This window comes from Euphorbia lathyris, chromosome 2 (genome assembly GCF_963576675.1).
Source record: "Euphorbia lathyris chromosome 2, ddEupLath1.1, whole genome shotgun sequence".
Lineage (NCBI taxonomy): Eukaryota > Viridiplantae > Streptophyta > Magnoliopsida > Malpighiales > Euphorbiaceae > Euphorbia > Euphorbia lathyris.
Window position 1 is genome coordinate 94530102 of NC_088911.1, and position 72089 is coordinate 94602190.

A 72089-nucleotide genomic window follows, 5' to 3' on the forward strand; every position below is an offset into this window, starting at 1 on the left:
CAGCACCGACAGTATTCGAATTTCTACTTCTCCAATTAACATCTCTACCGATCAATCAACCCTACCAGAATCTCAAGTGCAGATTGGAACAACACTTCCAGTCACTGACCATGTCATTCCTTTGACTCCTCCTTCCACCGGTCATACTGATGCATCTGGACAATTGAATGAAGGTTCCTTAAGCTACATGAATGTCACTGAGTCTGGCAAACGTATCATCGACTCAGTACAAACCTTGATCAAAGACCTTCAACAATCGTCTACTCTTGCTGCTGGGTCTTCTAATGTGGAGACTACTCAGCTTTCCCAAGTAACTCAGCTTCTGAACGAAGTTAAGGGATTTAAGGACTTGCTGAGTATCATCATCTCCTATCAAACACAGTAAGCTAAGCAGGATTCCATCGCCAAGCTGGCCGAGATCCAGCTGACAACTGTGCAACACTTAAACGCTCTACAATAGCAAGTACAGAACTTGTCAGCTGTGAACCCTGGATATGCAACTTCTGATGAAGTAAAGATGCTCTTTGCTCAGCTTCACACCGAGCAACTCAAAACCAATGAGCAAATGGTTTCTTACTCTCAGTGCTCAGTGGAGCAAATTGGTGAAGTTGTTCGATTGCTGAATCTGAACAAGTAGGAGATGGACACTGACGCAATGAAACAAAACGAGATGCTGTCTATCACAAGACAAACCTTCAATCACATACGTCACACAAATGTTTAGCGTCAGTACTTTGACACCTACTTACTCAAAACCTTTCATCAAGTCATTGCTGGACTGACTGACGCGCTTATATGGATTGGTAAGTCTGAAGCTTTCATCGTCAGTATGATCAGCGCTGCTGCACTCAATATACCTGATGAAGTCTCAAATCAGGGAGTTGCCATTTTTGATGGTGTCAATGAAAGTGTTGACCGACTTAAAGCGCTGTCCAACGAACTAACCAGGGTTGTCTTAACCGATAGCTTTAGGATTCCTCCTCCCGATGCTGACAAAACGGGGGAGAAAGAACAAGCGAGAACACAAGCAAGAACACAACATGGGTCTAGTCAATCCCAACAAAAGAAAAAGAAATAGATATAGGCTAGCTCAGTATAGACTAAGTATGATGTAATCTATATGCCTTGTCTTTAAGTTTTGTTTGTAAACAATGACTACCGATTTCAATATATCATACCTGCATCTTTCATTCTATTCCTGAGTTATGATATATGTTGCTGTGTACTGAGTCATTATGTATCTTCAATTAAATCAGCTATGTTTAATACTTATAAAATTCATTGATTGAACCAAATGCTGATAACATGTTTGACACTGACCTATATGTTTATAAAACACTGCCTTATAAAACTCATTGAACAACAAATTACTCAGCGCCCTCTGAATGATAAAACCTTCCGCGTAAACACTGAGTAAAATAGAATATGTTCCATGAACTGACCTATATCTGAAAAACTGACCTTAGACTTACTCGATTAAACCTTTAAATATTTAGAGTAAAACTAAGTCAGTAGCTCAACTCTTACGGGGGAGTTTGCTAAGTTATAATAGGTCAACTATCATTGGGGAGCTTAATACTGAGTTCCTCGCTGAATAGTTTTGCCAACATCAAAATGTGGGAGTTTGTTGAAACACCTTTCCACATAATTTTGATTTGACAAAATTGTTTAAGTATAATTAAAAACATATTCTAAACACACTAAGTTTAAATGCTTTGATTTATTCTACTAATGTGTTTGTTCAATGTTGAGTTAAATTGTTTATAAGACACAAGAATTAAAAGGCCCAAGCCCAATACGAAAGTCAAAGCCCAAGTCAAACAACTCAAGACAACTCGGCCCGCGTTTATCAAAACGATGTCGCTGTGTACAAAACGCAACTTAGCAAGAGAAGGATCTAGAAGACCTTCAGGGAACAACTTCGGAACGAAGCTGATGAGTTGATTCGACAAAGCGTACAAGACAGCAGCTGGCTAAGGAAAACTTCCAGACAAAGTATTTCCAGTTCGGGTAAAGTTCAGACGACACAGTATGCTGTCTAGTTGACTTTACCATAAATAGTGAGACACTCTGCCGAGCTGACCAAAAGCTGACCGATGACAGAAGATACACAAATCTGATTGGCCGAGAGCTCTGAGCAAGTCAGGATGACAACGACAGGAAGCCGTTTCCCTCCAATGGTTATTTCGAAATTCGAAATGACCGATGCCTCAAGACGTCTCTATAAATAGTGCCATCAGAAGCTTCATTTCAAAACAGAACTTGATCAAGCCATTACGCTGAACAAATTTCTACGCAAGTTCTGCAAGCAAGAAGAAAAGCAAATCTTACACTACATTTCATATATTTGTGTAAAAGTCTAGAGTGATTATTCAATCATCTAAGGTGTCTTAGCAATCATTGTTTAGGACAAACACTTATCATTTCTAGAGATTAGAAAGGAGAGGCTGAGTACTCGGTTATAGTACTCAGCGAGAGATTAGGATTGAGTAGAGGTATAGAGGAAGGTACTCTTGTTATACTCAGTTGCTAAGATTGTAAAAGGTTTGAGGCTCTACCTTTAAAGAGCTCAGTAGAGGATTTGAAATCTCGGAACGTGAGGCTTAGAAGAAGCCGAACCTGGATAAATCTGCTGAGTAACGTATTTCTTACCTTAAACTCCTTATATATATTGCTTGCTTAAATAACCAAAAACTGACCAAGTAAAGAGGTCAAGCTGAGTTGTGCGCATCGAACATCTGAGCTCAGGAATAGACTTTAAGTGCTATCTCCTGACTCAAGTCAAGAAACTGACCTAGTCACCAGTTGACTAAGCCAGTATCTTAGTGATTACTCAGCGCCGCTGTTAAAACCTTTTCTCTTGAGAAAAGAAGTCTGCCCTAAATCTTTAAAAAGTTTAAATAGTTCCTAACCCCCCCCCCTTGGAACTATACTTGTAAAGTTATAAGGGACCAACATCTTTCTTCCTGAACCAAGCTCCTATTTATAGTAATTTGAGCTTCAACTCATGCACACATGGCAACATCATATTAGTGATGCAGATTATTTCGGACCGTGTTAGTTTTAATCGTAAACTAACAAAGATGTTTCTTCTCAAGCTGAACTTGAAGAAGTGAATCCTGGTTTTACGGCCTAAAATCCGTAGGAAATCAAAGATCCCCCATTGTTGAAGGTTAAGAACCCTAACAAACTTCAATGAAGAAGAGAATAAAATTGATTGATAAAAAGTTGTTTAATTATAAAGAAAGAGATGTATTTATATCATCTCAAAACCCTAAAACAAACCTAAACAATTACACAAAAGGGTAGCTACTTAATTAATAAAAGGGTAAAGATAAAGACTAAATAAGCCCCTAACTAGGGTTACAAACAATGATAAGAGTAGGGGCAACTTAAGAATTTAGAAAGAGTAAATTAAGGAGTAAATTAAGGATTTAAACTAAGGAAATAGAAAGAGGCAATTACAGAGTAAATTAAGGAATGAATTAAGGAAATAGAAAGAGGCAAGGGCAAGGCAGTCAAATGGATAAAGTTTAACTCTATTCTTCCCCCTCTTCTTTGCTTGGCGTTGAAGACTGCTTTAACTATCTCACGCTTCGCGTGCCTTGGAGGATGCTCCACATGAGTGGGCCTCTGAAATTGGTCCCCGTCAGCTGCGTCTTCATCCCCTTCTCGAACCATCCCTCCATGCTCCGCTTGTCTGATAACACGCTCTGCGTGGACTAGATTAGTGGCCTCCTCTACGCGTGGTTCTCTTCCTCCTCTCTTGGCATTAAACTCACGCTCCGCTTGTCTTATAACACACTTCGCGTGGAAGGCGTTAGTGATCACCCTTCCGTGTGGTTTTCTTCCTCCCTCATTGGCTCCGGACTCACACTCCATGGGTTCTATCTCTCGCCCCATGCATGAGCACAAGATTCCCTCATCATACTCCTCTTCTTCAAAAGAGTTGGTCCCCAACTCGGTTATAAAACAAAGATGGTGCTCGGTAGGTGTTATCCACTCCATATATTGTCGCATTATCCTTCTCTTCATAAACTCTCCCCACATCTCAACTTGTGTCTTGACCCCGATGCTCATCCTCCATAATACTCGCTTCCATCTCCGACTGACATCAAACGGAATATCTTAACAAAGTTGGTCAAACCAATCCTCCATAATGTCTTGGAGGCTTCTCCACACTCCCACGACATGTTGAACCGACCAACCTCGAACCCTCTTGATCTCCATATCGCAAACTTGAACAGTCATCACAATCTCCTTCCGCATATAGCCTACCTCAAATGGAATGTCCTGCCGACACATATCAACCCAATAAGGGTTTATCCCATAAGTACTATTCAAATTCCCAACATGATCTTGAGTCGAATATGCCCGACCCACTATTTCACTCACTTCACTATCTCGACGACTCCCCATAATCTTCTCTTGCCCATGGCTTATCTCGGATGAAACGTCCCGACGAAACATGTCAACCCAACTTAGAGCGATCTCTTGAGTGTTGGTCCCGTGTAACTTAATATGATTAGTTCCAGGGGGGGGGTTAGGAACTAATATAACTTTTTCGCTTAATAATGCTGACTTAATTAAATGTTTGATAATTTAACTCAGCTTTAGGTCAGCAAGGCTGAGTGAAGTGTGAGACAGCTTTAATCAGACACTGACTAGAGCTGTTTCAATTGTGAGTTGGGAAATAACACTTTAGGTCAGCTTCCAACTCAGCACTCTGATTACTCAGCGTCGGCTTGTACAAATTATATACTGAGTAATTTAAGCAAGCAACACATACATATATATATATATCAAAAGAAAGGGTTAGAGATTACTCAGCAGTCTTATCCTGGTTCAGCCTCACCGCCTACGTCTAGTCCCCAGTATCCCTCCGGGCTTTTTCAATCCACTACTGAGCTCTTTAAAGGTAGAGCGCAAACCGTTTACAATAGCAACTGAGTATGCAAGAGTACCGTCCTCTATTCGTCTACTCAATCCTATCTGCCACTGAATACTATAACCGAGTATCCAGAATTTCTCTACCACTGAGTACCATAACCGAGTACTCAGCTTCACTTTTCTAACCTTTACAATTGATACAAGCTTGTTCTCACAAAACGAAGAAAACTTTAGATGAATACAATTCACTCTAGACTTTTACACAATGATTGGAATTGGGTGTAAGAATTTGCTTTTTCTATTCAGACAGCTTCTCTTTTGGATTCTTTGACTTAGTGAAGATTTTGCTTGTCTGTTTATCTTGTATGTGTTCGACAATGATCTAAGTGATGAATTTGTCTATTTATACTGAATTCTGAATCTTCAATGATTTAAATCAGACATAACCGTTGAGAGAAAACGGTCTTCTTTCATCATTCATGAGGTCAGCTTCCAGAATCACAGGCCAATCCTGTCTTCTGATTTGCACAGGAGGTAGGCTTGCAAGTTTCGTCTTCTTACGCCAGGTTTCATCTTCTAGCGCCAGGTTTGTCTTCTTGCCAAACGCCAGACAGTCCATGCGTCTCGAAAAGGTCTTTGATCACATTTTCGAGGCTTCTGATTTGTTGCAGAGATCTGTCCGACCTTGTCTTTTAGTAAACGGATCATTGGCGCTGACTTGATCATTACTCAGCTTGACTCAGTGGCGACTTTGAAGATTGCTCAGCTTGACTCTGCATCTTCGCCTTCAAGCTTTTCTGAAGAAGACATTTATTTTGAAATGCTGAGTTGTATTCCACTCAACTTCTGCTGTGTGATCTGCTTATGCTGACTTTGTTCTGTCTTTCTTTTTATGAACACTTAGTTCCTGTTCTAGTCAATTTACTTACTCAACATTGAACAAACATATTAGTACAATTAAATCAAAGCACTTAAATTTAATTGTCTTAATCATGGGATTATCTTAAATAATTTTGTCAAATCAAAATCATGTGGAAAGGTGTTTCAACAAACTCCCCCATTTTGATGTTGGCAAAAGTATTTAATCGAGGAACTCAGTGTTGAGCATCCCTCATGATTGATGACCTTTTATTCTTCTGAGATTACTCCCCCATAAGGGTTGCATCTTTTGACTTAGTTCAACTCTAAACCTTCTAAGATCTAATTGAGTGAATCTAAGACTTAAGTCACTGACTTAGTTCAATTCTAAACCTTCTAAGATTTAATCGAAAAGAGCCTAAGGTCAGCTTCTGAAGAAGGTCAATACTTGGAACATAAGGTCATTACTCAGCTTTGATACTTATCTATTTTTATATATCAGAGATATTAAGTTAAGTTCAGGTATCAGAGTTGGATTCATTTATCAAAATTGGAGTGTACTGAGTATGATTTACTTGTTTAATCTTTATGTTCACAAGTTTTAATTTGTTGTTCAATGAGTGGTCATGTGTTCAATCAGCATATAAACACAGCAAGTAAGCATCACATAAATATAATCAGTTTGGATAAAAGATGCTTATATATTGAATTACTCAGCTCAACAAGAACACGCCATAAAAATATAAGTTACAAGAAAAGACTATAGGCTATTGCTAGTTCTATTTCTTGATGTTGGCTTGAACTTGATTTGACTTGGGTTTGGTTTGGGCTGTCCATTGTTGCTGAGTATGGGTGCTCAGGACAGCAGAAGTTGAGCCAGGAGGCTTCTGCTGAGTTCCGATAGCTGGCTGTTTAGCTTTACCTTTTTCCCCTGGCTTCTGCTGAGTTCCAGCAGCTTGCTTAGCTTGATCTTTCTCCCCCGTTTTGCCAACATAATTCGATTAAAGGGGAGGAGCAAGGAACTGCCCTTGTTGAACAACACGAGTCAATATGGATGAATAGTGTTGCATATAACCCGTACTCTCCCTAAGACCTTTAAACACTTGCACGCCATCAGCCATACTCGAAGCGGGGATCTTGATATTGGCACTGAGCATGCTAAGTAGGTACTCAAGCGACTTTCCAATCCAAGTGATTGAGTCCGTCATTCGCGTATAAGATTAATGGTACATCTTGAGCATTGCAGTATCATACGACTGACGTTGAGCATTGATGTGCCGGACATACGCAAGTGTTGACCTGGTGTAGTGCAAAATATCATTGGTTTTAACCTGGTCAGTATCCATTTCCTCTTTGCTCAAGTTGAGTAGGTGAATGGCTTCACCAATCTATTCAATGGAGCACTGAGAAGAGGAGGAGATAAGTTCACGAGCCCCGATTAGCTCGGCGGACAGCTGGGAGAAATGCTGAGTGACCTCAGTAGCGGTCACAGATGTTGAGTTCACAGCTGATAAGGTATTAAGTTTTCCTTCAATAGAGTTCATGTGATTTACCATCATCAGCTGAAGTTTAGCCAGCTTCATTATAAGTTCTTGCTTGGGCTGCTGAGAGACTAGTGAGGTCATAACACTTATCAGCTCCTTCAAACCTTTTAGTTCAGTCAGAAGTTGAGTGACGGAGGAGAATTGAGTTGGCTTAGCAGGAATTGACCAAACAGTATCGGCTTGAGACTGATGAATGTCTTGAAGTAGAGCGTGAGCTGAGTGGATAATTTTTCTTCCAGACTCAGAAGCATTCAGATAAGTGTAGGAATCATCAGTGTTATGCTTAGGGGCCATGTTGTTGTCAGCACCGGATGGAGGAGGTGTTTGGTGCTGCCCGGAAGAGGAGGTGCCAGCTTGGTCAGCAGCTACACTTTTGTTTAGGCCAGCAGCAGGGGCTGACTGGTTTTCTATCTACTTGATAGGAGTAGGAAGAATTTGATCAGTAGAGTTATTAACCTGCTCAGTGTCAGTCTAAAGTTGAGTAGAGCTTTGAGGTTGAGGCAACTCAGCACTGTCTTTAGCAGGTGGAGTTTCCTTTGCTAACTCCTTATGTTGAGCAGCAGGAACATCGAGCACTTGCTCAGTGGAAGGTTGAGCAGAAGTGTCGGCAGAAATAGGACCCTTAGTGGCTTGTTCCTCAGCTTGAGAAACAGAGGCTTGTTTTTCCTTTACTTGGTTCGGAGTTGGCTCAGTGATGGTGGTGAAGAATTGAAACTGGAGCCCGGTCAAGTCTGTGATTGGGTCCCTCAGAGGTGATTCATCCAGCAGATCTATCACGCTAGGCTTTAGAGCCTTTCTCTTAAACCGCTTGTCTGCATTGCCCTTTGAAGTTTTTATTGGAGGAGAAGGGTCAGTAGTAGTAGAGTCAAGTGACTCAGAGGACAAGTTGAGTCCTAAGTCAGTGTAAAGGTTCTCATCAACCTTGTCCTTCACTGGAGACTTAGCTCCTTGCTTATTAACTTGCTCAGCAGTAGCTGTGTTGCTCGGCTCGGCAGACGCCATTTTATCACCTTGAGCCTGTTCCTCAGTACAGCCCAATTCTTCCTCCTGATCACACAGAGTCTTTTCCAAATCAATTTCTTGACTTCGTACAAAGTGTGATTCCTTTGTAATTACAAAGTCAAGTGGGTTAGCATCAATTGGCTTCAACCTAGAGGTTTTCTTCCTCTTTAGAGGCTGATCTAGTGTTTCCTCACTTTCTTCCTCAGGCTCAACTCTCTTCTTATTTCCCTTAGCTGACTTAGGTTCCTCTTGAGCTGGCTCAGCATGAGCAACTTTCTTCGTACCAACCACTAACCTGATCTTCTTTGGAGCTATGTTAATGTCTTTGGTTTGAGGGGTTGAGGATTGGTCAGCTTTCCTCTTTCGATCTTTTCTGGTTCGCACAACCGGTGCTTTTTCAACCATAACTTTCTTTCCTTTCTTGGTTACCTCAGCATCTGCTTCTTCAACCATATTATCCTCAGTATCATCTTCTTCAATCACAACTCCCTTCCCTTTCTTAGGTTTGATGGGCTGACTGTGGGCCAGTGCGAGTAGGATTCCTGAGGTGATCTCAGTGCCCTCTATGTCAATTTCCTCCTTTAGGCTGACCTCGTGATCCTGAAGGATCTTGGTGATAAGGGAACCCATCCTGAGGATCCCGGTGCTGCATTGGAAATCCCCGATGAGGAAGATGGGCATATTGAGCGGCTTATAGTTTAGCATATGCCAGATGAAGCACTGCTCAAAGTTTGAGGCTGAGGAGGAGGCGTTGACCTTGGGAAACAAGAAATTGGTCAGGATATAGTGGGCTTGCTTTTGATGCTGACCCATACACGTACTGGCGATTTCTCCCTTGTGATTTTTCGGTTTACAGAACTCAGTTTCATACTTCACGTGCGTGTAGTCGTTTGTGCATCGGAGTTCTGATCCTTCTTCCTTCAGTTTTAGCAAAGTAGCAAGATAAGAAGGAATGATGGTGATCTTCTTGTTTTTGACTGTAGTCACCATATAATGACAGTCATCGTTGTCCACTTTGAGGTTAGTGTAGAATTCTTTTACCAATTGGGGATAGGTTGTTCCAGGGAGAGAGAATAGAGTAGTCCATCCGTTCTTTGAGATCCATTCGCAGAAAGGTTTCTCAGCTTCCACAAAGCGCTTAGAGAACCAGCGGCAATGGAATACTTTGAGATTTTTGGCGTTCTTTATGACTTGGGAGAACGTCCTTTCCTTAGGTTTTTCGTTCTTTTTTTCCTTCTTCTTCTTTGATGAAGTTGGTTGGTCAGCTTGAAGGTTTTCGCGAGGTATGCTGACCTTAGGAACAGATTGGTCATGCTGACCATGGGTTTGTTCTTGAGACTCTGTGGAAGTCTCCTGATATTCCTGCTCAGCAGGAGATGGAGGATTTAAATCGGAGCGATTGTCATCGTATTGCTCGCCGGAGTTGTTCTGGGAATCACTAGACATGGTGTTCTTAAGGATTTGAGAAATGCAGAAGATTAGGGATTTCAGAGAGAGAGAGAGAGAGACCGAATGCGATATGTTTCAGGCGTAAAGAGAAGTTAGTGGGAAATCATCCACTATTTATAGTCGGAGCGCGTCGATTTGATAGGTCAGAATGGCGGTTTGGTTTTGAATCATTCAACGTCTTTAAATTCTGACATTAATGACACGTTCGGCGCATGGGTTTCTAATCATTACGCTTACATCATCCTATGTGGCTACTAAAAATACGCGTGCTAGCATTAATTGTGCAAGTGGCTTTACTCAGCATCTAGGAAACTAAACATTTGGAGTTCAGAGTATGTTGTTCCGTATAGAAGGGATGTCTAGCATACTTAGTAACTCAGGACATAATGATCACTTAATATATATATAGCAACTTGGCATATAGTGATTTCATAGCATTCATGTTTACTCAGCTTATGATAGTTACTCAGCATGTAATGATCGCTCGGCATATAGTAATCACTCAATATTCATTCAGCTCAGAAATTTATTGAAGAGGATTAGACATACCGATAGTTTGATGAACTGCTCACGAGCCAAAGGCTTTGTGAAGATATCTGCAAGCTGTTCACCTGTTGGAACATAGGTCAGCTTGATCTCACCCTTGAGTACATGGTCTTTGATGAAGTGATGCCTAATGCTGACATGCTTCATCCTACTGTGTTGGATTGGATTTTTGGATAAGTCAATGGCACTTTTGTTGTCGCATTTGACTTCGATTGTTTTTGTTTGAACTCCATAATCCTCCAACTGTTGCTTAATCCATAGGACTTGTGCCACACAGCTTCCAGTAGCAATGTACTCAGCTTCAGTGGTTGACAGGGCAACTGACGACTGCTTCTTGCTGAACCAAGACACTAGACAGCTTCCAAGGAAGTGACATCCTCCTAAAGTACTTTTACGCTCTAGCTTGTCTCGTCCATAGTCAGCGTCAGTGTATCCAATGAGTGTGAAGTCATTTGTGTTTGGATACCATAAACCTGCATTTACTGAGCTCTGCAAATATCTAAAAATTCTTTTCACAGCTATATAGTGAGATTCCCTAGGGTCAGCTTGATATCTAGCGCAGTAACATACTGAGTACTGAATGCCTGGCCTACTTGCAGTTAGATAAAGTAGAGAGCCAATCATACCTCGATATAACTTGCTGTCTACTGACTTACCTTTCTCATCAGCAAAAGCACAGTGTCAGTACCTATTGGGGTAGATATTGGTTTACAACATTCCATATCGAACTTCTTCAATATCTTCTTAGCATACTTTGTCTGGCTAATGAAGATGCCATTCTTGCCTTGTTTGATTTGAAGTCCAAGGAAGAAGTTGAGTTCTCCCATCATTGACATCTCAAACTCAGTTTGCATCTGTTTGCTAAATTCCTTGCACATAGTTTCATTAGTAGCACCAAAGATAATATCATCTACGTATATTTGTGCCAGCAGGGTATCTTTACCCTTTTTCTTAATGAATAAGGTTGTGTCAGCCTTTCCTCTGACATAGTTCCTGGTCAGCCTTTCGTACCAAGCACGTGGTGCTTGCTTTAGGCCGTACAGAGCCTTTTTGAGTTTATAAACATGGTTTGGGAATTTTGGATCCACAAAACCTGGAGGCTGACTAACATAAACCTCTTCATTTATAACTCCATTAAGAAATGCACTCTTAACATCCATTTGGAACAGTTTAAAGTTCATAAAGCTAGCATATGCACATAATATTCTTATTGCCTCTAATCTAGCTACAGGTGCAAAGGTCTCACCATAGTCAATACCTTCCTGCTAACTGTAACCTTGAGCTACAAGTCTGGCTTTGTTCCTGACTACGTTTCCCTGTTCATCTAGCTTGTTCCGGAATACCCATTTTGTTCCAATGGTCTTTTGATTCTTCGGTTTAGGCACTAGATCCCATACTTCGTTTCTGTTGAATTGATCAAGTTCCTCTTGTATAGCATTGATCCAGAATTCATCGTGCTCAGTTTCCGAGAAGTTTTTCGGTTCATGAACTTAGATGAACGCAACATTACTGAGATATCTCCTGAGTTGATTTCTGGTCATCAGGGTGTTCTCAGCAGCATCAAGAATGGACTTCTCTGAGTGTCCTCTTGGGATTTTGATCTCTTTTGGCAGTGTTGATTTTTTAGGAGTTGGTGTTTCAACAATCTCTGCAGGATTATATTGGTCAGCAAAGATAATTTCAGGTTCATTTTGACCTTTGGTCAGCCCTTGAGGAGGTGACTCAGTGGCTCCAATTTGGTCAGTGGAAGCTGAGCATGGGTCATCTTTGGTAGGCTGACTTATCTTCCCTGCAGGGTCAGTTTCATCGAACTCAATAGGTACAGACTCTTCTACGACCTGAGTTCGTTTATTAAACACCCTATATGCTTTGCTGTTTGTTGAGTACCCTAAGAAGATAGCTTCATCAGCTTTTGAATCAAATTTAGCAAGGTTGTCTTTAGTATTTAAAATAAAACATTTACAACCAAAGGTACGAAAATATCCAATGTTGGGTTTTCGTCCTTTCCAAAGTTCGTAGGGGGTTTTCTTAAGTATAGGTCTAACTAAAGCCCTATTGAGTATATAGCAACCTGTGTTGACAGCTTCACCCTAGAAATACTTTGGAAGCCTATTCTCACTCAGCATTGTCCTAGCTATTTCAACTAAGGTTCTGTTCTTCCTCTCAACTACCCCATTTTGTTGAGGAGTTCTAGGAGTAGAAAAATTATGGTCAATGTCGCTGACTTCACAGAATTCATCAAACTGTTGGTTTTTGCATTCTCCGCCATTATCACTTCGGATGTGAGCTAATTTTAGGTCGTTGTCATTTTCAAGTTTTCTAATCAATGTTGAGAACATCTCAAAAGCTTCATTCTTGCTACTCAGCAAGATGACCCAAGTATACCGAGAGAAATCATCTACAATGACCAAGGAAAATCTCTTACCACCCAAGCTCAGCGGCTGGACTGATCCGAAAAGATCCAAGTGTAGTAACTCTAATGGACGCTTGGTTGAGACTTTATTTTTACTGTGAAAAGACTTTTTGGTTTGTTTACCTTGCTAACAAGCATTGCACAATTGATCCTTCTCAAATCTAAGTTTGGGTAATCCCCTAACTAGTTGCTTTCTTGCTAGTTTGGCTAGGAGGTCCATGCTTACCCTCGAGTTTTCGACACTCAGTGGCATCAAATACAACATTTCTACCGCTATCACACAGTTGAGCTACGCCCAATAGGTTATATTTAAGACCCCTGACTAGGGAGACTGACTCAATAGTAGGAGTTCCTTCAATAGTACCTGATCCCACTATCTTACCCTTCTTGTTGTCTCAAAAACTTACATTTCCACCTCGTTTATGCACAAGTGTGATGAACTGAGTTTCATCACCAGTCATATGCCTCGATCATGTGCTGTCAATGTACCATAGCTTTGACTTCTCTGCGCACCTCAGGCTCACCTGCAATTAAACTAGTTATCTTTAGGTACCCAATTCTTTTTGGGTCCTTGTTTGTTAGAGCTAACAGGTGATGCATCATATTTAAGTTTGTGACGGCATACATTAATGGTGTGGCCATCTTTCCCACAATAGTCACAATAAACCACCCTTTGAGGGTGTTTCCATTTTTGGTTAGCGCGATGGTGCTGAGCATACCAACACACACTTACAGTGTGTCTTCTCTTTCCACAACAGTCACACTGACTGTTCTGCTGAGTGTACCGTCTTTGCTGACTAGTACCTGAATACTCAGCATTTGGATAGAACCTTTTCTTAGCCGATGAACTCAGTTGGTTCTGTATTGAAGTGATGTCCTTTCTCAGTTTCTTAGAATCTGATTGGACTTCCGAGACAAACCGATGCATGATTTTTAGATTTTCATCTTGCCTGGTATTGTCCTGGAGCAGATGTCGGAGGTCACTGAGTTTAACCTATTTAATCTCATCACACCGCCTGCTGAGTGCTCTTATTTTCTTGTTACACTTTTTGATCAGTGTATAGAGATCACTCAGGGCATTAATCATTTCATTTCTGAGCAATGATATAGATGTTACCTCATTAGAGTGTTCCTCATTATCAGACTCATCAGAGAGGTCAGCTTGCTCAGATCGGCAGTCGTCAACAACTTCGTCAGCCATAAAACAGATGTTTGCTGACTCAGTGGCATCAGCTTCTGATGAGGTTGACTCATCACTGTCACTCCATGTGGCCACCATTGCCTTTCTATTACCCTTCTTTTCTTTCTTCAGAGTAGGACAGCTTGACTTGATGTGCCCAATTTGATGGCATTCGAAACAAGTAACAGGCTTGGAGCTGTCCTTCTTATGTCTGCTGTCGCTAGACTCAGTTCTGTATTTATCACTTCTTTTGAATGGCCTTTTACTGTTCTTGTCGCTTTTCCTAAACAGCTTCTTCATCTTCCTGGTAAACATGGCCACCTCCTCATCATCTGACGAGTCAGCTTCGGTTGAGTCGGCTTTCATGACAAGAGATTTTTGCTTCTTGTCCTCAGTTTTCTCTTTAGCCTCAAAGTTTTTCATGGAGATCTCATGGGTCAGCAGAGATCCGATGAGCTCATCATATTTGTACGTGGTCAGGCCCTGAGCTTCTTCAACAACTGTCTTCTTAGCTTGCCAGCTCTTGGGGAGACTTCTTAAGATTTTCTTCACCTGCTCTTCTTCTGTGAAGTTTTTGCCGAGTCTCTTAAGTTCATTTATGATGTTGGTGAATCTTGAGTTCATTTCAGAGATGTCTTCATTTTCATTCATCTTGAATAGCTCGTATAGCTGCATGTGTTGATTCACTTTGGACTCTTTGACCTTACTGGTTCCTTCATAGGTAACCTCCAGCTTCTTCCAGATTTCCTGTGCTGACTCACAACCTGAAATTTTGTTGTACTCTGCAGCATCTAACGCACATTGAAGCATATTGATAACCGAAGCATTATTTTGTAATTTCTTAAGGTCATCATCTTACCATTTATCCTCACTTTTGATGGACTTTACACCATCAATAGTTTCATAGGGAACAAACGGGCCTTGGACTATAGCTAGCCATGCACTCATGTTTGTTGACTGGATAAAGTTTTTCATCATGTTCTTCCAGAATGTATAATTTGACCCGAAGAACAGTGGAGGCCGACTAATAGATAATCCCTCGGGAAGTATCTGTGTTGTTTGATTTCCTGGAAGGAAACGAGTGCTGTTCTCAGCCATTACAGGGATCAGCTCAAGATAGTTTTACCTTGAATAGTGAGCTACTGAGCTCTGATACCACTTGTTGGTCCCGTGTAACTTAATATGATTAGTTCCAAGGGGGGGTTAGGAATTAATATACCTTTTTCGCTTAATAATGATGACTTAATTAAATGTTTGATAATTTAACTCAGCTTTAGGTCAGCAAGGCTGAGTGAAGTGTGAGACAGCTTTAATCAGACACTGACTAGAGCTGTTTCAATTGTGAGTTGGGAAATAACACTTTAGGTCAGCTTCCAACTCAACACTCTGATTACTCAGTGTCGGCTTGTACAAATTATATACTGAGTAATTTAAGCAAGCAACACATACATATATATATCAAGAGAAAGGGTTAGGGATTACTCAGCAGTCTTATCTTGGTTCGGCCTCACCACCTACGTCCAGTCCCCAGTATCCCTCCAGGCTTTTTCAATCCACTACTGAGCTCTTTAAAGGTAGAGCACAAACCGTTTACAATAGCAACTGAGTATGCAAGAGTATCGTCCTCTATTCGTCTACTCAATCCTATCTGCCACTGAATACTATAACCGAGTATCCAGAATTTCTCTACCATTGAGTACCATAACCGAGTACTCAGCTTCACTTTTCTAACCTTTACAATTGATACAAGCTTGTTCTCACAAAACGAAGAAAACTTTAGATGAATACAATTCACTCTAGACTTTTACACAATGATTGGAATTGGGTGTAAGAATTTTCTTTTTCTATTCAGACAGCTTCTCTTTTGGATTCTTTGACTTAGTGAAGATTTTGCTTGTCTGTTTATTTTGTATGTGTTCGGCAATGATCCAAGTGATGAACTTGTCTATTTATACTGAATTCTGAAGCCTCAATGATTTGAAATCAGACATACCCGTTGAGAGAAAACAGTCTTCTTTCGTCTTTCATGAGGTCAGCTTCCAGAATCGCAGGCCAATCATGTCTTCTGATTTGCGCAGGAGGCAGGCTTGCAAGTTTCGTCTTCTTGTGCCAGGTTTTGTCTTCTAGCGCTAGGTTTGTCTTCTTGCCAAACGCCAGACGGTCCATGCGTCTCGAAAAGGTATTTGATCACATTTCCGAGTCTTCTGATTTGTTGCAGAGATCTGTCGGACCTTGTCTTTTAGTAAACGGATCATTGGCGCTGACTTGATCATTACTCATCTTGACTCAGCGGCGACTTTGAAGATTGCTCAGCTTGACTCTGCAGCTTCACCTTCAAGCTTTTCTGAAGAAGACATTTCTTTTGAAATGATGAGTTGTATTCCACTCAGCTTCTGCTGTGTGATCTGCTTATGCTGACTTTGTTCTGTCTTTCTTTTTTATGAACACTTAGTTCTTGTTCTAGTCAGTTTACTTACTCAACATTGAACAAACATATTAGTACAATTAAATCAAAGCACTTAAATTTAATTGTCTTAATCATGGGATTATCTTAAATAATTTTGTCAAATCAAAATCATGTGGAAAGGTGTTTCAACATTGAGCACTCTTCAAAACTCCATCATAACCTTGAGTTGAATATTCCCGGACTCCTATATACCTCATGCCATCAAATCGGATGCTAGGCTCCACCTCTAGTCGCTCATAGCCGACTTCAAATGGTATGTCCAGGCGACATATATCAACCCAAATTGGAGAGATCCCTTAGGTACCCCTCATAACCCAAACATGATTTTGAATTGAATATGTCCGAATTTCACTTTCATTCATTTCACTAACCCAACTACCATGCTCAATCTCTACTTGCCCATGGCCGACATCAAACAAAATATCTCGGCAACAATTGTCAACCCACGTCATAGTGCACTCAAGCGCACTTATATTATCCCCTCTCTCGCCTTGGGTTAACAATCTCAGAACCCCAAGACTTGCCCCTTTACTAACTTGGCCAATATTCCACAAGTCTTGACTCCCTTCCATCTTCTCTATATACCCAGGGAAACCGTTCTCATTTAACAAATACTCAATGAAGCTCACATTTTTCACAATAAAATCACCCCTCATGGGCTCATCATAAGAAAGGTTCTCCCTCAGCACACACAACCAAGATTTCAGCATATATACTTCCACAAAGCACAAAAGAATAAGTTCAAATTTTACCAAGTGAGTGACTTGATTCCTTTGCATGTGGCATGTGCTAGGTGTCTCGGTGCTATCAATAGGCATCATAGAGTAACCTTCCTCCTCCTTCTTAGAGCTCAACTCTCCATGTGTAGGACTAGGTGCACTATCTCCCGGATCCAATACTATGCCATGTGATAACTTCCTCAAGGGTGGAAGCCCTTTAGAAAGCCCTCTAGGTGGCTCATTGAAAGGCATGTGTTTGTCATCTTTGGACATCGGCTCAACTTCCTCACTTTCAGCTTTGCTCTTTCCATTCTCAACCTTACTCTCCTCCTTGGATTTGACTTCATTAGGAGAGTGGCTAGCTAACTCATGCATGGAACCCAAGTCGACGCGGTTCAATATCTCACACGTTCCACCAATGCACTCATTCACCTTCAACTCCCAAGTTGGACAATCTTTCAAAATGGTCTTCCTCTTAGAACTAGGTGAACTCTTCAAAGGTGTAAGGATGTATCAGACTCCGCCCTTGTGTATGGTGTAGGTGTTGCTTCTTCCCATATGTGAGGCATCACAATCAAATTGACACGGACTACCTAGTAGCACGTGACAAGCATCCATCTCCACAACAGCACACATAGCTTCATCCTCATAAGCTCCAATGGTAAAAGGAACCTTACACCAATGAGTCACTTGAATTTTCTCCACCTCGTTGACCCAACCAAGGCGGTAAGGCCTAGGATGTGGCTCGGGAACCAACCTAAACTTACTCAAGACGGACCAACTAATGATATTCACTTGGCTTCCTCTGTCAATTATCATCTCACACTTCCTCCCAAGAACTAAACATCGAGTCCTAAATAATCGATGACGTTGGCTATGCTCCTCTTCACTAGACATTAGCACCCTCGTCATTAAATACACGTTGTGCTCATTTCCATCACCACCACCTCTATAAGTGTCTTCGTCTTGGCTCCACTCAACACTTCCCGACTCATCTTCATCTTGGTTCCGTTCAACATCCTCTAATTCATCATCATAAACTCTATCATCCCTATCATAGTCAAACTCATTTGCACTTTGACAAAGTTCACCATCCTCACATATTTCATCTTCGGAAACATGTTCTCTCTCTTCAACCTCATCCTCGAATTTTCCTTCATAATAATCACGTTCCTCATTTCTTTCTAGCTCATTCTCGGATCGGTTCTCCTCTTCATCCATCTCTTCTTCTAACTCATCTTCTTCATGGTAATACACAATATCGCTTCCCTCTTCATCCATAATCCATCTTTTCCCATGACATCTCGTCTCTTTACACTTCTCCCCATAGTTCAAGTCGGCTAAGCTATTCGAATGGTTGCCCGACTTAAACGACATGTTACATCCTATTATAGTTGAACCACCAACATCTCTCCCATCACCATAGCCATCAATCTTTATACATAATGGGATTTCCTCATTCTTCCTCAATAGACTAACAAGCCCAAACCCACTCGCCTCTTCCTCAAGATTAATGCCCTCACCTCCTTCAAGCATACCAATGAAGTTATGCTCAAAGGGAATTTTATCACTCATATAGGGAGCATCCCTTGCAACATGGGTTTCCTCAATATTACCACTCACCAAGTCAACCTTCCCCATGTTTTTACATACAAGCATCCATTCCTTCCCATCTATGAATGAATTTAAATCCTCCTTCCTAATTTTATGATCAACAAATTCACAAGAAGAATCTAAATCCACTTTAACATCACAAACATCCAATTTCTCCCTAACAATGGGACTATCCACAATTTCAACATGAGAAATTGGGAGTTTGGGATTTACCTCTTTAATGTGAAAAAGAGAAAAGATTGGTGAGGGATCTTTAGAAGGAAAAATGGAGGTTTCTTCATCTTTTTTTCGTTGGGCTCGACATTGCCGCCGCCGGCTATTTCGGGTTCCCCTTTGGAGTCTTTCCATCTCCTCTTGCTCCAAGTTCTCTCTTGTCTTTCTCATCGTCTTGGCAAGCTCTAGATCTATCTCTCTTACTTCGGCTTGCCATTCTTCAAGGCTCTTGGAGGTATACTCCATTAATAATTGTGAAAAGCTTGGTTGAACCATTGTCGAAAGAAGTCTCCGTTAGGAAAACGATCGGCTCTGATACCATATGATGCGGATTATTTCGAAACGTGTTAGTTTTAATCGTAAACTAAAAAAGATGTTTCTTCTCAAGCTGAACTTGAAGGAGTGAATCCCGGTTTTACGGTCTAAAATCCATAGGAAATCAAAGATTCCCCATTGTTGAAGGTTAAGAACCCCAACAAGCTTCAATAAAGAAGATAATAAAATTGATTGATAAAAAGCTGTTTAATTACAAAGAAATAGATGTATTTATATCATCTCAAAACCATAAAACAAACCTAAACAATTACACAAAAGGGTAGCTACTTAATTAATAAAAGGGTAAAGATAAAGACTAAATAAGCCCCTAACTAGGGTTACAAACAAGGATAAGAGTAGAGGCAACTTAGGAATTTAGAAAGAGTAAATTAAAGATTTAAACTAAGGAAATAGAAAGAGGCAACTAAGGAGTAAATTAAGAAAATAGAAAGAAGCAATTAAGGAGTAAATTAAGGAATGAATTAAGGAAATAGAAAGAGGCAATGGCAAGGCAGTCAAATGGATAAAGTTTAACCATATTCTTCTCCTTCTTCTTTGCTTGGTGTTGAAGACTGCTTTAACTATCTCACGCTCAGCGTGCCTTGAAGGATGCTCCGCATGAGTGGGCCTCTGAAATTGGTCCCCGTCAGCTGCGTCTTCATCCCCTTCTCGAACCACCCCTCCACGCTCCGCTTGTCTTATAACACGCTCTACATGGACTAGATTAGTGGCCTCCTCTACGCGTGGTTCTCTTCCTCCCCTCTTGGCATTAAACTCACGCTCCGCTTGTCTTATAACACACTCCGCGTGGAAGGCATTAGTGATCACCCCTCCGCGTGGTTTTCTTCCTCCCTCCTTGGCTTCGGACTCACACTCCACGAGTTTTATCTCTCGCCCCACGCACGAGCACAAGATGCCCTCATCAATTAGTCTGGAACCTAAATTCCCTCTTTAAATGAGCTTAGCGTGTTTTTGAGGTTCGAAACCTTATTTCATAAATGGACCCTTTTGGAGACCCAGGATGGGCCGGCCAAAATTTTGTCTTTTACCTCTTAACCTATTCAAAATACTTATTAAAATATACAGAATTTCATATTTATACACATCACCGATATGGTATATTTAATTTCATTAAATTCTCATTTTTAGTAGTTAAACTAGCCGCTTAATCATATAAAATCTTTGATTAAAGGAAGAATTAAGTTGTAAAAATACCTTTAACATTTTAGGTCAAGAGTAATTTTACCCCTAACGTCTAAAATAATACAATTTTACCTGTAACGTTGGAATCCAGGAGCAATTTTACCCATAATGTTGATAAATTTGGTCAATTTAAGAAATAATTTATCAAACTGTCTTCTCGATCATGAATGTTGCCATCTACACTTCACACGTACGTTATTTTATCAGTAACAAATCACAAACATATGTTGGGATGAGATGTAAAAAATAAAAAAAAATATACTGTCTTTATGTACGAATTAGGACAAAAAAAATGAAAAAATTCACCAAATTTATAAATACTAGGGGTAAGGTACCAAAATAGGCCTAAGGTTTTTGGGAAAGTACCAATTTAGGCTCCACGTTCAAAATAGCACCAATATATGCTTAAAGTTTACAACATAGTATCAATTTAGGTTTAACGTTTACAACATAGCATCAATTTGGGAATTACTAACAGAACGTGACACATTATACAAGTCTGTCAACTTAGCGCCACGTCACATAACGTACCAAAATAGGCCTAAGGTTTGTAAAAAGTATCAATTTAGGCCTCACGTATAAAATAGCACCAATATAGGCTTAACGTTTATAAAATAATAGGGATATTTACACAGAAATTCAAATTTCAAAATTTAACTACAGTTTTGATAATAACTTATTTTCATTATATCATGCCTACAAAAATTGACAGTTAACCTTTTAACGGAAATATCCATGCCCTGCCTATTTCACCAATTAACCTTTTAAAAAAATTAAACTGACATTTATAAAATAAAAATGGATACTTTTGATATACATTAAGAATTAAACTAATAAAATTGATAAAATAATAATATTATTTTTATTTATGATTTTCATGTAAATGATCTAAAATAATACGAAGTTAAGATTAACGTTTACAAAATATATCCAATTTAAGCCAAATGTCATAATTAATCATATTATATTTTTTCCCTATTAACTTTACATGTTATCTTTTTTATATTAGTTCTATTTTCTTATTTATTATAATATAATTAATTATTATTGTTTTCCATTAAGACCTTATGTTTTTTTTCATCAATGATTCCATGATTCCTAAATTCAATGGGCTCATATAATATAGGGATAAGGTACCAAAATAAGCCTATGATTTTTGGGGAAGTATCAATTTAGGATCCACGTACAAAATAGCACCAATATATGCTTAACGTTTAAAAAATGGTACCAATTTAGGCATCGATAACGGATTGGACACGTCATTGATATTATTCCGTTAAGTTCTTATTTCTCCCTCCACGTACAATTGACAAAACTTAACACAGTAATATCAATGACGTGTCTCGTTTCGTTATCAAGGCCTAAATTGGTACTATTTTTTAAACGTTAAACCTATATTGGTGCAATTTTCTACGTGAAGTCTAAATTGATACTTCCCCAAAAACCATAGGCCTATTTTGGTACCTTATCCATAAAATATATGCAAAGTAAAAGTAATTGAATATCCACAAAATTTTGAATACTAGTTAAAATGATGTTGATATATGACCATATTGGTACACAAAATATCAATTGTCAACTGACAACTCATCCAAAATGTTACCATACAGCCACACAAAATCCTAGGTACCTAATATCAGTTTCTTAATTTGTACCATGCTAGAAAAATAAAAATATCATTTTGACATAGCTTAAATTGGATATATTTTGTAAACGTTAAACTTAAATTCATATTATTTTGTAAACGTTAAACCTATATTAGTGCTATTTTGTACGTGAGGCCTAAATTGATACTTTCTACAAACTTTAGGCCTATTTTGGTACCTTATGTGACGTGACACTGAGTTGGCAGACCTAACGGATGACGTGTCACGTTCTGTTAGTAATTTCTAAATTGATACTATGTTGTAAACGTTAAGCCTATATTGGTGTTATTTTGAACGTGGAGCCTAAATTGGTACTTCCTCAAAAACCTTAAGCCTATTTTGGTCCCTTATCTCTAAATATTAATATCCAATTCTATTATTAAATTATAAAAAACATGAAATCTTTTTTTAGAACGAATGTTATGCAATTGGTGCAGAATAAGGAACAAAAATATCTGTGTTTTATAATAATGTCTGAAGTTGACCCAACTTATCAACGTTAAGGATAAATTTGCTATTTGCTTCCAATGTTAGGGGTAAAATTGCACCATTTTAGACGTTAGACGTAAAATTGCTCCTAACCCAAAACGTTAAGGATATTTTTACACCTTAATCCTTAAAGGAATATAGCTTAATTGATATACCTCATAAGCCTCGTGAATTCCAACTGATTCTCTTACAAAATATTAAAAAAAAAAAAAAAATTCATATAAAATCTTGTGTAAATAATTTTACAAATATATATGTAAAGAGATATTTCTATACCCTACAAGTCTTATAATTGTAAAATATTTGAATTGGATAACAACTATTAAAGAAGGCATAACTCACTTGATAGTTTTAGAGATAGGAGGTTTGTGAGTCGAACTAATTCTGATAGTAATATGAATCCAATTTGAATGGTTTGCATATGGATCACATTACATTTGTCATGTTATCATTGTGGATGTACGTCATTTAAGTTTTATTATTATTACTCCTCTTAAGTTATAAATGGTCGGGACGAACTGACAGTTTGTCAAACAATAAAAGATTCTAATTGCGACCGAAATGCTTTGATATGGATCTAGTTTGGGGTGATAGTTTTCAATCGTAAATTATCAAAGATATTTTCAATCTAAACTTGAATGAGCCATAAACTCCCAAAATTTATAATCTAAAACTTATAGGAATTGGAAATCCTCATTGTTAAGAGGGATGAACCTTAAAATGACTTTCAAAGAGAGAATTTTGTATTAATTGATAAAAAGTTAGGTTCATTACAAGAAAGAGATGGGGTTAACGGATAAAATGAGATAAGTGTAAGTGGTGGCAGGCTTGTAAAAAAGTTGAGGGTAGAAGTTGTAAATAAATGGTGACAAATTTGTAATTAGGAGAAAGATGGAGAAAGCGAAATGACTAATTTGTAAGGTCTTTTTAAAAAGTCAACACGACGTGTGGACTTCCCACACAACGTGCGAGCTTTATTTTGAAACTAAACAGTAACTTTTTAAAGTCTGCATGGTGTGAGGGCTTTATTCTGAAAATAAAGCTGGTGACTGTTAAAGTCCACACGACATGTATGCTCTGTTTTTCACTTGGACTATCTTCTCTTCTCCTTGTTGTGTCGCCGCTTTTGATCGGCTTCTCCGACAACTCATTTCCACACATTCGGTTGACTAGATGCCCTCATCATACATTCCCTCTTTAAAAAGAATTTGACATCAAGTTACTCGTTGAGTATAGAAAAAACTTGTCAATCTTGAGCGGACTTAAAGCTTTCAAATTATATTCTTTCCCTATTAACTTTACATGTTATCTTTTTTTATATTAGTTCTATTTTCTTATTTATTATAATACAATTAAGGGTTAATTACAAATAACTATCATGTGGTTCGACCGATTTGCAGACCTTTACCTATGGTATTATTTTTGCAAACGCAACTCTCTAGTTTGCAAAATTTTGCATTTGAGTTCACTTTGTCAGAATTTGGTAGATAATGACTTCGAAATGAAAATTTTCAAGAGTTAAATGATATTTTAAGCAACTTTAATTCTTCAACCTTTTAGGTTTGAGGTCATTTAAGTATTGGTTTTTTTTATGAGAGAGAAAGATAATGTTTAGAGAGAGAAAACTCTAAAAATGATCATTTTGAAAAATTAAGAATATGGTTCCATAGTAAATATGATACTAAACAAGTTTAATTCTTGAAAATTTTCATTTTGAGGCCGTTATCGGTCAAATTTGGCAAAGTAATAAAAACATGTAAAATTTTGCAACCACAAGGTTGTGTTTGAAAAAAAAATACCACATGTACCGGTATGCAAATCGGCCAAACCACAGGGTAGTTATTTATAATTACCATACGATTAATTATTATTATTATCCATTAAGACTTTATATTTGTTTTTCATCAATGATTCCATAATTCCTAAATTCCATGGGCTCATGTAATATATACAAACTAAAAGTAATTGAATATCCACAAAATTTCGAATACTAGTTAAAATGATATTGATATATGACCATATTGGCACACAAAATATCAATTGTCAAACTTATCCAAAATGTATCCATAATGTTACCATACAGCCACACAAAATCCAATGTACCTAATATCAGTTCATTAATTTGTACCATGCTAGAAAAATAAAAAAATATTTTTGACATAGCTTAAATTGGATATATTTTGTAAACCTTAAACTTAAATTCATATTATTTTGCAAATTTTAAGCCTATATTGGTGCTATTTTGTACGTGAGGCCTAAATTGACTCTTTCTAAAAACCTTAGGCCAGTTTTGGTACCTTATGTGACGTGGTGCTGAGTTGGCAGACTTAACGGATGACATGTCACGTTCTGTTAGTAATTTCTAAATTGATGCTATGTTGTAAACGTTAAGTCTCAATTGATGTTATGTTGTAAACGTTAAGCCTATATTAGTGCTAGGGGTGCACATGGTCGGTTAACCAATCCATTAAGATTAATTCGGTCGGTTAACCATTTAATCGGTTTTTTAAAAACACTAACCATATACTAGTCCATTAAATTCGGTTAACCACTAATTGGTTAACCAATTATTTCAGTCGGTTAACCTTTTATTTCGATATCTAACCATTAGTACATAAAAATAAAAATAATAAAAGAATTCTAATTTTTATTGTGAGGGAGACGACAGGTCAATGATGAGTTGAAAGAGATTAATTGCGGAGAGGGAGATGTGCGTGCATTATAATCCCTCAGTTTTGATTCCATTAAATTATTTAGTCCCTATATCAAATCTCTGTCTAAAAATGTGTTAAAAAATGGATAAAAAAAGGCAAAATGCCCATAATAAAACTTCTGGCTATAAAGTTTTCGAAAACAAGTAATAAAATTTTATCCTTATTTCTACATCCAAAAACATAAAAGAAAAAAAAGCCGTACAAACTGAAATTAGAGAGACAGTAATGATGCACGGTGCCTAGTAGGTGTATAGAGTGTGGATGGTATGGATAATAATATAAGTGTGATGTTACGTGTGTACTTTGAACTCTACTAGACGCTACTACTTAAGGGCAAGTGTACCCTGTCGTATCAAGTAATAATCCGATTAAGACCGGGTATCGAATCCGTGGGATTTATAACCACATGTATTAAACTACTCGGTTCTATTCATTATCTAAGTGATAAATACTTTAGGTTGGTTTGGGTGACGACTACAAACTACTTCTAAACTGTGGTGAGACAGACTTATATAACTGAAACTCTACAGGTGGTGATAAGTTATAAATATAATAAACAAAGACTCTGAATATATACGATTGATGATTTACTCTTGCAAAGATGACTACGTGTAGACCGACCGACCGACCCGTGAAGTGCTTAGACTACGTGATTCCTCCTAAAGGCGTGTCTAATGCTGGGGATCAGAAACTAGGGTCCGTAAGTTTCGTGGCTTGTCAATTCCTACAGTTTCCAGTGCGTCACTTCCGGTAGGGCAGCACCTATATGGTTCCCTAAAGATAACCCGAAAGGGCGTCGGTAATCGTGTCCCCATACACAATAATCAATTACAAATATCAAAACAAGTAGTACATATCAACACGTACAGAGAAACGGAAATTGTAAATTATATATTATAAATATGGAACGCGTAAATGTGGAATACAACCAAGCCTAGTACATAGGAAGAGTACAAGCTAATTAGCAAGTAGAAAGGAGAGAATCGGCCCTTGGAACTAGCTAACCGGACTCAAGGCCGTCTCTTAGCTCTTGGAGGTGGAACTCTTGAGCTTGGTGGAAGAGGGTGGAACGGAACTTCGACAGAGTGACGGAATAAGTGAACAAGCTCTTAAGGTGGTAGAGTTTGGTTACATAAAATCTGAATGAAGAAATGAGTGCTAATCACTCTTATTTATACACATCAAGTTTAGGGGTAAAATCGTAAATACACAAGTTATAAGTAAGAATTCACATTTGCAATGCAGGTTTCACATGGCACGCCCCGCGTGGAAGGGAGGACGCCTCGTGTGTCTGTCATTTACCCATCCTGTTGAAGCTTTCTCTTACGCGTGGACTGATTTCAGAGGAGTTGACTCAACCACGCTCCGCGTAGATCGGAGTACGCCCCGCGTGGTTGAGCTCCTGGAACTTAATATTGCATGGTTGCTTCTTCATGCTCCGCGTATATTTGGGGACGCTCTGCGTGGGTGAGCTCCTGGGTCATTTGTCACCATTTCACACCTTGCACGCCCCGCGTGCTATGCTCTACGCCCCGCGTGGTAGGTGTTGACTGTGTGGGAATGTGTAGGTTGACTGCCGTGACTTAGTGGGAATTGCTCTACGCCCCGCGTGTAGTATTTCACGCCTCGCGTACCTGCTCGATTATCAATTGTTTATTCTTAACCCGTACCTGCAAAATACGACTTACGAGAACCGAATTAGTTTGATGTTTTATTTTTCTGAAATTAATCAAAAGTAAAGGAAATTCATTAAAAGCATAAGTTTTATTTTATTTTGTTATTTAATTGAAAACACACTTATTTTTATAATTAAACTTAATTATTAGCTCAAAATTAATCCGTAAATCACGCTAAAAGATAGGGACAAAACGTTCCTATCAAGTAACAAATTAGCTGAGAGTTGTTTACATATTTTGATCTCATTTGATGTTAATATTTTATAGAATGAGTAAACCATTAAAAGTGAAAAAATTTAAAGACCTTATAATTAAATAGTGGACTGATTAATGAGTTATGAAAAACTATAGGGACTAAATAATTGTTTATCCATATAAATAAATTTATTTTTATATTTTTTAATATTTAATTGAGATTCGGTCGGTTTCGGTTAACTATGGTGTTTGGAATAAAAAACCTGCAACCGTAAGCATTAACCATTATTTTTAAAATTAAAAACCGTACACTAGTCCATCGGTTTCGGTTAATCTTATTTTCGGTTTGGTTTCGATTTGGTTTTTCGGTTTTTTGGATTTTTGTGTGCAACCCTAATTAGTGCTATTTTGAATGTGGAGCCTAAATTGGTACTTCCCCAAAAACCTTAGGCATATTTTGTTTTCTTATCCCTAAATATTAATATCCAATTCTATTATTAAATTATAAAAAATATGAAATCCTTTTTTTAGAACGAATGTTATGCAATTAGTGCAGAATAAGGAACAAAAATATCTGTGTTTTATAGAAATTGACCGAACTTATCAAAGTTAGGGATAAAATTGCTTTTGGCTTCCAACGTTAGCGGTAAAATTGCACTATTTTAGACGTTAATTGCTCCTGATCCAAAACGTTAGAGGTATTTTTGTACCTTAACCCTTAAAGGAATATAGCTTAATTGATATACCTCTTAAGCCTCGTGAATTCGAACTCATTCTCTTACAAAATATTAAAAAAATCATATAAAATCTTGTGTAAATTATTTTACAAATATATATGTAAAGCATGAATTTCTAAAACCTACAAGTCTTATAATTGTAAAGTATTTGAATTGGATAACAACTGTTAAAGAAGGCGTAATGGTAACTCAGTTGATACACTACCGGGGCGTTTGGTATTCTATTGGGATACAAATAATGATAAAAGTTGGGATAGGGACAAGAATAAATGGTTGGGATAAGGATAAAAATATGATAGTCGGGAATTATTATTCAATGTTTGGTATGTGAGATAGGGATAGGGATAAAATAATACATTTTACTATTTTAACCTTAGTTAAACTACATAACATTAATTTGAAGGATAAGATGGACTTTTTCATCCTATTAAAATCGCAGGAGCTTATCCCACCTCCTTATACTACCACCCCCTCTTGGGTATAGGATTTGAGGGATAAGAGGCTTATCTCTCATCTGTCTCACTCTTCTATCTTCCAAACAAATACGACATAACTGATCTCGTGTTTTTTTTATCCTTATCCCACCTCTTATATCCCTTCTAACAAACACCACGTACTAGTTTTAGAGATGGGAGGTTGTGAATTGAACTAATTCTGATAGTAATACAAATCCAATTTGAATGGTTTGCATATGGATCACATTACATGTTCCAAGTTATCATTATGATGATGATGTTACATGTATGTACTTCATTTAAGTTTTATTATTATTACTCCTTTCAAGTTATAAATGGTCGGGACCAACTCACAGTTTGTCAAAGAACAAAAGATTCTAATTGCGACTGAAATGCTTTGATATGGATCGAGTTTGGGGGTGATAATTTTCAATCGTAAATTATCAAAGATATTCTCAATCTAAATTTGAATGAGTCATAAAATCCCTAAATTTATAAGCTATAACTTGTAGGAATTGGAAATCCTCGTTGTTAAGAGGGATGAACCTTAAAATGACTCTCAAAGAGAGAATTTTGTATTAATTGATAAAAAGTTAGGTTCATTACGAGAAAGAGATGGGGTTAATGGATAAAATGTGATAAGTGTAAGGGGGTGGCAAGCTTATAAATAAGTTGAGGGTAGAAGTTGTACATAAAGGGTGACAAACTTGTAATTAGGAGAAAGATGGAGAAAGCGAAATGGCTGATTTTATAAGGTCTTTTTAAAAAGTCAACACGACGTGTGGACTTCCCACACAACATGCAAGCTTTATTTTGAAACTAAATAGGAACTTTTTAAAGTCCGCATGGTGTGAGGGCTTTATTCTGAAAATAAAGATGGTGACTGTTAAAGTCCACACGACATGTGTGCTTTGTTTTTCACTTGGATTGTGTTCTCTTCTCCTTATTGTGTCGCCGCTTTTGATCGGCTTCTCCGACAACTCATTTCCACACATTCGGTTGACTAAATGCCCTCATCATATATTCCATCTTTAAAAAGAATTTGACATCAAGTTACTCGTGGAGTATAGAAAAAACTTGTCAATCTTGAGCGGACTTAAAGCTTTCCAATTATATTCTTTCCCTATTAACTTTACATGTTATCTTTTTTATATTAATTCTATTTTCTCATTTATTATAATACAATTAAGGGTTAATTACAAATATCTATCATGTGGTTTGGCCGATTTGCAGACCTTTACCTATGGTATTTTTATTTTATTTTTTGCAAACGCCACCCTGTGGTTTGCAAAATTTTGCATTTGAGTTCACTTTGTCAAATTTGGTCGATAATGACTTGGAAATGAAATTTTTCAAGAGTTTAATGATATTTTAAGCAACTTTAATTCTTCAACTTTTTAGGTTTGAGATCATTTAGGTATTAGTTTTTTATGAGAGAGAAAGATAATGTTTAGAGAGAGAAAACTCTAAAAATGATCATTTTGAAAAATTAAGAATATGGTTCCATAGTAAATAAGATACTAAATAAGTTTAATTCTTGAAAATTTTCATTTTGAGATCGTTATCGGTCAAATTTGGCAAAGTAAAAAAAAACATGTACAATTTTGCAACTACAAGGTTGTGTTTGAAAAAAATAATAACACAGGTATCGGTATGCAAATCGGCCAAACCATAGGTTATTTATTTATAATTACCCTATAATTAATTATTATTATTATCCATTAAGACTTTATATTTGTTTTTCATCAATGATTCCATAACTCTTAAATTCAATGGGCTCATGTAATATATACAAACTAAAATTAATTGAATATCCACAAAATTTCGAATACTAGTTAAAATGATATCGATATATGACCATATTGGCACACAAAATATTAATTGTCAAATGACAACTCATCCAAAATGTATCCAAAATGTTATCATACAGCCACACAGAATCCAATGTACCTAATATCAGTTCCTTAATCTGTACCATGCTAGAAAAATAAAAATATCTTTTTGACATAGCTTAAATTGGATATATTTTGTAAAATTTAAACTTAAATTCATATTATTTTGTAAAAGTTATGCCTATATTGGTGTTATTTTGTACGTGAGGCCTAAATTGATACTTTCTACAAACCTTAGGCCAATTTTGGTATCTTATGTGACGTGACGGTGAGTTGGCAGACTTAACGGATGACGTGTCACGTTCTGTTAGTAATTTCTAAATTGATGCTATGTTGTAAAGGTTAAGCCTAAATTGATGTTATGTTATAAACGTTAAGCCTATATTAGTGTTAGGGGTGCACGTGGTCGGTTAACCAATCCATTAAGATTAATTCGGTCGGTTAACCATTTAATCGGTTTTTTAAAAACACTAACCATACACTAGTCCATTAAATTCGGTTAACCACTAATCGGTTAACCAATTATTTCGGTCGGTTAATCTTTTATTTCGATTTCTAACCATTAGTAAATAAAAATAAAAATAATAAAAGAATTCTAATTTTTATTGTGAGGAAGACGACGGGTCAATAACGAGTTGAAGAGATTAATTGCGGAGAGGGAGATGTGCGTGCATTATAATCCCTCAGTTTTGATTCCGTTAAATTGTTTAGTCCCTATATCAAATCTCCTTCTAAAAATGTGTGAAAGAACGAATAAAAAAAGGCAAAATGCCTCTAATCAAACTTCTGGCTATAAAGTTTTCGAAAACAAGTAATAAAATTTTATCCTTGTTTCTACATCCAAAAACATAAAGAAAAAAAAAGCCGTATAAACTAAAATTAGAGAGATAGTAACAAATTAACTGGGAGTTGTTTACATATTTTGATCTCATTTGATGTTAATATTTTATAGAATGACTAAACTATTAAAAGTGAAAAAATTTAAAGACCTTATAATTAAATAGTGGATTGATTAATGAGTTATGAAAAACTATAGGGACTAAATAATTGTTTACCCATATAAATAAATTTATTTTTATATTTCTGAATATTTAATTGAGATTCGGTCGGTTTTGGTTAACCACGGTTTTTGGAATAAAAAACCCGCTACCGTAACCATTAACCATTATTTTTAAAATTAAAAACCGTACACTAGTTCATTGGTTTCGGTTAACCTTATTTTCGGTTTGATTTCGGTTTAGTTTTTCGGTTTTCTGGATTTTTGTCTGCACCCCTAATTAGTGTTATTTTGAATGTGGAACCTAAATTGGTACTTCCCCAAAAACTTTAGGCATATTTTGGTACCTTATCCCTAAATATTAATATCTAATTCTATTATTAAATTATAAAAAACATGAAATCCTTTTTTTAGAACGAATGTTATGCAATTTGTGCAGAATAAGGAACAAAAATATCAGTGTTTTATAAGAATGTCTGAAATTGACCCAATTTATCAAAGTTTGAGATAAAATTGCTTTTGGCTTCCAACGTTAGGGGTAAAATTGCACAATTTTAGACGTTAAGAGTAAAATTGTTTCTGACCCAAAACGTTTGAGGTATTTTTACACTTTAACCCTTAAAGGAATATAGCTTAATTGATATACCTCTTAAGCCTCGTGAATTCCAACTCATTCTCTTACAAAATATTAAAAAAAAAAAATCATATAAAATCTTGTGTAAATTATTTTACAAATATATATGTAAAGAGATATTTCTGAAACCTACAAGTCTTATAATTGTAAAGTATTTGAATTGGATAACAACTGTTAAAAGAAGGCGTAACTCAGTTGATATACTACTAGTTTTAGAGGTTGTGAGTCGAACTAATTCTGATAGTAATGCAAATCCAATTTGAATGGTCTGCATATGGATCACATTACATGTTCCAAGTAGGGTTGTCAAAATGGATAAATGGATTGACTCAATTCATTTAATATATGAATTGATACAACTCGTTCATTTAATAAATGAGTTGGATGACCCATTTAATAAATGGGTGGATATGACACAACTCATTTATTAAACAAGTTATATGAATTGACTCATTTAACCCAATTAATTAAATCTAAGCAACTTTTGATTTAAATGCAATGAAAATTAAAAATCAATATATTTAATTCATTTAACCCGAATAACTAAATATAATTAAAATCTAGATAAAAAAAAAAGTAAAAACGGAAACAACATTAAGAAAATGATACGTTAAATGTGAACAAAGATGTAACCAATGACATAAGGGATGGTTCATGTTTTGTATTTTTCGTGTTATTCACGTTTTTTTATTTTTCGTTTTTATCATGTTTTTGTGTTTTTTCGCGTTTTCGAGGTTTCATGTTTTTTTTCGTTTTTCGTTTTTCGTTTTTTCACATTTTTGTGTTTTTCTCACGTTTTTTATTTTTTGTATTTTGTCACTTTTTCTTGTTATTCACTCTTTTCATTTTTTAAAAATTAACCCTTAAATACATTAAGTTTTTAAGTAATTTTCAGCTTTTTATTTTTTTAGTTTTTTTCCATTTTTCTCGATTTTCCGTTTTTTCGTAATTTATTATTTTTTCACAAATTATTAAATGAGTTAATTGAGTCAACCCAATTAACTCATGACCCAACCCATTTATTATATGAGTTAGGTGGGTCGACTCGTTTATGACTCAACACATAAATGGGTCAACCCTAATTCATTTAATTACGAGTTAAACGAGTCGTTAAATGAGTTATGATCCATTTTGACACCTCTAGTTCCAAGTTATTATTGTGGATAATGTTACACGTATGTACGTCATGTAAGTTTTATTATTATTACTCCCCTCAAGTTATAAATGGTCGGGACGAACTGACAGTTTATCAAAGAACAAAAGATTCTAATTGTGACCGAAATGCTTTGATATGGATCGAGTTTGAGGGTGATAATTTTCAATCGAAATTATCAAAGATATTCTCAATCTAAATTTGAATGAGCCATAAAACCCCTAAATTTATAAGCGAAACTTGTAGGAATTGGAAATCCTCATTGTTAAGAGGGATGAACCTTAAAATGACTCTCAAAGAGAGAATTTTGTATTAATTGAGAAAAAGTGAGGTTCATTACAAGAAAGAGATGAGGTTAACTGATAAAATGAGATACGTGTAGGGGTTGTCAAGCTTGTAAATAAGCTAATGGTAGAAGTTGTAAATAAAGGGTGGTAACTTGTAATTAGGAGAAAGATGGAGAAAGCAAACTGACTGATTTGTATGGTCTTTTTAAAAAGTCAACACGACATGTGGACTTCCCACACAGTGTGCAAGCTTTATTTTGAAACTAAATAGTAACTTTTTAAAGTCCCATGTGGGCTTTATTCTGAAAATAAAGCCGGTGACTAGTTAAAGTCCACAGGACATGTGTGCTCTGTTTTTCACTTGGGTTGTTGTAGAAACTGCGTCGGAGGACCAATGAAGAAAACCCGCATTAAACGGGTGAGACGATTGATTCCACCACTACAAGAAAACTATGTATCACCGACGGAAAAATCCGTCGGTGATATGCACAAATCCGTCGGAAATTAGCATCTCCGACGGATTACCAGCGGATCTCAATCCGCTGGCAAAAACCTCGCTGCTCCCGCATACCGACCACGATTTTGATTCCGTCGAGATTTATCGACCCAACCTTGGTCGGAGAATTCCGCTGGTAAATTTCAACACCGACGGATATTTCCGACCACTTTCCGTCGGTGATTAATTCCCAAAATTAAAAAAAAAATTAAATTGATTTTTTTTAAATTAGTCAATATGTTTGGATTGAAGGGAACTCATATATATATATATATATATATATATATATATATATATATATATATATATATATATATAAAGCACATTAATGCTTTTCTACTTGGGTAGTAATTAATTAACCCAACCACATCAAGCACACATGTGATTCAATAAGATCACTAGAAAAATGATGAGCATCAAAGTACTAGAATCATGTTTATGGTTATATTAGCAATTCTATTTTGCATGCATATATAAGAACTTAAATAGGCAAAGAAACCTAAGAATTAAAAAACGAGAACAACATAAGAATTAAAAAACGATTATCACAAAAAAACCTAAGAATTAAAAAATGAGAACATAAGGTTAGAATTTTGCAGAACATCAAAACTGCAATTTAGTTAGAATTCACGAACTTGAGTAATAAATAATGAATAACAAAAGTTGTTTTTTAGATATAAATAGTAAACCTTCCTAAAATTGCAGCATAATCTGCATCAAAAGTGATTTCTTATACGGATCCCCAGAGACCATAATGTTTACCACCCTGAAAATAGATGTTCCCATTAGTACTTAGATCCTCTGATGCCATATGGTTCTTATCCCTATAAGTACCTGTACAGAACACCAAAAAACTGTAGGATATTAGTAGCTTTCAAGAGCTTGTCAATGTAAGTTTTTGCTGAAAGCCTATTTAGATGTATTTAGTTCTACAAAAAGGAAGGAGATGGATAAGAAAAAATCTCCAAAGACCCATTTAGTTTTTACTCTAATTTTATCTACTAGAGAATTTGTTGTTTTATTTTTTTCCCTATAGTTAGCAAGTTACCTTGTAAAAACAAAAAGTGATATTTGCGATTTTCTTGTAGTGCACTAATCCAGAAATTTTTTAAATAAAAAGTCAAATTGATAAAGATGAAAAGAAAAATCGCAAAGAACGATGATTGCGAGTCCCACGAGTAAACTCGATTTCTCCTGAAAAATGTTTTGAAATTCGCCAGGCGCCCGAGGGAGAAAATCTCGCCTAAATAGTCGCTGGCGTGACGCCTCGTGGAGAAAGGCGTCGTCCAGCTGACGTCGGACGCGGAACGCCCAACCAACGCTGGGCGAAACGACGAGCAACAACACTAGGCGAGACGCCTAGCAATTGTTAGGCGTACACCCAACTTGGGATCCGTGCCTATAAAAGGCACGGATCCCAAGGCAGAAAAGGGGGAGACTTTTGAGGAAAAAAGACTTTTTTTAGCAAAAAAAAAATTAAAAAATAGACTTTGGATAAAAAAACTAAAAAACGCACTAAAAATATACCGAAACACGTGGAATCAACCGGACGTCAACCGAATACCAATATCTGAGGACTAGAGTCTCTTAATTTATTTATTTCCTTCTTATTTATTTATTTAATTGTTTATATTTATTTATTTAATTTCCGTTTAATATTCAAATAAATATTCGGTTTTGATTTGAAATAAAAAACCTCGTTTTAGATCCCAATACGAACCGTGACCCGGTTTAAGGGTAGTTCGGGACCAAAACGTTGTAGATCCGTTTTTTGTAAATATTTTAAATTAACGTTTTAAAGTAAAACGTCATTTTAGCGATCTCCATTACAAACCTTGATCTGAATCGGATAGTTTAGGGGTCAAAATGATAGAATGTAGTGGATCTAAGGTTTTTTAATAAATCTGAAAACTATAGGGATTATTTCTGATATTCTTCCATCTCACTAAAAACAGTTTAGCGATGGATTTTCTGTTGCTAAAGCTGCTGAAACTTTAAAAATGTTTTTTTTGCATTTTTTTTCTCACGTTTTTAGTTTTTACCTTTATATAATTATATATAATTTATTTTATTAGATTTATGCTTGTGGTATATAATTATTAGTTATTTAATATGTATCAATTATTTTATATTTATACATTATTTATACTTATTTAGTTTTTTAAAAGCCATATATATGTATATTTTCCACATCTTGACTTTCGTTAATTTATCTTATTTGTAAGATATTTGATTTTAACTTATATATTATTTACTTTGTTAAAAACAAGTAAGCATAGCCTAACCCCCTTAACTTACTTTGTTAAAAACAAAGTAAGCATAGCCTAACCCTATATGTATATATTTACTTTTCTTTAAATAACTTTAATTTGCATATAAGAGAGAAAAATCCTCAACCTACCCCATGTGATTCGAACCCATGACCTCGAAGGTCATAGGTAAGCTCTCAACCAACAAGCTAAAAGCTTCACCACAGATTTTTTTCTAATTTGTGTTAAGGGGGGTTTATATCATTTAAGGGTTAATTACAAAAATGGGTCAAATGGGAAGCCCATTTACATATTTAACCCATTTACTCAACCTACTACATATCTAGACTGATTTTGTGTGACTTTCCCATAATACCCTCAATATTTACGCGCGTCTTGCCCCCTCCCGTCTGACTTCGCAGATTCCATATTATGCGAAGCCTGCGAAGCTAATGTTTGGGTTTATATGCGAAGCCTGCGAATCTAATGTTTGGTTTACTTGATGAATTTACGCGCAATATGCGAAGCCTGCGAAGCTAATGTTTGGTTTACTTGATGAATTTCATTAACATATGCGAAGCCTGCGAAGCTAAAGTTTGGTTTACTTGATGAATTTAGTTCGCATATGCGAAGCCTGGATGTGTTTTAAAGCTAATTCGCGAAGTGGTATATAACAAAAAAAATGGCAAACAACAACGGATTCTAACATTAAAATCATAACATTATCAAAATTTACAACAAGATTGCCACAATAACAACATTAAAATCACAACATCAAAATTTACAACAAGATTGCCACAATAAACTCCTAACAAAGCACATTCACTCCTAAAATGGTTGGTTAGTAGAGATTGTGCCAATAATCTGGTACCAATTTTGAATCGGATGAGTAATCTTGGTGTGTACCGTGAGAGACATCCATCCCAAAAGGTCTAGACTTCCAGACCTTTTGGGATGAGAAATGGAAGTCCAGACCTTTTGGGATGAGAAATGGAAGTCCATACCTTTTGGGATGGATGTGTCCCATAGTGCACACCAAGATTACTCATCCGCTTCAAAATTGGTACCGGATTATTGACACAATCTCTCTTAACCAACCATTTTAGGAGTGAATGTGCCAATCTTGAGGGAAATTTCTCCCTGTACAGGAAGGAAAGTTATCTTCCCTGCATCCGAGGACGCCGCCTTCTAGAAAAGGATGTTATGTAATCAACCACCTTCAGAAAAAAATAATCGTGTTAGGCAGGGAAAAAGACGATTTTGGCTTCGCGAAATGAGGATTAGCGAAGCATGCGAATGTAAATGTGCAGGGAAAGAGGTGATTTTACTTCGCTAATCGATGTTTTCGCGAGGTATGCGAGGTCTGAAACGTGACGATCTACGTCGCATATCGATGCTTTCGCGAAGTCTGCGAGTCAAATCAAGAACTTTTCTACTCACAAACTTCGCGAACTAATCGATTCGCGAAGTAGATCCACACGTTTCAGGCTCTTTCTCTTCACAGATCTTTGCGAAATCATCGATTCACGAAGTAGATCATCACATTTCAGGCTCTTTCTCTTCACAAATCTTCGCAAAATCATCGATTCACGAAGTGTATTCATGAAAAACGCAGAAAAAACAATAGATACTTACATTTTTCGCGCCTTTCACCCTTAAAAGCGACAATAACAATATGATAAACTGGGAAAAAGGAAGGAAATAACGTAGAATGACCATTTCTTTGATGGTAACAAGAAGAAAGAAACCAAGTAACGAACAGGAAGATGAAGAACCATGGCTTCGTTTTCTAGGATTAGGAAGTTGCAGAATCAAGAGATGAAGAGAGGAAAAATAGAAATTCATTGTGATTTGGCGAAATGGTGCAGATTTCGTGCAATTTAAAGGAAGAAAGGAAGATCAAAAGTCTTGAAATCATTAATGGAGGAGCCAACTTTTTGCGTAACCAAGGAGATGGGGGGAGCGACCGTTCGCATTGTGATGGGAAGTGGGAATGTTAGGGGTATTATGGAAAAGTCACACAAAATCAGTCTAGATATGTAGTAGGTTGAGTAAATGGATTAAATATGTAAATGGGCCTCCCATTTGACCTAGTTTTATAATTTTCCCATCATTTAATCATTAACTTGTGTTTCTAGTTGAACATTTTTGAGACATTATATATATCATTATTTTGGGTTTATTGGCTTTTTGGGTTGCTTTTGGGTTAAATTTTGGTGTTTTCACTTATTAATCCTATTTAATATTTTCATCTTACTTATTTTTACTCATTACTATCCTTATTTTACTATGGTTATATACATTTAGATATAGTGGGTTTATGTGACTTTTTGGATTTAGCTTATTAATTGATGTAATGATACTTGGGCTAATTAAGTAGATGGTGGGAATTAAAATTGAGTGAAAATGGGAGGATTAAGTCACAAGTAGAGATTTTTGCAATTTAGTTATTTAAATTAAAAATGCTTTAAAAAAATGTAAATAAAAGGTTTTTAATTCTTTCTTCTACTCCAAATGACTTTCTAAAGTGTAACATTTTGAAACCTTAATCCGTTCCAACGGCGGGCTAAGAGAACATTGTAATTAAAAGCGTTTTCATGAACAAAGCCTTTTTGAATATTCATTAAGTGTAAATAAAAGAGTTTTAAGTCGATTGTCTTTCAAAACGATTTTTTATAAAATAATGGACTTGTATGTCTAACCATGTTTTTTATTAAGGTTTTTTCTTTTAAATCTCACGTTTTCAAACGCTTAAGTCGTTCCAACAGTGACTCGAGTGAAAAGCACATGAATCAATGGGATTTTAAAATGTGCCTAAATCGTTCCAACGACGATTAAGGCACGAACCATGTAAATAAATCTGCTTTTGGGAGAGTTATTGTAAATTATTAATTCTTTTTTCTATCTCCCTCCACCTCCTACATGCTCTAAATCAGGTAAAATGGGTGATTATTTAAACAAATTGGCTTTTGATAATATATGCTCAAAACGGTTTCCAAAACGAGAAAGAAAAGGTTTCAAATGAATTTTAAACTTAAAGAAATATGTGATTAGTCTGTTAGAGCCTAAGGTGTTAAGTAGGAGGCCGGTGGTTTAGAATGTTAGAGATAATGTTCCTATTATCTCTGTAAATAGATTCTTATCTAGTTAGAGTTTCAATTTGTCTATAACCCTAGCTAGGTAGAGTTCTAATACGATTATACTTGTGTATTGTATTCCTATACAAACTACTATTGGCTCACTATAAATACAAGGCCTCTGAGCCATAATCACTAAGGTGATTCAAACCATTTATTGTGTTATTACTTATCTCTCTCTATCTCCATAATCTTCCCATATATCAAACTATTCATTCAACATGGTATCAGTAGTATCAACTTTTGCATCTTCCGAATCCTCTGATCATCCTCAATCACCAACCTATTCTCAATAAAAAACTGTCGTCGCCGCAAACGCTGCTGCGTCCGCCGCCGCCGCCGCCAGTGTGGCTATCGTAACCATCGCACCTGTCGCCGCTACAACATCCGCGGCCGCTCAGAACACGAACGAAGCCTTCGGAGGCTCGTTCGCATCTTCGGGATGGCGGTTCACCTCACCATTCTTCACTGGAGAGTCCGACTTCCTAGCCGCAACCGCCGCCACACCCGCCGCGACAGTTCCACCGCAACAACAGACGGTGGGCGACTACTTCCCTCCAGAAGTTCGCACCGCCCTTCAAGCATACCTGGCGGCCAGCGCCCGTGCGCCCACTACGGTTCCTCCGACGACTGCGGCTCCTGCTTCATCTGCGCAGATCGCACAAATCCCCACCATGGCAGCCGCTACGGACTCGCTGTCTCCGGAGGTGCAAGCTGCGCTCCTGGCATACCAGGCGGCCAGCGCCCGCGCGCCATCTGCACTCCCAGCGACATCAGCGACTCTTGCTCAATCCGCGCAACATATCCCCACCGCGGCAGCAGCTGTGGATCCGGCATGTGTACAACTCGCGCAAGAACCTTCCGCGACATCAGTTCGTGATCAGCGGTTTGCGCAAACCGCAATGCTACCAACACCGACAACGTCTGCCGCTGACGCTGCGGTGCTAGCTGTAATTACGGCATATCAGGCGGCAGTTCCGCCTCCACGGAATCAACAACTTCCGGTTCAGCAGCCATCTATTCAATTGCAACAATCCGCGACACCTCCAACTCTATTTTCTCCGTCAGTTCTTGCTGCCCTAGCAGCGTATCAGGTAGCTGAAGCCAGTAACAAACATCAGGTTATTTCTGAATCTAATACTTCACCGTTTTGTTACAATACACAATTAACCCGTGATCCCTCACCATCTTTCTTCTCAAATTCGTTTCACAATACTGTTGATGCACCGTCTAATAATGTTAGACACAATTTTATTTCCTCCTCCATCCCTCCTACTACAAACAATCCTGTCCATCCAGAACCTGTTTCCACTCATGTTGAACAACCAAGACAACCACCCATAAATATCAACATCAACATCAAATTAACCCCTCACAACTACAAAGCATGGAGAATGTCCATGGAATCTACCCTTCAAACCTATCATCTTCTTTCTCACATTCTTAGTTCAACACCTCCTCCACCTAAATTTATTTCTAGAACAGGTTTTGTGACATCTGCTACGGATTTAATCATAAATCCATCTTTTTCCCAATGGGATGATGTAGAAAATCTGGTTAGGACTTTGCTCCTAAATTCAATCACCGAAGAGGTGTTTCCTGATATTGCTTATCTCAAATACTCACATGACATTTGGCTAGCATTGGAAGAAGCCTACGGGCTCATTACAGGAAGCAAGAAGTTTCAGATGGGAGTCGAACTGCATGAACTTGAGCAAGGGGGGATGTCAGTTACTGCGTATATGCAAAAAGTGAAGTCTATTCTTGATGATCTGGCTGCCTCGGGGAACCCTTACCCTCGGCACTTACTACCATCAGTTCTTTACAAGGGTTTGGGAGAAGAGTATCGCTCCATTGTCCAGAATCTTGTCACTCAGCGCGGTACTAACATCAATTATCAGGAGATTTTGCACAGCCTGAAAACAGTTGAAGGCATGATCCAGTCAACCAGAAAGACTACTCTGCTTCAATCAGACGGAATATTAGCGCACCGGGAGGCTAATGTATCCACCATGGAAACAAATCAATCAAAGAAGTAGAATCCAAAGAAGAGAAAAAGTGGCAAGTGCTACAACTGTGGTGATCCAAGTCACTGGGCTGATAAGTGCAAAAGACCAAAGAACAATTCAAGATCAAACTACAATCCTGGACCACAAGCACACATGGCATGGCAACAACCACCAAATCCATTCATGGGTCCTAATCAGCCGTGGTATCCTGACACAGGAGCAACTAATCACATGACGGCAAATCCGACTCAACTTCATCAAATGCAGCCATATCCAGGATATGATACGGTTCAGTTTGGCAATGGTCAAGGTTTGCAAATTTCTCACTTTGGAAACTCAAATATCAATAATTTGAAAATTAATGATGCCCTACTTGTTCCTAAGCTTACCAAATCTTTACTATCTGTTCAAAAATTTACCCGTCATGTTTCTTTGAATTTTGGCCTAACCATTTTCTTGTGAAGGACCAAACAACTGGGGAAATCCTGTTACGGGGCCCGAGTAAAGATGGGCTTTATGTGCTTACACCCACCCTGAAGGAGGCGTTAGTCGGAGAGAAGGTGTCTTTTGAAAGGTGGCATGCACGGCTTGGACATTGTCAGAATCAGACAGTCAGCACAGTTCTCAAAGGAAACAATCTATACTCTTCAAAATCAGTTAGCAACTGTTCTTTTTGTCCATTAGGCAAACTTGCTAGAAGCCCTTTACCCTCTATTAGTCGCTCTAGCACATTTATGTTTGAGAACTTACATCTGGATGTTTGGGGACCAGCTCCAGTTGTTTCTTGTCTTGGTCACCGTTATTTTTTAATAATCATTGATGAATTCACTAGATTTGGATGGGTTTTCTGTTTAAAGAATAAGAGTGATGTTTTCTCAACCTTTTGTGATTTTTATGCCATGATCTCTAATCAGTATAGTGCAAGGGTTAAGAATATTTACTCAGATCTTGGGGGAGAGTTCCAAAAACTACAACCTTTTTTCAAACGACATGGCATTATACACAAAATTACATGCCCTCACACTCATGCACAGAATGGTATAGCTGAGAGAAAAATTAGACATGTCGTTGACACCTGCCTTACTTTGTTAGCCAATGCATCTTTACCTCTAAAATTCTGGAACTATGCCATGATGCACAACATTAGGCTAATCAACTACTTACCCACCAAAATACTGAACAACAATTCACCCTATTTCTTGTTCTACAAGCAACATCTTGTCTATAAAGCATTACGCATCTTTGGTAGTGGTATCTATCCTCTTCTTCGTCCATACAACTAGCACAAATTTGATTTTCGCTCCAAGCTATGTGTCTACCTTGGTCCATCAGAAAATCATTCTGGGGATATTTGTCTTGAGTATGCCACCGGACGCATATACGTCTGCAAATTTGTGCAGCACAATGAAGAAGTATTTCCTGCATCTGCAGTCACTGCATTATCACCTTTATCTAGCAACTCGGGGGTAAGCACATCGTGTCAACTACCATCTTTACTCGGCCCGTATCCAGGTAATTTCTCCAATCCCAATCCTATATTATCTACTTCTAACTCAGTTCCATGCTCCCAACCCATCACACCTGTTCACTCTGGACCTCATCCTGGTACTCCAATTACTCCCCCTGACTCTGAAGCCACAAACACTGCTCCATTAGCTCCACGTCAATGTTTGTCACCAGTGGTCACTACTGCATCAACACTTGTTCCTCAGAATGATCCTAGCACACCAGTTGATGCTGTGAACATCACCACACCAAAAATACAGAATGCAGTACCTCATGAGGAGAACATCATGCCACAAACAGAGTCTCCTCCTCCTGAAACTGCACCACCTACTCCGATTCCAACTGAAAGGCCCAGACCTCGCAATGCACCGCTGATTGGTCCACGACAACATTATATGCAACTTCGACAGTCGTCTTTTCACTCAAGAGGACGGTTTGAGGGACTTTTAGCTACACATCCAAATGGCACAGTGGATCCCACATGCTTCAGTAAAGCCAACAAACAACCCGAATGGCGTACAACAATGTCTGAAGAGATTCAAGCTCTTCTGGATAATGGCACATGGCAACTTGTACCGAGACCACATGATCAGCATGTCATCACCTCCAGGTGGCTCTTTCGTACAAAGAAGAAGTCTGATGGAACTATTGATCATCACAAAGCCCGTTTGGTAGCACGGGGATTCACTCAAAAAGCTGGGATTGACTACAAAGAAACATTCAGTCCAGTAATCAAAGCTACAACCATTAGGTCTGTCTTTGCCATTGCAGCAGCAAACAACTGGTTCATCAATCAGCTGGATGTCTCTAATGCATTTCTTCATAGAAACTTATCAGACACAATATATATGGAACAACCGCAGGGTTTTCGGGATAGTGACCGACCAGATCATGTCTGTCTTCTCAAAAAGAGTCTTTATGGATTAAAGCAAGCACCACGAGAATGGTTCACACGCCTTCGAACATTCCTCCTCTCCCTTGGGTACAAAATGTCACAGGCTGACAACTCTCTATTCATCAGACGCACCGACACTGAAAAGACTTACATTCTGTGCTATGTTGATGATATACTCATAACAGGTAACCACCCTGCACACATCACCAACACTATTGCAGCCATCGAACATGAGTTTCCCATTCGCAATCTTGGCAAAGCAGAATACTTTCTCGGAATTGAGATCAGATATGAGAAGGATGGCATTCACATGTGTCAGGCCAAGTATGTGGCTGACATCCTAGACAGAGTGAAGATGATTGACTCTAAGCCCACACTAACGCCCATGGCCACCACGCCAACACTTTCAAAGGAGCTAGGCACCAGCTTAACCTCTAGAGATGAATATCGAAGCGTTGTGGGAGCACTTCAATACTTAACATTCACTCGTCCTAACATTGCATTTCCAGTTAACAAATTATGTCAATTTCTGCATTGTCCGACTGATGAGCACTGGAAAGGAGTTAAGAGGGTCTTACGCTATATTCAGTGCACATCAGACTTTGGCATAGTCATATCCATCAAACCAATACAGCCCATCCATTGTTACTCAGACAGTGATTGGGGAGGGTGTCCTGATGATCGACGATCCACGGGTGCCTTATGTGTTTACCTTGGATCCAGCATTGTATCGTGGCAGACCCGCAAGCAACCCACAATAGCCAGATCCTCAACAAAAAGTGAATACAAGGCAGTGGCAAATGTCACAGCAGAACTCCTATGGTTCAAATCTCTTCTCTCGGATCTCGGATTTCCCTTACCCACCCCGGTTCAGCTATGGTGTGACAATGTTGGAGCAATTTATCTCACCTCAAATCCAGTTTTCCATGCCCGTATGAAGCACATTGAGTTAGATTATTATTTTGTTCGTGAACAAGTTCACAGAGGTTTTCTCAGTGTCAGATTTATTCCCACCGATGATCAGGTTGCAGACATACTCACCAAGCCGCTAGCTCCAGCTCGCTTCACGATGCTACGCTCTCGCCTCTTTGTTCGTGCCCGCCATCAGCTTGAGGGGGGTGTTAGAGATAATGTTCCTATTATCTCTGTAAATAGATTCTTATCTAGTTAGAGTTTCAATTTGTCTATAACCCTAGCTAGGTAGAGTTCTAATACGATTATACTTGTGTATTGTATTCCTATACAAACTACTATTGGCTCACTATAAATACAAGGCCTCTGAGCCATAATCACTAAGGTGATTCAAACCATTTATTGTGTTATTACTTATCTCTCTCTATCTCCATAATCTTCCCATATATCAAACTATTCATTCAACATAGAACTCGGCGATGTCGAGGTGCCTAGTAGCCTTTCTCCGGAAAGGAGCTAGCCTTCTCGGCTCGTACCCAATTTCCCGAACCCACACCGGTCTCCCGCAAAGAATCAGTGTTTTGTCTAACCTCCTAAGGAACCCGCAATGACCGAGTCTTGAGCATCTGAACGACGAACATTGAGTCAGATTCCAGCCATAATTTACGCCAATTTTTCTCCCAAGCGAGATCAATAGCAAATATGGTCGCTTTTAGTTCCGTTATGTAAGCAAAAGTGGAAAGAATCGAGAAGGCGAAATTTCTATGAGGGATCCCTCTTTCATTCCGAAAAATACCTCCGGCACCCGCATCCCTAGGCGTTCCGAGGGCTGAACCGTCGATGTTGGCTTTTAACCAGCCGCATGGAGGTGCGATCCATCTGACATGAAATATTTGTTGATTTTGTTAATCCAATTAAGTATATTCTGCATACTATCTCATTTGAGTTATTAATCCAAAATCTATTACCTATGCATTATTAACAAGAAGACTTACCTGCACAACACAAGCATTAATAAAAGCTCAAGATTTATGTCTTCTGTTATTATCATGTACCATCTTCCCTTTGATTGCATTTTTTAACTTCTTTCTGAATAAAATCCTGCATTAATTCCTTATGACCAATATCCTCCAAATATGATCTAGAATCCTCCAAATGTGAGTGTTGATTGTCTCCAGGTACTTTACTCTTGTAACCCTTCTAACTTTTAACAAATTAGAATATCATTTAGTTTAAAACAATCAGCTTTCTGCGCTCCTTTTCTTATAATAGTTACCAAATTTATAATCATTCTTTCCATGGTTAAATTTATCTTCCACCATAAAACTTGTTCTTGTTTTTTTTAAGTAAAGATAGGGTGATGGTTTGGGGAAAGGCCGGACATCCCGACTAGGTCGGCACCCCCAGCCAAACAACTCAAACCCGGACCTGAATATTATTAAAAAGCAAACGAAGAATATACAAAGGAATAAAGAAACATAAAGAGGAGAACAGAGCAAAACTAAATTCTAAACTGCTCAACCGAACTATAATCCTCATAAATGAAAGAATTACAAAACGATGAAGAAGTATTCCACCAAACCAAATTAGGAATAGTCGCTCCGTGCTTCGCTAAGGCATCGGCAACTCGATTCCCTTCCCGATAAATGTGAGAGATGACCACACACATATGTTGAAGATGGAACAAGCAATCAAACCACGCAGCACGCACTTCCCAAGGAACCTTGTGAGATTTAGATTTTAAAATATGAACCACAAAGCTCGAATCATATTCAATCCACAGTGAGTGCCAACCTTTATCCCAAGCAATTTTGATTGCAAAAATGGCAGCCCGAAGCTCGGCAATATAAGCGAGCGAAGTCTGAACAGGAAACGCAAACGAACCTCGCGGGAAACCACGAGTAGTACGAAAAACACCACCAGCCCCAGCAATCACTGGATTGCCAAAAATAGATCCATCCGAATTAACCTTAATCCAACAAGGGGGAGGAGCTCGCCAAATGACGGAAATGATCTTAGGAATGCCCGGACGTCTAGCGTCAAGGGAGAGATGCTTCAGAACCGCATAGTCCTTTAAACAATTAGAAACTGTTCTGCGGGAAAAGACATTTGCTTCCCGAATGAGAGCCCAAAGTCGGCGAAGATAGAAAAAAATGCTAGCAGTCTCGCCTTCAAAAAAAGACAAATTTCTCGTGCGCCAAATTAGCCAAACATTGTTTACAATTGCCGAATTCCATAAAGCTCGAATCTGCATACTGAACTTAGCCTCAATAGCATCCATAATTAACTCTTTGAGAGTGCCATCCAATTTTATCTGAGTCTGAAAAATGGAGGCAATCGAGGTCCACAACGCTTTAGAAAAACGGCAATGAACAAACAGGTGATCCAAATCCTCGTAGGCTAATAAACACAATGAGCAACGAGAAATAATATTCAACCCTTTACGCCTTAAAATGTCATGAGTTGGAACATACCCCCTATAGGCATGCCAAAAAAGCATAGAATTCGAAAGAGGAATAAAAGGCTACCAGATAAAGCTGCACCAGCGAATTGGCTGGTACGAGGCAAGAGATTTAACATATTTCTTGACCGAAAATTCCCCATCAACCGCAACCGTCCAAATGCAAGAATCAATCGAGCCGTTACAAGGACGAACATCAAGGATATTATTCCGAACAACTGAAGGAAGAGGTGGAAGCTCATGCCAGCGATCTTCGTGCAGAAAATCTGCAACCCTATCAGTGAGCGAACGAACCAAACTAGAAGAGAGATTCAGCTGAGCAGCCACCGTCGGTACCAACCAGCGACCAGTCCAAAAACTCAACATCTCCCCATCACCAATGCTCCAAAAGCTGTCATTCAAGAGGGTTATATAAACCTCTTTAATCGAACTCCAAATAGAGGAGAAAATAAGATAGCTTCTCACGGAACCTAAAGCATTCAAAAAACGTTTTTTAAGAAGAGCAATTAAAAAATCATTGGAGGAAACAAAATCCCAAACCAATTTTCCTAACATCACCATATTCATAACGTAGAGATCACATATACCAAGCCCCCCATATTTTAAAGGACGACAACAAAGATCCCATGGAGTAGTAATTAATTTTCTCTTAGAGATACAACCGGTCCAAATGAAATTACGAATGGCTCTTATCATGAATTTAAGAAGACTTGATGGCCACTTATAAACAATAAAGGAGTGAATGAAGGAACTATTGATCACCGAATTAACCAGAGTCACTCGAGCTGCCATAGAGAGACTACGACCCTTCCATTTCGAAAAGGTAGCCAGAATTTTATCAGCAATTGGTTGAAGCAATTGTTTACGTGGAGCGCCAAAGAAAAGAGGAACACCTAAGTACATAAACGGGAGATTTCCAAGTCGGATATGAACAATATCAGAAAGAGTCACAATTCTAGCAGTATTAATAGAAGGACTAAAGTAGGATTCAGATTTATCCCAGCTGATGATTTGCCCAGAGATTTTCCCATAGAGTGTGAAAAAATCCCTGAGAGTTTTCATGTTTTGAACCGTAGCTTTACAAAATAACAAAGTGTCATCAGGATATAGAAAATGAGTAGGAAAGAAGACACCAGAGATGTATTCCGCAGGCTTTAATTTGCCCGTTTCAACCAACCGATTTAAATAACGACTCATATAATCCTCAGCAATAGCGAAAATAATGGGTGATAACGGATCCCCTTGCCTTACACCCCTCGAACAAGCAAAATAATCGTGCGCAGCACCTCCTGTCAAGATAGAAATTCTAGAAGAGGCAAATATATTAAGAATCCAGTCACGGAATTTTAAATCAAAACCAAAAGCTTCCAGTACATATAAAATAAAATTCCAATCCATGGTATCGAAAGCTTTTCTGATATCCACTTTAAGCGCCATATTTCCGCCAAAACAAAGTTTCTTAAGTAGATTAACTCCTTCCGACGCAGCAGCAATACAGTGATGTATACTGCGATCTTTGATAAAACCAAATTGGTTTTTAGAAACAATTTTGCAAGCAATATCCGATAAACGATCAGCTAGAGTTTTAGTAATAAGCTTGAAGCAAAAATTACTCATGATGATTGGACAGAATTTTTCGATATCCACAGCACCATTTACTTTAGGAAGAAGAACCATCAAATTGGAATTAAGGCCAGGAATAATAGAACCAGAGGAGAAAAAGCTTTTCACAACAGCACAAATATCACTACCCACAATATCCAAAAAGGCCTGATAAAAGCTTCCCCCAAAGCCATCAGGGCCCGGAGCACTATCACTATCCATGGAAAAAACTGTGGACCGAATCTCATCATTAGTGGGACAAAGAGTTAGAGCAGAATTTTCCTCAGCAGTAACCAAAGAAGGAATAATAGTGCGCACCTCAGAAAAATCCCTCAGGATGCTATTGTCAGCTTTAAACAAATTTGTGTAAAAATCCACAACATGAGAGGAGATTCGGTCATCAGAAAAAACCATTTCACCTCCGATACGCAGAGCTTGAATCCCGTTGTTAGTTTTTTTAGATTTCACGCTCTGATGAAAAAAAACAGTATTTCTATCCCCCACCGCCAACCATTTGACCCTGCTTTTTTCTTTAAAATAAATTTCTTTCCTAAGCATCTACAAATCTAGATTAGCCTGCGCATCCAATTCTTGGGCGTGAAGCTGATTCGTGATTTCAGAATTGGCCAATTTTTCCTGAATAACGGCTAAAGCTAAAGTCGCTTTAGCAATGTTATCATCAAGCAATCCGAAAACTTCCTTGTTCCATTTGCGCAGGATAGGTCGAAGAGTTTTAAGCTTGTGACCAAGGAGCTGCATAGGGGGTAAAGAGGGATGAATCCCATTCCAGTGCGCTTCAACAACCACCCTAAGATCAGAATGTGTAAGCCACATTTGCTGAAATCTGAAACGAGCAATCTTTAGAGTGCTAGAGGAACAATGAAGAAGAAGAGGATGGTGGTCCGAGTGCGAACGAGTTAACGCAGTACAAGAAATTTGAGCCCAATTATCCAGAAAAGCCTCAGATACGAGCGCTCTGTCAAGCCGACACTCCACCCTTTCAGACCCGAATCTGCCATTAGACCAAGTGAAATATGCACCCGCAGTATCCAAAACCATTAAGTCACAAGTCTCAATGAAACCGCCAAAATCACTACAAGAACGGTGAGATGGAGATGGGCCAGTTTTCTCATGCGCCCCCAAAACCGCATTAAAATCCCCAATTACTAACCAGCTATTCGGAGAAGACGCTCGACTATTAATGAGATCATTCCAAAGAGCCAATCTTTCTAAAGGACGGTTACTACCATAAATGATATTAATTCGATGATCGATAGGACCAGTTTTGAAGTTCAAAGCAACAAGTTGATCAGTGCAAAAAGAAATTGAAAAATCGGTTAAAGTAGATTTAACAAACACCCAAAGGGAAGATTTTGTATTTTCCGAGATCCAAACCATCCCTAAAGAACGCCAATAATGAGAACTAATGTTAGAATTGTACCATCGGTTCAGCTATACATAAGATATCCGGTTTATACTGCGAACAATAATTAAATAAAGTTCGTTGAGTGTGGGGATTGCCAATGCCCCTACAGTTCCAATAAAGGACATTCATTGGGCAAAACGAACAGGCTTTCTACTCGCCCTACGAGGACGAGTGTTGCCACTTTCAGTAGGAGACTTACCTTTATTGTAATTATTATTCTTTGTGTTACCTCTGGCATTACTTCCATAATTCTCACATGTTGGCCCAATATGACTACATAAATGTTAGAGGGGAATTATTAATATTTATTGCGCTTTTAAAAATTATTTCTTTCACTTAATAAAATTATGCTCAATATTAATATTATTAATTTGCACTTTTAAAAATATTTACAGAATGTTTGCCCTCACCTTGGGAGTGGTTAGACCTATCCTTACCTAAACTTTTCTAAATAAAAAAATTTTACAGAATTTAAATGGATGTGCAAATTAATTATCTTTTGGTGAAAGATAAAAACTATTGTTTTTAAAAACCTTTTTAAGCAAATATAATAAAAGTTATCCCAATTAAATATTTGCAAACAAAAAATATAAAGACAATAAATAAATAAGTAGAGATAGAAAATTTTAGCCACACGATTTATACAAATTCGGCAACTACGGCCTACGTCCTGTCCCCGAGAACACCTCTCAAGATTTTCCATTGTGATTCTTTTAACGGGCAAGAATCAAGTATGCGAGCCTTTTAAAATCTAAAAGCTATCCAAGTACTTATCGAGTGTTTGAGAAACTCTCCTCTCAATTTTTAACAAGCTTAACTGAGAAAAACTCTTCCCTCAATTTTTTACCGAGCTTTATTGAGAAACTCTTATAATCCTTACAGGTACTTAAGAACCTAACATACTTTTACTAAGAGATAGTTAGAATCTAACAAGACTCAAGCTACACACTTGGTCTTTCTTAAAAAAATGATAGAATATAAATTTGAATCTAACACTTTTTTCTTTTTAAAAAGGTGATTTAATCATTTTAAACAAAATCAATTGGTAATAAAACTGTTTCAACATATAAAAAGTTATATAACTTTTGTGAACCAATATAAAGGTATAAATGTATTTTTCGTTAGTTGTAGGAGCAAATTTTGAATCTTTGAAGAGTGAAATAAAATTCGAATATGTAATAAAAAATTGAAGCAGTAGTGATCAAGAATTATAGAGTTGTGGAAGAATGAGAAGGAAAAACAAACCTGATAAATTGAAGCACGTGCTGCCAATATTATCTCCATATAATACTTGGTCGATTATAAATCATTCAACCATTGTGTTTTTTTAATAGATCGTGTGGATGTCCTCCATTTTCCATCTTTCCAGCTTGAAACCATCCTTAATTTTACAATGTTCTAGCCATATTAGATGCACGTAAATGTCAGTTGGCCTACAACTTTTTTTTTTTAAATATTCTATTTATGTTTTTATCTAAAATTTCAGCAAATTCTTCCGCCAAGACGCCTACTAGTGGAGAAATGAGAGGGAAAAATAATCTTGATCAATAGAAGCACGTGCAACCAATGTTATCTCCACATATTACTTGATTGATTATAAAATCAATCATCCATTATGACTTTTGAATAGATAGTGCGGATCACCTCTCCAAGTTTAGATATTTCAAAAAATTACGAGAATGCACACTTCAAAATTGGGTGTTAATGTTTGATTCAAAATTGACATAGATACAAATGCATGATTCTCAATGTAATGATTGTTGTGCACCTTCTCTATAGACTAAAACTGTAATTTATTGTAATTATTGTTGTGCACATTCTCTAAAATTATTTGGAAACGCAAAATGAATATGATGTGATTTACAATCAAACTAATAGTATAAGACATGCAAAAATGTTTTGTTGTGATGTCATCATGATTAATTGGACTGCAGAAAATATCATTGATTTTGGTAAACTGTTAAAAATATTGATCTTAGTTTATCAATAACACTTTAATTGTTGAGAATTTATTGATATATGATCAGTCACTAATCGAACAATCGAAATAAGTGATATATATAATTGCTCTTAAATCATGGTTGAATATCATAATTAAGAATAATAAAAATATCTACATAAGTATTTAATATATACATATATAAATATACATATAGTTCATATAATGTATATTCCATAAAAAAATAAGAATAAATATATGTAGGAGAGAGTGTTTGTTAAAAAAATATGTGGCAATTTTTATTTTATTCAACATTTTTGGGGGAAATCACCATGTGTTGAACTCTTTTATAAATGTCATTAATGATTGTTTGAAATAAGTTACTAATAATAATGATAAGTGCATAATATTGGGTGAAACACTCTTCCATTTTACGTCATTTCTCAATTTCATAATTGTAGAAAAACATGAATTTGTGTGAGACACCAACCCATACACCTCAAAAGATAATGAAAAATCATATTTTAGATATTCGTTCATCATCATGTAACTATCGGTTGGCCTACAATTTTCTTTGAAGAAATTTGATTTTATGTCTATGTTTTTATCTAAAGTTTCTGTCAATTCTTTTATGAAGACGTCTACTTTTTCTCCTCATTTTGTATTATTGATCTAAACATTATCAATCATAAATATCAGTTTAAGATAACTACGTTTTGTACTTGAATACTAAATCTGCTCATGCTCAATAATCATATAGATAAATTTATACATCATCCTTTGTATAATTATTTCAACTTAATTTGTTAAATAGAAGTCGATAGTTTAGTATTTGAGCCCTGATGGTCACCTATTTTTTAGATATCTGAAAATGATATATTGAAAGCTTTAAAACAAGAAAGTTTGTAACAAGAAGTGTCTTTAAGGTTTTCCAAATGGTAACTATTTGCTAGTAAATTCAAAAAACCATCTTAAGAGTTCCTGTTAAATGGCTCATAAAATACATTATTTTGTTGACATTGCATCACATCTAAAATTTTTGTGAAACTCCATGATTTTTAACTTGAAAGAAACTTTATTCAATTGCGGTTTCACCAAACTCATTTATGCAATTTTCTTTTATCAATGAGATGCATTTCACATTCTTCAACCATGAAAACTCTCTCACCTTGTGCAACTGAATTCTTGAAAAGTAATTTGCAGTTCTCTTCAGAAAGAGTATAAAATTCATAGCGTAAACTTCTTAATTCATCAATAACTCTTTAAGACAAATATTATTTACGGACTGATCCAAGAAAAAAAAATCAAAATATAAAATTGAAATTTAATTATCGAGAATTTATTGATATATATGACCAGTCTTAAATTGAATAATCAAAATAATTAATTATATATATAATTACTTTTAAATATTTAAAACTCCGCCTGTGAGGGTCACTTGGTGGCCTTTACAGCCGGTCCCAAGCCCGGACAAAGGAGGAGGGTTGCGGTAGGTTTGTGATGGCCAGCGTAAAACTTAGTCACATCTTATGACATGAACCATAATATAAATACCGTTGGGGCGTTCCCTACTCAGCGACGCGCTGCACTTCCTAGACCCGGGTGTAGTGATAAATGTGCAAAGGTTGCTAGGTCATCGCCCCGAAGCGGCGCGCCACCCCAGGACCCGGGGGTGGTGTCAAATATGCAAGGGTTGCGGGTAAATAAGCTAGTCCACGGTAATGGTAGGGGTAGGGGTAAGGGTAGTAGGTTACGCTTTGGGACATGGAACATAGGTTCTTTGACAGGAAGATTAGCTAAAATTGTAGATGTTATGAAGAGGAGGAGAATAAATATATTATGCCTACAAGAAACCAAGTGGGTTGGAGCTAAGGCTAGAGAGATAGCTCCTTGGGGTTATAAGCTTTGGTACTCAGGAAAGGATAAGGGTAGAAATGGAGTAGGTATTCTTATTGATAGGAAGTATATTGATGAGGTAGTAGCGGTGTCTAGGAAGAGCGATAGAATTATGAGTGTTAAGCTAGTGATAGGGGATGAGGTTGTGAATGTCATTAGTGCATATGCGCCACAAATAGGATTAGATGTGTCTATAAGACAAGCTTTTTGGGATGACTTAGAGGAAGTGGTGCAACAGGTTCCTAGGGATGAAAAAATGGTACTAGGGGGTGATCTCAATGGACACGTGGGTTCTAGGCGAGATGGGTTTGAGAGTGTTCATGGAGGGTATGGTTTTGGAGATAAGAATGAAGCAGGAAATGATATTTTGGAATTCGCATCAGCCTATGACTTGAGTATCATGAACACATGGCTTATGAAGAGAACATCCCACTTAGTGACTTATCGGAGTGGCGGTAATGCGAGCCAAATTGACTTCTTCTTAGTAAGGAGTGCTTGGAGAAAGAGTTATATTGATTGTAAGGTGATCCCTGGTGAGAGTACGACAACCCAACATAGAGTAGTGGTGCTAGATTTTCGAAGTAGGAAATGTATAAGAAAACAAACACCTCAAGTAGAGACTAAGATTAAGTGGTGGAAATTGCAAGGGGAGAATCAACAAAAATTTGTGGATGAGATGACCAAAAAAGATATTTGGACTTGCAATATGGATTCAGATATAGATTCGATATGGAATAAGATAGAGCATAGTATAAGGGAAGTAGCGAAGGAAGTTCTAGGGGAATCTAAAGGTAGCATGCCACCGGGTAAGGACACATCTTGGTGGACAGAAGAAGTACGACAAGCAGTAAAGAGTAAGAGAGAATCCTATAAACTATTAGGGAAATGTAGGAGTGACGAGAACTACGAAAAATACAAAGAGGCTAAAAGGGAAGTAAAGAAGGTCATACGAGATGCTAGAGCAAAGGTGAATCGGGATTTGTATACAAGATTGGATACGAAAGAAGGGGAAAGAGACATATATAGAATTGCTCGGATGAGAGATAGGAAGACGCGAGATCTCGGAAAAGTTAAATGTGTGAAGGATGTGGACCAGAAAGTCCTAGTTGGAGATAAGGATATCAAGGAACGATGGAGGTCCTATTTTGATGACTTATTTAATGGAGATCGCCAACAAGATGTTAGAGATATAAGTATCCATCACGATATGATAAATCATGAATGCCTGCGGAGAATTCAAAAGGGTGAAGTCAAAATGGCATTAAGTAAGATGAAGTTGAAGAAAGCAGTAGGACCTGATGGAATCCCTATTGAGATTTGGAGATGTTTGGGAGAAAGAGGAATCGAATGGTTGACGACGTTCTTCAACAAAATTTGGAGAAACAATAAGATGCCATCAGAATGGAGGAAAAGTACCTTAATCCCTTTGTATAAGAACAAAGGCGATGTCCAAGATTGTGCCAACTATCGGGGAATCAAATTAATGAGTCACACTATGAAACTTTGGGAGCGAGTGATTGAACAAAGGCTAAGGAGGACGGTGAAGATCTCGGAAAACCAGTTTGGCTTTATGCCGGGAAGATCAACTATGGAAGCCATCCATCTAATGAGACAATTAATGGAGCACTATCGAAATAAGAAGAAAGACTTGCATATGGTTTTCATTGACTTGGAGAAAGCATATGATAAGGTACCAAGGGAAGTACTTTGGTGGGCCTTGATAAGGAAAGGCATTTCGCGGAAATATATTGACATCATAAAGGACATGTATGAGGGAGTATGCACGAGTGTACGTACTAGTGTTGGGAAGACTGAAGAGTTTCCTATTACGATTAGAGTGCATCAAGGTTCCGCACTAAGCCCATTTCTTTTTGCCATCGTTATGGATGAACTAACAAGTTCACTTCAAGATGGTATACCATGGTGCATGCTGTTTGCAGATGATATTGTGTTGGTTGAGGAGACGAAAGAAGGAGTGGAGATGAAGTTGGAACTATGGAGGCAAACTCTAGAATCTAGAGGCTTTAAGTTGAGTCGAAGTAAGACAGAATATTTGGAGTGTAAGTTTAGCGGCCGTAGGAGTATGGAGGCAGGGACAATCATCCTAGATGGGAGAGTTGTTCAGGCCTCGGATTGCTTCCGGTATTTAGGATCTATTATCCAAACGGATGGAGAAGTAGATGGAGATGTTGCTCATAGGATTAAAGCTGGTTGGTCGAAGTGGAAGAGTGCTACGGGTTTCCTTTGTGATCCCGGCATGCCTAATAGATTGAAGGGAAAATTCTACCGGACGGCAATTAGACCAGCATTGTTATATGGTACGGAGTGTTGGGCAGTGAAACACTGCCACATCCATAAGATGTCGGTGGCGGAGATGCGTATGTTGAGATGGATGTGTGGTCACACGAGAAAGGACCGGGTGCGTAATGAAATAATTAGGACAAAAGTAGGGGTCACATCTATTTAGAATAAAATGAGAGAAAACCGACTAAGGTGGTTTGGCCATGTGAGACGTAGAGCACTTGATGCGCCGGTTAGGAGAACCGAAGAGTGGCAAAGGGATGTAGTGGTGAGGGGTAGGGGAAGACCTAAGCAAACTTGGAGGAGGGTGATCGAGAGTGATATGAGTTTATTGGGAATTGAGGAAAATATGGTAGTGGATAGGACGGAGTGGAGGGAGCGAATCTGTGTCGCTGACACGACTTGATTTTCACGGCTTTATATGATGGTTCATGCTAGCCGACCCCGAATCATTTCGGGACTAAGGCTTTGTTGTTGTTGTTGTTGTTGTATAATATTAAAAATACGTATATAATTATTTAATATATACGTAAATAAGCATGCATATAATTCAGTTAATGTATATCCCACAAAAAATAAGAATAAATATATGTAGATGAGAGTGTTGCTTAAAAATTGTGTAACAGCTTGACTTTATTCATAAAAGTTTAGGTAATTACATAAATAAAGTCTAATAATATATATACACCACCAATGTTAGTGTTATATGAAAGTTTATTCCTATAAAAGTTTAGCTAATTGATGGGCAACGCCTAGTGGTAGAGTTTTCTAATGACGAAATGTATATATTCTGAGTGCGGACTCTATGTCTATGGATGTGTTCTTTATAAATTGCTCTTGACTCTACTAGACGTTACGACTACATAGGGGCAAGTGTACCCCGTCGTATCAAGTAATAATCCGGTTAAGACCGGGTATCGAATCCACGGGATTTATAATTACAAGTATTAGACGACTCGGTTTTATACGTTATCTAAGCGGTGAATACTTTGAGTTGGTGTGAGACACAACTACAAACTACTCATAACCTATTGGTGACATAGATTTATGTAATGGAAAACTCCACGAGTGATATGGGTGACGATAAGTTATAAATATAATATGCAATAACTCCGAATATATTCGGTTGACGATTTACTCTTGCAAAGACGACTACGTGTAGTTCGACCGACCCGTGAAGTACTTAGACTACGTGGTTCCTAGTCAAGGCGTGTCTAATGCTGGGGATCAGAAACTAGGGCCCATAAGTTTCGTGGCTTGTCAATTCCTACGGTTTCCGGAGCGTCACTTCCGGTAAGGCAACACCTATATGACTCCCTAAAGATAGCCCGAATGGCGTCAGAAATCGCGTTCCCCTACACAATAATCAATTAAGAGTATCAAAACAAGCAATAAACATCAACACATATATAGAACGGAAATTGCAAATCATATATTATAAATATGGAAAGCGTAAATGTGGAATACAACCAAGCCTAGTACATAGGAAGAGTGCAAGCTAATTAGCAAGTAAAGAGGGAGAATTCGGTCCTCGGGACTAGCTAACCGGACTCAAGGCCGTCTCTTAGGACTTGGAGGTGGAACTCTCGAGCTTGGTGAACGAAGGTGGAACGGAACTTCGAGGAAATGACGGATCAAATGAACAAGCTCTCGAGGTGGTAGAGTTTTATTACATGAAACTGAATCTAAAACAACAAGAATTCTATCAAAAGAAATAAGATGTAGCTATGTACAAGGTTTATATGGTAGAAGGTAGAAGGTGATATGTCTAAATGAGTGCTAGTCACTCTTATTTATACATCAAGCTAGGGGTAGAATTGTAACTTCACAAGGTACAAGTATGGAGCAACATTATTTGGTGCAGAAATCCCATGATACGCCCCGCGTAAGGTGATACACGCCCCGCGTAAGTGCCCATTCCGTCAGAAATCTCCTGCATGTGGACCAATTCTATGTCTAATTGTCTCAAATACGCCCTGCGTAGCTGAAGTACGCCCCGCGTAAATGAGTCTCTGATCTTTTTACGTTGAAGAACTACCTTTTACGCCCCGCGTAAATGGTGATACGCCCCGCGTATGGAGAGTTGACTCCGGGAGATAATGCAGTCTGACTTTCAGGATTAGGCCAATCATTTCCGACATGTGTCATACGCCCCGCGTAAGGTGTCATACGCCCCGCGTATGCTGAGTCATTTCCACATGGTGCCTGCGGATAAGGCAATTATTTCTGACACCATGTTTTACGCCCCGCGTAAATGACGATACGCCCCGCGTAAATGATGATACGCCCCGCGTATTTGAGTAGATTTTCACTCCTTCCTCGTACCTAAAATACAAATCTTTGAGAGCCGAGTTAGCTTGACGTTTTATTTTCTAATATTAATCAAAAATAAGGAAAATTAACCGAAAGTAAGGAATTTATTTTTATTTTGTTATTTTATTAAAACACTCTATTTTTGTAATTAAACTTATTTATTTCTTCTAAAATTAAACCGTAAATCACGCTAAAAGATAGGGACGAAACGCCCCTATCAAACCTCCTCGGACTTTAAAGTTTTACTTGTCCTCAAGTAAAAGAAATCGAAAGACAAGGGATTGAGATAATTGAGAAACAAACCGAAGATTGGTTTTACCAAGTGCGTGATTTCAAAGTTACGGTTTTATGCAAAGGTTTCGGTAAGTACCTACGCAAGCAATTGAGTATAAAAACTTATTTGAGACCTCCATGATTAAGTTTAATAGGCGATATTAACGGGAGCCGATCATCTTTTGAGAACTCGGTAGTACCTCACCAAGGAATTTCACTCTTACGCTCAATTTTTAGTGGGTCGGTGTTTTAGCACTCTTCTTTGCACTTACTCGAAGTCACTTTGAGTTTGCATTTTCATCCGGGTTTTTTCTCCTATGTTATGGTCTCGGCAATATTAAAAATGAACCCGGAGGGGGTTGTAATGTGGGTGGCTTTTTAGTGGTTAATTTTTGGAAACTCGCGTTTAAATACCATTTTGATGATCGCACCGTATTTTTATTTTAGCCTTGGCGAGTTCATAAGATATAACTCGAAATTGCTCGGGTAGAGCTTGAGAATGCCTTTTTGCTCTTTATTGTATTTTTCTTTTTCATTTGAGAGCGGCACAAAAACGATTTCGAAAGCTTTTGGTGCTTATTTGTCAAGGCCTTTGGCTTATTTCGGGTAATTTTGGTGCGATTTGATCTTGTTGGTATTTAAACAAGAGAAAAAAGGGTTAAATGTTAAAAAGGGTATTAACAACAAAAAGTCGGTTAATAGGCTCGAGGGGGTTTCCTAGAGGTTAATGAAAACGAGAAAAATAATTTAAGAAAAGAATTAGACTAAGTGAGTTCGTTTCATCATCTATTGCCATTTTAACCAAAATAAGTGTACTAATCCCGGCATTAGGTGCAAACTCTATGAGTCGAGAGAAGTCAAAGCTCTCGAAAAGATGTGAAAGAGATAGAGTTCTCGTACGAACTCTTTTAGGCTCAAAAATACCTCACAAAGATTCGGGTTTAAATTGTGTACTATTAAGTCTTCGCTAAATTCTCAACTATCCCGTTTTTATTGCCTTTTTAAAGTTCATTATGGAGGTGACATGTGAGTTAGGACTCAATGCTTTTGTTTAGTACTAGCCTAAGCTTTTCATAAATTCCCTAACTTCAAAACCAAGACTAAAATTTCTCAATTAAACCATCCTTTGTGTTCCGATGTTTTTATTTTTAACGACAAATAACGGAACTTTAATTAATTTTCGAGGGAGGTGTAGCGTGTCGGAAGAATTTCAAGAGTTAATAAATTTGTTTAATTATTTTGATAATTATTTGATTTTTATTTTTGTTTTTGTTTTTGTTAGTGCAAACCAAACTAAAAGTGCGGGGTTGCACGTCCCTCCGCGTTATTAAAATGACGCCTATCCCAAAGGCGTCGCAAAAAGAAAACAAAACAAAAACAAAAAAATAAAGAATGAGCTGGAAAAGGGACCCTTAAGGTCAGATCCTACGCGAGGCGTATCCCTGGGGATGCCCCGCGTAGAAGAGGCTTTTTAAGTGCACCGAGGCCAGAGACTCAGATACGCGGGGCGCACGTAGAGGGACGCCCCGCGTGTTCCGAGCTCTGAGCCATCTTATTATGGAAAAGGTGGAGCACGCGGGGTGTAACAGGGATACGCCCCGCGTGAATGTTATTAACTCACGCAAAAACAGAAATAACAAGCACGATGCGCGGGGTGTATAGGTGTGTACGCCCCGCGTGGCTTATTCTCCTTTGGATAAAGTGGGATTTTTTTTTAATTTTATTTTAAAAGAAATGACATGCGGAAAATAAAAGTTGGGAAAGAAAACTCCCTTATTCGAGCTTGGGTTGCCTCCCAATAAGCGCTACGTTATAGTCGGTGAGCTCGACTTAGCATTTCCTCCTAGGTGTATGCTTCCATTCGCGTTAGAAATGCAAATTCTTGAATAAACAATCCGTACCTACAAAACGGATTGTTAGCTTCAAAAGAATTTAACAAAAACCAAAAACTATATTTACAGAAATTATTGAAGAGTTTCGTTTGCTCCCTTTTTGACTCCTTTGGTAGTTCAAAAGGAGTGAAATATTCTGAGGTAGAAGGAACCTCAAACTCTTCTAGCTTTGGATTTATTTCCATGGGCCCGCACACAACCGGCTTATCGATTAGGATTTCCAGCTCCTCGCAGTTGAGACATCCTACATGACGTGGGGACTCCTCTTGAGAGGGCTCAATTAACTCGACCCCTACAACTTGACCACCCGGATTGGCGTCTCGAATTGATTCGTCCGCGGTTGAATCAATACGAGACGTCAATCTAGTGATTTGATTTCCCAAATCCCTGCAATATGCCTCATTGTTAGATAATCTCACTTGAATATCTTTAAGGATAGAGATTACCACATCAAATTGCGAGGGAGATTATTGGTGCGAACATTCGTCATCCATGAGGTCGTCCCACAGACGACGACTATGAGGCATCATACCATGAAACAAATCATTAGTAACAACACGAAACAAAATAAATTATTCACACAAAAAGAAAGTAATATTTACAAATGCTTAAACTAACAATAAAACGTTTTTGTCTAATATTGCAAGAAATTATAAATCCCCGGCAACGGCGCCAAAAACTTGATGGGCAACGCCTAGTGGTAGAGTTTTCTAATGACGAAATGTATATATTCTGAGTGCGGACTCTATGTCTATGGATGTGTTCTTTATAAATTGCTCTTGACTCTACTAGACGTTACGACTACTTAGGGGCAAGTGTACCCCGTCGTATCAAGTAATAATCCGGTTAAGACCGGGTATCGAATCCACGGGATTTATAATTACAAGTATTAGACGACTCGGTTTTATACGTTATCTAAGCGGTGAATACTTTGAGTTGGTGTGAGACACAACTACAAACTACTCCTAACCTATTGGTGACACAGATTTATGTAATGGAAAACTCCACGGAGTGATATGGGTGACGATAAGTTATCAATATAATATGCAATAACTCCGAATATATTCGGTTGACGATTTACTCTTGCAAAGACGACTACGTGTAGTTCGACCGACCCGTGAAGTACTTAGACTACGTGGTTCCTAGTCAAGGCGTGTCTAATGCTGGGGATCAGAAACTAGGGCCCGTAAGTTCTGTGGCTTGTCAATTCCTACGGTTTCCGGAGCGTCACTTCCGGTAAGGCAACACCTATATGACTCCCTAAAGATAGCCCAAATGGCGTCGGAAATCGCGTTCCCCTACACAATAATCAATTAAGAGTATCAAAACAAGCAATAAACATCAACACATATATATAGAACGGAAATTGCAAATCATATATTATAAATATGGAAAGCGTAAATGTGGAATACAACCAAGCGTAGTACATAGGAAGAGTGCAAGCTAATTAGCAAGTAAAGAGGGAGAATTCGACCCTCGGGACTAGCTAATCGGACTCAAGGCCGTCTCTTAGGACTTGGAGGTGGAACTCTCGAGCTTGGTGAACGAAGGTGGAACGGAACTTCGAGGAAATGACGGATCAAATGAACAAGCTCTCGAGGTGGTAGAGTTTTATTACATGAAACTGAATCTAAAACAACAAGAATTCTATCAAAAGAAATAAGATGTAGCTATGTACAAGGTTTATATGGTAGAAGGTAGAAGGTGATATGTCTAAATGAGTGCTAGTCACTCTTATTTATACATCAAGCTAGGGGTAGAATTGTAACTTCACAAGGTACAAGTATGGAGCAACATTATTTGGTGCAGAAATCCCATGATACGCCCCGCGTAAGGTGATACACGCCCCGCGTAAGTGCCCATTCCGTCAGAAATCTCCTGCATGTGGACCAATTCTATGTCTAATTGTCTCAAATACGCCCTGCGTAGCTGAAGTACGCCCCGCGTAAATGAGTCTCTGATCTTTTTACGTTGAAGAACTACCTTTTACGCCCCGCGTAAATGGTGATACGCCCCGCGTATGGAGAGTTGACTCCAGGAGACAATGCAGTCTGACTTTCAAGATTAGGCCAATCATTTCCGACATGTGTGATACGCCCCGCGTATGCTGAGTCATTTCCACATGGTGCCTGCGGATAAGGCAATTATTTCTGACACCATGTTTTACGCCTCGCGTAAATGACGATACGCCCCGCGTATTTGAGTAGATTTTCACTCCTTCCTCGTACCTGAAATACAAATCTTTGAGAGCCGAGTTAGCTTGACGTTTTATTTTCTAATATTAATCAAAAATAAGGAAAATTAACCGAAAGTAAGGAATTTATTTTTATTTTGTTATTTTATTAAAACACTCTATTTTTGTAATTAAACTTATTTATTTCTTCTAAAATTAAACCGTAAATCACGCTAAAAGATAGGGACGAAACGCCCCTATCACTAATTACATAAATAAAGTCTAATAATATATTTCCTAATAAACTATATACATATTTCCTATTTAGTAAAAAATTTATATACATTAATCTATCATTTATGTGTATGTATTATATACGAATTTTGTTTATAAATTCAAAGGTAAATTCCAAAAAAAACCCCTGTGGTTTCACCGATTTCCAAATAAACCCTTGTAGTTTGTTTTTACCAAAAAAAAGGAGCGTGGTTTACGCCGTTACCCGAAAAACGGAAAATGGGTTAACAGTGTTAAAAATGAGGGGTAAAATTGGAAATTCCGAATTTTTTTAATTTTCTCTTTTTTCTTTTTTTTTCTTTCCTTCTTCTTTTTCTTCTTCTTTCTTTCTTTTCTTCTTCTTCTTCTCCTTCCTTCCTTCCTTCCTTCCTTCCTTCCTTCCTCCTTCTTCTTCTTCTTCTTCTTCTTCTTCTTCTTCTTCTTCTTCTTCCTCTCTCTCTTCTCCTTCCTCTTTTTCTTCTTTTTTTTAATCGGAAATCTGAAATTTCCAGATTTCTGGAATTTCAAAAATCTAGAAATTCCAGATTTCCAAAATCGGAAATCTAGGAATTTCCAGATTCCTGGAAATTTTCAGGAATTTGGAAATTTCCAGATTTCCAGAATCGGAAATCTGGGAATTTCCAGATTTCTGAAAATTTCCAGAAATCTAGAATTTTCAGATTTCCGATTTTGGAAATCTGAAATCGAAACAAAAAAAAAACAAAAAAGAAGAAGAAGGCAAGAGAGAGGAAGAAGAAGAGGAGGAGGAAGAAGAAGAAGAAAGAGGAGGAGAAGGAGGAGGAGGAGGAGGAAGAAGAAGAAGAAGAAAGAAAAAAGGAAAAATAAAAAAAAAAAAAAAAAAAAAATCGTTTTTCTAACTTTACCCTTTGCCACGTCAGCATTTTTAACACTGTTAACCCATTTTCCGTTTTTTCGGGTAACGGCGTAAACCACGCTCCTTTTTTTTGGTAAAAACAAACCACACGGGTTTATTTGGAAATCGGTGAAACCACATGGGTTTTTTTTGGAATTTACCCTAAATTCAAATTATTTTATATCATAGAAAACAAATTCTATATAACTAACATGGGAAAACGAGTATTAGTAGAATTTTGTTTATGCAAATGAGAGAGTAATGCATAATTTTGAACAAATAGAAATACTTAATTTTAAGTAACTGTAAGAGTTTAATGTATATCATTATAAGCAATATTAGAAGATTAATAACATATTTTAAGAAAGTAATTATTAATTTTAAACAAATTCAAAGCGTAATAGAACTATTTTCATATATAAAAAGTTATATAACTTTTGTGAACCAGTTTAAAGATATAAATGTATTTTCATTATTTGTAGGAGCAAAATGTCTAGGTTATATGTGAATTTGAAGAGAAAAACAAAAGTCGAATACAGAAACAACAATTAAAGCAGCAATAATCAAGAATCATCCAACTGAATGTACAACGAAGTGAATGCCAGACATAATAACTAAATGTTTCACTCTCCTAAAGGCATAAGCAGTCAAAGTTGATTATAACTTGATTTTATGCATAAAATAAACTTCTTTGTTCACCAATAACACTTTAGGATAAATATTATTAAGTGCAAGATAAAAAAATCAAAGGATAAAATTGAAATTAAATTTCGAGATTTTATTGATATATGATTAGTCTCAAATTAAATAATCGAAATAAGTGATTATATATATATATATATATATATATATATATATATATATATAAGTATTTAATATATATGTAAATAAGCATGTATATAATTCAGTTAATATATATCTTACAAGAAAAATAAGAATAAATACATATGTGAGAGAGTGTTAAACAATGCATGGGAACTTGACTTTATTAATAAAGTATAACAGATCGATATGTATATACCACTAATGTTCAGGGACGCATCTATAATGGGGGAACTTGCCCCCACTGTATTTTCGGCGGTAAAAAAAAAAACTCATATATTGCTGGTTCTGGCTGACTAAAAATATTTCGGCCAGCCACCATTAATGACTGTAAGTGAAGAGAAATAAAAGTTGGAAGTTGGAGGTAGAAGAAGACCTCATTGTGTTCTAATTTTCACATTTTTCAACATGTGAACGGTACCGTTTTAACTTTTATTGAATTAAAAATTAAAAAAGACAATTCCCTAGACTAACAACAACCACATCAATAGTGCCCTATAATATATATTGTTTTAAGAACTTCTCTTGCTTTTTAATGCCTTTGTAATATACAGCAAATATTTATTTTTTTTCTTCCTTTTTCTTTATTCAATCAAAGGCATTGCCTAAATCTATTGTTTCTCATATCATCCATTGATTTTTTTTATACATTCATGAAATCATATTACTTTTTAATTATTTTTTCATTAATAAATTAAACATAAACCAAAAAATAAAGATTTTATAATAAATATAAACAATATCATGCAAAATGAATTTATTTTTATCAAATAAACTAATTTTATTATATATATATATATATATCACTGACTACTTTTTAAATTATTGACATGTTGTAGTTAAAATAGTTTATTTATAAGTTTTTATATGAATATCATCATTAATTAAAAAATTACAAGTAAATCATATTATGAAACTTAATTTTTCATATGCCATTATTTTCTATATATAACAAATAAAGTATACTTTTAAACCCTAATTTAAAAATTTAAATTATAATTCATAAATCCTAAATATTAGACAATATATATATCTTAGACTCCTAGTTTAAAAACTCTAATCCTTAAAATTTATTAAAAAAAACAATAATTTTATTAATTTGACATAATTCAAAATTACGATTTGATATAATTATAAATAGTTTTTTAAAAGTGAATTTGTACGTAAATTTCCCTTTATTTCTATGGTTATTGTTGATTTTTATAAATTTATTATTTATATATATAGTTCGCCCCCACTAGTAAAAATTCCTAGATCCATCCCTGCTAATGTTAGTGTTAAATTTTAATTACATATTCTTATATAAGGCTAGTTAATTATATAAATAAAGTTTAATCACATATTTCCTAATAGACTATATACCCATGTTTTTTTTATAGAAATTGGGACGAGACAGAACTTGGACGGGGTGAGCACCCGTGGCCCAAGAACTGACAAACCCGCAATATATTAATAAACGAAAAATGAGTGTTTGAACAAGAGAAGAGGAAGGAGAACAAACAAAAAGAAGGGGGAGGAGAAAAGTTTAGGAAAGTCAAGAAAAACGCAAGTGAGAAATACTACAAATGCCATCATTGATAAACCTGTGGCAAAAAGCAAGAGCTGAAGGCCACCAACTGATCACTGAGGAAGAGACTCCAAACTTTGCCAGTGCATCAGCAACTCTATTTCCTTCCCTAAAGATATGTGCAAAAAGAATGTTCATCCTAGAGCAAATGCTGAGACAATGCAACTATTCTTGACTTATACTCCAAGGAACATCCATGGAACGATGTCTAAGCAGATTAACAACGTACATTGAGTCTGACTCAACCCAAAGCTGATGCCAATTTTTCTCCTAAGCAAGTTCAATTGCAAAAATAGCGGCTCCAGCCATGTAAGCAAAAGAAGGAGGGGTAGAAAAAGCAAAACAACCTTTGGGAAATCCACGATAGTTGCGAAAAATACCTCCCGCTCCTGCCTCGCCTGGAGTGCCAAAAGCAAAGCCGTCCATATTGACTTTAACCTATCCCGAAGGAGGTTTAAGCCAATAGACCAGAATAATGTTGGGAGCCAGAGGCGGCCTAGGAGAAGCCAAAAGACGGGATAAGATAACATCATCTCTCCGTGAAGAGCAAAAACCTTTAGAAGTGGCAAAGGACTCCCAAATCATTCGAAAGAGGGTGATCTTCGAGTGCTGAATAGAAGGAGAAACTTCCTTAAAGATTGCTTCATTCCTGCAATGCCAGATTAACCAGATGCAAGTGACAGAGACAACACGCCAGATCATCGACACCTATGAGCCAAAATGAATGCTACGAAGAGAGCTGAAGAAGTGGATGAATTATGAATAACGAGGCAAATAGCAGTCAAAGTGAAACTCAAGGGCCCTTCAAAGAGAATCTGCAAAAGAACAGCTAATAAATAGGTGTTTAATGGACTCAACATCCCTACCACATAGAACATAACAAGAGGCAAAGGAGAATCCAAGATGCTGCAAGAGGTCGTGAGTCGGAACCCGACCATGCAAAACTCTCTAGAAAGTGAAGAAACGAGAAGGGGGAGTGTGAGCATTCCAAACAAATTTATACCAGTCCACCGAAGAGGAACTAGGAGTGATAATCGAACAGTACTCTTTGGCAGAGAAAATACCCTTCGTAGAGGGCTGCCAAATGCAGAAATCAAGATCATCTCTACCCCTGTGAATAGATCGAATACTGTTTTGAACAACTAAAGGAAGAGTGCCTAAGTCAAGCCACTCCGAATTAACCAAAAAATCATCAACAGAATTAAAGCGTGAACGCTTATCCTGATGATCAAGACCCAATTTGCCCGCCACCGATGAAATGATCCACCCATCTGTCCAGAAATTGAGCTTTGAAGACTGGCCAATCCACCAAAAGGTCTGGTCCCAAATGGATGAATAAACAAACTTACAAGAAGACCAAATCGAGGACGGAGCAATGGAAGCTTTAGGCAAACCAGAGACAGCCAGAAATCTAGACTTCATCAGAGAAATAGCAAGACTGGTGCCTTAAATTAATTCCCAACACATCTTACCCAAGAGAGCCTGGTTAAAGATCCTAAAGTCCTTAATGCCCAAACCTCTATCCTCCAAACTTTTGCAACAGGTTTGCCAGGGAACCGTGATTGACTTCCTCTGGTCAACACAACCCGTCCAAAGGAAATTCCTAACACTTCTATTGAGCTTATTCAACAAACCCACTGGCCACTTATAGATCAAGAATGAGTGAACCAGAGAACCAGTAATAGCAGATTTAATTAAAGTTAGACACCCTGCAAAGGAGAGAGAGAGCTACCTTTCCACTTGCTAAATTGAGAGAGAAATTTGTCTGCAAGGCTACTAATATAACAAGCTCTTGGAGCTCCTTTAAATAGAGGGACTCCTAAGTAACTGAAGGGGAGAGACTCTAGATGGATGCCAAGACAGTGAGCAAGACGAACCCTCCTCGAGGGACTCACCTGAGAACCAAAAAAGACAGCAGATTTTTCCCAACTAACATGCTGACCGGAGATCTATCCATACAGCAGGAAGAAATTCTTGAGAGCATGCAAATTGCTCAAGGATGCCACTCCAAAAATGAGCATGTCATCAGCAAAAAGAATGTGAGAGGGAAAATAATTTCCACCAGAATAATACATAGGAGAATAAGTATCCTCCCTCACCATCTTAGCAAGCCAACGAGAGAAAAAGTCCTCAGCAATGTCAAACAGAAGAGGAGAGAGGGGGTCCCCTTGTCTAACCCCTCTAGAACAAGAAAAGTAACCATTTGGAGAACCGTTAATCATCACAGAAATACGAGTAGATGCCAGAATGTTTAGGATCCAATCTCTGAAAGTGAGAGAAAACCCAAAAAAGTCCAATATAGTTAAGAGGAAGTTCCAATCTAAAGTATCAAAAGCCTTACGAATATCAATTTTTAAGGCCATGTGACCACCAAAACGTTTTCTGTCAAGCATATTAACTCCCTCAGAAGCTAAGGCAATGCACTGGTGAATGCTTCTACCTTTAAGGAAACCATACTGGTTGGGAAAGACAATCCTTGCTGCAATAACTGCAAGTCGATCTGCAAGAATTTTTGAGATGATTTTGAAACTAAAGTTACTCATTACAATTGGACGAAAATTCTCTATTCTGTCAGCTTCAGCAACTTTAGGAATTAGAGCCATAATACTAGAGTTTAAGCCAGGCAGGATGCAACCATGATCAAAGAAAGTCTGAACCATATTGCAAACATCCTCCCCTACAATATCCCAAAAGAAACGGTAAAAAGTTCCTCCAAAACCATCATTTTTTTATATAACAGATTTGTCATATACATTAATCTATCATTTGTTTATACGTAAAAGCAATAACAATTTTGTTTATAAAATTCAATTTTTTTTATATTATCAAAAAGAAATTGCACAACTAATATGAGAGGATGAATTTTAGCAGAACTTTTTTTTTTGTAAATGTGAGAACAATGTGCAATTTTGAACAAATTTAAGTACTTAATTTTAAGTAAGTTTAAAAGTCTAATATATTATTGCAGGTAATATAGGGAATTAATAATACTGATCTTTTTTTAAAAATTCAAAAAGTAATAGAATGGTTTCCAAATATAAAAAGTTATATGAATTTTTTGAGCCAATATAAAGATATAAAAGTATTTTTCATTAGTTTTAGGGCCAAAATACTTAGGTTATTTGCATATTTGAAGAGAAAAAGTAGTGATTAACAATTAAAATATTGTGGACAAATGAGAAGGAAAAAGAAACTTGATGACTGGAAGCACATGCAGCCAATATTAATTCTGTATACTACGTGATTGATTACAAAATCATTATTCATTTTGGTTTTGAATATATCGTGCGGATCTCCTCGCCAAGTGTAGATATTTCGAAAAATTATGAAAATATTTATTTCAAAACTGAGTGCTAATGTTTCTTGATTCAAAATTGATATAGATACAAATGCAGGACTTCTCGATGTAGCAAGATGCATTTTAAGGACTGAAACTTTAATTTATTATAATGGTTGATGTGCATATTCTCTAAAATCATTTGGACACGCAAAATTAATATAATCTGAATACACTCAAATTAATTGTATAACACATGCAAATAATCTTTATTTGTGATTTCATCATGATTAATTGGACTGTGGAAGATATTATTGATTTTGTTAAAACTGTTAAAATATTAATCTTAGTTCACCAATAACCCTTTAAGATGCATATTACTTAGTGACTTATACAAGATAAAAAAGTCAAAAGATAGAATCGAAATTTAATTATCGATAATTTATTGATATATGATCATTCTCAAATCCAACTATCGAAATAAGTAATCATTTATATAATTAATCTTAAATTATGGTTTAAAATCACAATTAAGAATAATAAACATATATATATATATATAAAAGTATTTAATATATACGTAAGTAAGCATACACATAGGTAAGTTAATGTATATTCCAAACATAAAAAATAAGAATAAATATATATAAGAGAGATTGTTTTTAAAAAAAAATGTGACAACTTAACTTTTTTCATAAAGTAAACTTTGTAGTTCAGCAATAACCTTTTAAAATAAATATTACTGAGTAAATGATATATGATAAAAAAAAATCAAAGGATAAAATTGAAATTTAATTGTAGAGAATTCATTGATATATGACTAGTCTGAAATAAGTGATGTGTGTGAGTGTGTATATATATATATATATATATATAACTCTTAAATATTTAATTAAATATTATTAATTTATATAATAATAAAAATATGTATATCAATATTTAATATATACGTAAATTGTCATGCATATAGTTAATCTAATGTATATTCCACAACAAAATAAATATAAATGTGGGAGAGAGTGTTTATTAACTATGTGTAACAAGACTAGTTAATTACAATTTGACATTATTCATAAAGTAATATATATATATATATAGGAGGGCTCTTGTGAGAACCATTTTTTAGGTGAGGACACTTGCTTAGGTGAGAACCACCTAAAACTACGTAGTTTTGAGTGTAAAAATTAAAAAAAAATGCTGCTGCCATGGGGGTTTGAACCTTGGACCATTTGTTTACACTCCTTATTACTTACCACTGAGCTAATTACTTTTCTTGTATGTTATGTCGCGCGCTGATTAATATACCACTGCACTTCTAACTTCTATTGTTTAATATTTGACGCATGCACTTATTAATATCGATTAAATGTGCATTATAATGAATTATTAATAGAAAAAAAAAGAAACATGCATAATAATTAATTATTAATAGAAAAAAAATCCAAGAACATGCTCTAATTTCTTATTTATTTAATTCCTCCATATTTTTGTAATTTATGTTTTAAAATGTTAAGGGCGATGTTCTAAATATTGTTTAATATTTGACGCATGTTCGAAAAAACATAACACATGTTCTAAAAAACATAACGTATGTTCTAAAAAATATGTCGTACGTTCTAAACTTCATAGTTCGCGTTTTAAAAGTTAAAATATATGTTGTTTCAAAAAAAAAAGTTAAATTATATGTTATAACGTATGTTTAAAAAAATATATTTTCTTATATAACATAAATTACAAAATATAAAGGAATTAAATAAATAAGAAATTGGAGCATGTTCTTGAATTTTTTCTATTAATAATTCATTATTATGCACATTTTTTTCTATTAATAATTCATTATTATGCACATTTCTTTTTTTCTATTAATAATTCATTATTATGCATATTTAATCAATATTAATAAGTGCATGCGTCAAATATTAAACAATGAAAGCTACAGTACGATGGTATATTAATCAGCGCGGCACATATTACACAAGGAAAGTAGTTGGCTCAGTAGTAAGTAATTTGGAGTGTAAACAAATGGTCCAAGGTTTGAACCCCTATGGCAGCAACGTTTTTTGTTTAATTTTTAGACTCAAAACTACGTAGTTTTAGTGGTTCTCACCTAAGAAAGTGTCCTCACCTAAGAGGATATATATATATATATATATATATATATACCACTAATATTAGTGTTAAATTTTAATTACATATTCCTATATAAGGCTAGTTAATTATATAAATAAAATCTATTTACATATTTCCTAATAGACTATATACACATATTTTAAATATAATAAACTTATCATATATATTAATCTATCATTTGTGCATACGTATGTGCAATAAAAATTTTGTTTATAAATTCAATTTATTTTATATTATCAAAAGAATATTGTATAACTAATATGAGAGAATAAGTATATGCATAACTTTGATTTTGTAAATATGAGAGTAATGCGTAATTTTAAAGAAATTGAAATCGGCTTAAATGATGATGACTAGTTTGCATATGCTTTTCTACGG